Source organism: Pundamilia nyererei, unplaced genomic scaffold (genome assembly GCF_000239375.1).
Source record: "Pundamilia nyererei isolate P.nyererei 1_Seehausen unplaced genomic scaffold, PunNye1.0 scaffold00286, whole genome shotgun sequence".
Taxonomy (NCBI): Eukaryota; Metazoa; Chordata; class Actinopteri; order Cichliformes; family Cichlidae; genus Pundamilia; species Pundamilia nyererei.
Window position 1 is genome coordinate 132,872 of NW_005187687.1, and position 68,403 is coordinate 201,274.

At 40.0% G+C, this 68,403-nt stretch overlaps 6 protein-coding genes across 11 annotated transcripts in view; 1 reads left to right on the top strand and 5 right to left on the bottom strand.

Moving 5' to 3' along the window:
• dclk1a (doublecortin-like kinase 1a) overlaps positions 1–5,653 on the bottom strand; it is a 45,841-nt gene extending 40,188 nt beyond the window's left edge. The window contains exons 1-3 of the mRNA XM_005750745.1: positions 5,363–5,653; positions 4,394–4,789; positions 3,033–3,382 (exon numbers count right to left, since the gene is read on the bottom strand). Of these exons, the coding sequence (XP_005750802.1) occupies positions 3,033–3,382; positions 4,394–4,754 (711 nt within the window). The 5' untranslated portion in view covers positions 4,755–4,789; positions 5,363–5,653. The remainder of the gene's footprint in view (positions 1–3,032; positions 3,383–4,393; positions 4,790–5,362) is intronic.
• A 5,443-nt stretch (positions 5,654–11,096) lies between these two features.
• Positions 11,097–15,270, bottom strand: ccdc169 (coiled-coil domain containing 169). Its single transcript, XM_013915306.1, has 8 exons — positions 15,164–15,270; positions 14,983–15,065; positions 14,598–14,708; positions 14,138–14,178; positions 12,945–13,043; positions 12,469–12,522; positions 11,679–11,755; positions 11,097–11,295 (listed from the first exon to the last, which is right to left on the bottom strand). The coding sequence occupies exons 1-8, from the start codon at positions 15,238–15,240 to the stop codon at positions 11,097–11,099; spliced, it is 741 nt and encodes a 246-aa protein (XP_013770760.1). The 5' UTR covers positions 15,241–15,270.
• Positions 15,271–15,928: 658 nt separating this feature from the next.
• On the bottom strand, positions 15,929–23,030 carry sparta (spartin a). 4 transcript variants are annotated; one of them, XM_005750751.1, is made up of 8 exons: positions 22,909–23,030; positions 21,716–22,547; positions 19,881–20,075; positions 19,026–19,182; positions 18,567–18,761; positions 18,303–18,464; positions 17,457–17,547; positions 15,929–16,444 (listed from the first exon to the last, which is right to left on the bottom strand). In XM_005750751.1, the coding sequence occupies exons 2-8, from the start codon at positions 22,514–22,516 to the stop codon at positions 16,201–16,203; spliced, it is 1,845 nt and encodes a 614-aa protein (XP_005750808.1). In that variant the 5' UTR covers positions 22,517–22,547; positions 22,909–23,030; the 3' UTR covers positions 15,929–16,200. The 4 variants fall into 4 exon arrangements, with proteins under 4 accessions (XP_005750808.1, XP_005750806.1, XP_005750807.1 ...); XM_005750749.1 differs by having other exon boundaries at positions 22,761–23,030; XM_005750750.2 differs by lacking the exon at positions 22,909–23,030 and adding an exon at positions 22,661–22,735.
• Positions 23,031–23,412: 382 nt separating this feature from the next.
• On the bottom strand, positions 23,413–31,816 carry ccna1 (cyclin A1). Its single transcript, XM_005750753.1, has 9 exons — positions 31,560–31,816; positions 27,372–27,518; positions 25,562–25,781; positions 25,379–25,473; positions 25,006–25,232; positions 24,676–24,880; positions 24,449–24,562; positions 24,217–24,350; positions 23,413–24,084 (listed from the first exon to the last, which is right to left on the bottom strand). The coding sequence occupies exons 1-9, from the start codon at positions 31,560–31,562 to the stop codon at positions 24,033–24,035; spliced, it is 1,197 nt and encodes a 398-aa protein (XP_005750810.1). The 5' UTR covers positions 31,563–31,816; the 3' UTR covers positions 23,413–24,032.
• Positions 31,817–40,142: 8,326 nt separating this feature from the next.
• Positions 40,143–49,216, top strand: sertm1 (serine rich and transmembrane domain containing 1). The gene is made up of 2 exons (XM_005750754.1): positions 40,143–40,368; positions 48,317–49,216. The coding sequence occupies exon 2, from the start codon at positions 48,322–48,324 to the stop codon at positions 48,661–48,663; it is 342 nt and encodes a 113-aa protein (XP_005750811.1). The 5' UTR covers positions 40,143–40,368; positions 48,317–48,321; the 3' UTR covers positions 48,664–49,216.
• A 3,993-nt stretch (positions 49,217–53,209) lies between these two features.
• Positions 53,210–68,403, bottom strand: part of nbeaa (neurobeachin a) — a 97,577-nt gene continuing 82,383 nt past the window's right edge. For all 3 annotated transcript variants that reach the window (XM_013915316.1, XM_005750756.2, XM_013915315.1), the window contains 24 exons: positions 68,277–68,338; positions 65,262–65,326; positions 64,690–64,798; positions 62,909–63,075; positions 62,246–62,370; positions 62,014–62,160; positions 61,423–61,559; positions 61,173–61,290; positions 60,890–60,992; positions 60,693–60,808; positions 59,780–59,892; positions 59,382–59,522; positions 59,155–59,274; positions 57,791–57,943; positions 57,492–57,656; positions 57,325–57,414; positions 56,537–56,729; positions 56,024–56,095; positions 55,500–55,655; positions 54,985–55,155; positions 54,692–54,793; positions 54,319–54,515; positions 54,056–54,207; positions 53,210–53,956 (listed from right to left, as the gene is read on the bottom strand). In XM_013915316.1, the coding sequence (XP_013770770.1) occupies positions 53,866–53,956; positions 54,056–54,207; positions 54,319–54,515; positions 54,692–54,793; positions 54,985–55,155; positions 55,500–55,655; positions 56,024–56,095; positions 56,537–56,729; positions 57,325–57,414; positions 57,492–57,656; positions 57,791–57,943; positions 59,155–59,274; positions 59,382–59,522; positions 59,780–59,892; positions 60,693–60,808; positions 60,890–60,992; positions 61,173–61,290; positions 61,423–61,559; positions 62,014–62,160; positions 62,246–62,370; positions 62,909–63,075; positions 64,690–64,798; positions 65,262–65,326; positions 68,277–68,338 (3,065 nt within the window). In that variant the 3' untranslated portion in view covers positions 53,210–53,865. The remainder of the gene's footprint in view (positions 53,957–54,055; positions 54,208–54,318; positions 54,516–54,691; positions 54,794–54,984; positions 55,156–55,499; positions 55,656–56,023; positions 56,096–56,536; positions 56,730–57,324; positions 57,415–57,491; positions 57,657–57,790; positions 57,944–59,154; positions 59,275–59,381; positions 59,523–59,779; positions 59,893–60,692; positions 60,809–60,889; positions 60,993–61,172; positions 61,291–61,422; positions 61,560–62,013; positions 62,161–62,245; positions 62,371–62,908; positions 63,076–64,689; positions 64,799–65,261; positions 65,327–68,276; positions 68,339–68,403) is intronic.

Consider the following 68,403-nt stretch of genomic DNA (forward strand, 5'->3'; position numbering starts at 1 on the left):
ACCAAGCTACACAATCCCACCATGCTATGATATCACATCAGGTTTGCTGGTTCCTAAGCAACTAGATCAAATCTTCATAGAAACTGGCAGGGTTAAGAGTTTGCCGAGAAATAGGAGATTTGTGGTAACCCCAAAGGCGAAAGGATGGAGCTAAAAATAACAGCTATCAGATACTAAGAGACCAGCATGTTAGCATCAATGTAGCAGTATAGTGGGGGTCGGAACTTGATCTAGATTCTTGCATTACAGTCGGAAATATGATATCCAAATGGACACGGTGGAATGAGCTCACGGAGAGAGTTCACAACTTGTCCAATCTCCATCGCATGCATTATTGCATACATGCATTACTGTAGATAAACACGTAGGTATGCAGGATTTAGAACATCCTAATACTTTATTATTACTGACTAAAATGTACTGGCGGCACTAAGCGCAGAAATGTGTTACTTAATACCTGTTCAAACTAAGAATCAGATCTAATTTATATATGTATTATATGTAGTATGTATTTCTTAATCGGGGTATGTTATTATAAGACTGTTTGAGATTACATAACATACTAACATAACAAGCACTGCAGAAATATCCCAGCGTTTCCCAAAGACGATTGCTTTCATTTCAACCAAAAGACCTGAAACACTGCACACAGTCAGGTACAGATTCATACATGCACCTGAACCTGCATATAGAAATGAACAGGTGTAACCAAATGACTGACAGCTAAACACATTCCCTCAGCAGCATCTATATGCATGTTTTTCCTTGAACTGAACTTCTGAAGATCGTTTTTCACGTACACGTAAACCCTTCCGCACTGACTCTGTCCTCATTACAGGGGTTAATGAAGGAAAGAAGCCCAAGCTCTGGTTTTCACAAGCTCTCTCTCTCTCTCTCTCTCTCTCTCTCTCTCTAGGCTCTGCAGCTCTGTTGGGACTCGACGCTACTGCCAGCAAGGCCCAGAAACCTACTTCTGCCGTAGGCTCAATGACTGACGCGGCTCAGCTGACGGCAGCAGGCCACACAGGCAAAACCATGCAAGGACGCGAGCATGCACCTGCGCGCACACTCTACTTAAACCTTAAAGTCCCTTTATCCTTACACACACTCAGGAAATTACCTTTGGCACACTTCTGATATGTCAAAAGGTACATTAGGTAACCCCTGCCATTATTTATCCAAAATGTTACTCCTATGCTTATTCAGACATAATAGTTCATTCATTGGTACTTAAAAAAAACATGCTGAGGTTAAATTTCTTTAATGAGTTCCCCTTTTTGTAGCCACGCAAAAATGTTCTGAACCCTTTTGCTCGCTGCTTATTCACCATTAATTCCCACCTTACAAGTTGAATCCCACATTCTCCCCTTTTTCTCCTCTCTTAATAACATAATCGCAAACTCTCCCACAGGCATTAATCGACACCTACGTACAAAATCAGACATAAAAATGCGAAGGAGCTGGATCTGCACTCAGCCCAGCCCAGCTAATTTGGCAGTGTGCGTGTTACCATGCCTACAGGCCCGATCAATACTTTAACTAAAAATAGCATAGCCGTAATACGCTTACTTCAAATTGCAGAAGGCTGAACGTGGCAGGAGCAGAATTTATTCTGTAATTTCCAACATAAGTGTAACCAGTGGCAGAGGAAGTGGGCACTGGGCAAAAGTGTGAGTTTAATCCCCGACAGGAGGTTTCTTAAGGCGATTCCAGGATGTTATTGGCTGGGCCTGCGTTCAAACAGCAGGTCACTTCCTGCTGGGTTAGCGGTGGATCATTAAATAGACAGTGTGGCTTCAGAAATGGGATCATAAACCAGTGCGAACACATGCAGATCAATGATTAGAGTTGGGATAGATGCTAGCGCAGTGTATCAAAATGCCTATTAAGCATGAAAATACCACAAGGCAAAGAGAATATTTGTTAAGACGAGTCAAACAGCGCCCTATTAGGAGATAGCTGTATGACACCAAGTAGCCAGACACCCTTTACATCCAGTACAATCTGTTTAACTGATGCTCCTGCTGCCAGTGCATTCAATAACTTACGACATGACCTAGAGAGAGGCAGAGAGAGAGACAGGGGGGAGCACGGACAGATGCACAGACAGAAACGATGATGATGATGATGATGTGGGCTGGCGTGAGGGATGGAGTTGGGGACATGAAAGCAAACAGGAAGAGACTGGAGAGTTAAAGCATGTCAGAAGTATAAGCTAAAACCTGACACGCTGGCAGAGACGGCCTCTTTCTCTCTGCACCGTCCTCTTGTTGACACACAGGTGTGAGAAAGAGCACTTGATCTCACACGGCTGCCACGCAGGTCAAGTCCAGTGCTGTTTCCACTCAGACATAAAGAGAGGAATATGTGTGATCCGCGTGTACACACACTACGTCTGCGTACACAACTGGTTTAAACCCTGTTCTTTTTATAGTGTCTGCCTCCCACCCACTGAGAGAGGAAGCGGGTTAGGTGGGTGGACTATCAAGGGGGGGTATGACTCTGATTTCTGGCACACATCGCTGCAGCGTGGGTGAGAACTCAGACTCCATTCATAGATTTCTTTTTTTTTTTACCTTCATTTGACCTCTTTCAGTCTCTGTGCCGCTCTTTCCCTACACAGCTCCGGCTGTGAACGGGGACAAAAATGTTCGTCATTCATAAAAGGCTCAGGATCGTGTTCATTAAATATTTACACCCTTTTTTTGATTCCTTTACCAGACCATAGATCTTCAGTTCCCTTCTCCAATCCACTCTAAAACAGCCATATAATATCTCCCTCTTTTTCTGAGTGTGTCTCTCAGTGGAGACACTCATCATGTGTGACACATCTCCCACTGGCTCCATTGTGAGATTTAGTTCGAATTTAATACAGGCTAACAGCCAATGTCATCCACAATAAAACCAATTCAAAGCCACGTCTAATGTTCTTTGATACCATGCAAACACTAACAGGCTGCTTATCTTCTGCAAGCGCAATTCTATTTACTCCATACAACTACAAATCAGTGAACCGTGTAAGGAATTCTTACCCGTTTGCCATCCACCGTGTAGATCTTCTTCACCACTCCAGAGTCGAGCTTTATGGCGTCTGTGATGTCGGTAAGGACCTGTTCATAGGAATGGGCTGTTTTCTTGTTCAGAAGAATCCTCACTGCTTTCCGGGGCTTCACTCCGCTCCGCACCACCGTCACGAGCTTCGGACGGATGAAGTCCTTGCTTTCGCGACCCTCTGAGGTGGTGGTCTTGGTGCTGCCCAGACACGGAAGCCCGCGGGACGATGCTGCCGCAGCCTTGACGTTCACTGACCAGTTGGGGTTCACGTTCTTTGCGTAATCCAACTTTTTGTAGGCTTCGGTCGAACTGCAAACATAGCTTTCACCTGTTGGGATGGGGGGTTGGAAAAAAGAGAGGGTATCAAAGATGGATTATTTAGAAAACAGCCAAACAAAAGAGATAATCTTTAAGCTTCTTTTGGCAAAAGAAAAAGATTATAAAGAGTAAAAACTATATATTTGGGTGAGAATCTAAAGGTAAACTCTACTGAAGGGGTGAACACCATTCTTTAAAAAAATATACACTCTTATTTGTTCTGCTATATTCAGATCTGTGCATATAAAGGATATGATTAACATTGGTTTCAGATCCCTCAAACCATTCAGTGACCCCTGGTGCCCTTTAAATCCTGGAGGAGGCCACTCCCGTCACAATAGAGATGTTTCATCACTGGACGAATGCGATTACTCAGATCAGCTTTGTATTGATCTGAAGCGACCTTTCCATCTCAGGCGATAATTATGCCAGAGTCAGTGGACCCTATCAATGTTGAGGTCAAAGGGTTTTTTTTTTCTTTACTGTTTGCACATAATCAACAGTCCATATCATCTAAACCTGCTGCCAACAGCTTAGAGCTCTTCCTCTTTCACCCCTCCTGACCTAATGATATTGGCTTGTAACTTTTAGAGAGTAAAACAGACCAAGATAACCTGAGCTGACACACCGGATATCTGGACCGCCATCTGGCCATCAAATGAGTTGCATAATTTTAAAGCAGTCATCTACAGTGTGCTCACTGGGTTAGGCTTTTTTATGTGAAGAAATGCCCCCTAAAAGTATCATGTACATGCTGTTTCATATTATCTATCATTGGGGCTTCTTACTTTACATTTACAGTCTTGTTAGTGACCTTACTCTATGCAGCAGGAGGGGGAGCAAGGGAAGATCACATAACACCTCAGCTCACAGGTCAGGAAGTGTTTACTCTTTTAGAGAGTAGAAGAGAGGCATCCTATTATGTTAGATAACCACAAACATGTTGATAAGGTCATAGATGAGAGGAAGTGTGTCTCAGTGCTTTGAATTGTCGCAGATATACATATGTATTTATACTGACCTTCTACTAGCTGTTCAATATTGGTGATTTTCTTTGACCCATCCAGGGTGTATATGGTCCGGACGCCCTGTGGCAGGTTGACATTGTCGGATAGGGAACGGGTCAGGTCCGCCAGCAGGGCGTCAAAGGTCCGGAACCTGTCAGCAGAAATGGCGTACACAATCCCATTGAAGTACCGGTCTCCATTGCGGTAGAAGCGGACTTTCTTGGCTCTCTTCTCCGCACTCAGTGTCTTCAGGGTCCGGGTCCGGTACAGACTGCAGTGGGCGCTGTGTGTGGGACTCAGCACACCGTTCATCTTCGCACTAGAGCGGCTGTGCCTCTGACCTTTGTCCCGCTCGTCAAAATGCTCCATCTCCATTTCGCTACCGAGGCTCACAAGTACGGCAGTACTGTCTGGGAAACAACAAAGAGGAGGGGAGGGGAGGGAGAAGATAAAGTTTGAACTACCGAATAACAAATGAAAAGGAGGTGCCGAAAATGAATATCCGACCCAGGAGAGGTTCGGAAGGCTGATATAACCGCCAGCCGGTATCCGTCGCTGGCGCACTGTCTCAAAATACCCCACTAATGACAGATTAAGTGCTCTTAAGCCGAGCAGTGGACAGTGCGCTTCTTGACGACCCACGCTGTGTGTGACAGTGCGCCCGAGCTACTGTGACGCGCAGATGGCTGGAGAGCCTCAGTCACGAATCGATAATAACCTATTAATTTGGCCCTATAAATATTCAGAAGAGCCGCAGCTGGACCAACATCCCTCCTGGGCCGGAGTTAAAACACAACATCGCGGTCCCGTTATAGATGCCCATCATTAAAATATGCCAGGTTATATTCTGCAGTCCCAAAAAGACTCGTTAAAAACATATAAAAGTGTGTTTCAAGACTTTGCAGCAAACCACAAATAAAACAGTTAATCACGCTGGTATGAGATGATAATAATAATTTTAAAAAGCAACTGCTCAGGCTTACCTACGCGAGCAATTAACGCTTCTGTGACGGTCACCTCCAGTCTGACTGACGCTTTAATTCCCAGCAGATGTGAGAAAGGAGTTCAGTGCGCTCGTCCCTGACACTGGACGCCGGTGATATGTGATGCTGTCCTGGCTGCAGTGTGTGAGCCCCCCCTGTGCGTCTCTTTGTTGTCCGGTTGATGTGCCCCACCACACCAAACCAGTGAATACGTGCGTGTGTGTGCTTGTGTGCGCGTTGTGAGAAAGCAAGCAGCAGAGGCTGGACTGGAAATGGACTTGGTAGCAGCTGCTTCCCCTCCCATTCTCTTTTCTGGTTTTTTTTTTTTTACACCCACCCTTTCTCTCTCCTCCTCCACGTCACTCTGTCGTGATTTTCATTCGGCGCCCCCACCCCTCATTAGGATGCAACCACACGCTTCCCACCCGTGCTGGGGAGGATGTTGGTCCTGCACCCCCACCCAGCCCCTCAAAAGCACGCGTCAACTGAGGTGGGTGGATGGGGGTGTCAACCCTGCTTTGTGGCATTTTAAATCATCACTGTGGTGCTCAGTAAAGAGAGAAAACAGATATTTTTCTGTGATTATTTTCCAGTTTAATTCCTTCCTCATATTTCACATAAATCATTATTTATAACTTAACTGATGTAAATGCAGCATTGTGTTTAACCCACATTTGCACGTGGGTTGTTATGTAATACTTTAACTCTATACACAAACCCACATGCTGTATTTCTTCTACAATGACTTACTGTTGTTGCTGTATGAAGACTTTTTTTTCTTGGGAATTAAATGTATGGATGAGCTGAAAAGAGCTTCAGTTACACTGAATTCATCAATGCAGAGAACTGAGAGATGTAAATGATGCTTCTGTCTCGTTTCTTCCTACGAGCTTTGAAATTTGAGGTTAAGACAGGAACCAATCTCACAGTGCAGGAAGAGATAAAGACCGCTGACCTACTTCATAGACTCCAGAGACTACAAAAATCCCACTCCACCACTCACTAATGAACCACACACATGCATGTGCGTATTATCTAACATTTATATGTGCCAGTGATGATGATAAAAAAAAGAAGAACAAGAAGGTGCCATCAATTTCTCACATCTTTGCCATTCGTTTATTTTATTTACAGCGTTATGTTTTGATGATGTCACTTTCATCAGTAATAACACAGAGTCTGTGTCTGTGTCTTTGTGTGTGATAATGAAACACCACAGCCTACCATGCTAGCCATGATCATCCCTTTATGATCACAGTGCTCCCATATTCTCATGGCTGCTTCCATCAGAAGATGGGTCCTTCTAGCAGGATAACATACCGTGTCCCAAAGCTCAGATCAACACAAACTGGTGTCTTGAACATGACAATGAGTTCAGTGCACTCAAATGTCCTCCACAGTCACTAGATTTCAGTCCACTAAAGTTCCTTTGGGATGTAGTTTAAGGAGGTTATGATGGATGTGCAACCAATAAATCTGCAGCAACTGTGTGACACTATCCTGTCAATATGGTACAAACTCTCAGAGGAACGTGTCCAGCACCTTGCTGAATTTGCGCCACAACAAAATAAGCATTGCTGAGAGCAATGTGTGTAAATGTGGGTCCAACCCAGTACTTGTACCTGATAAAGTGGCCTGTGAGTGCCCATGAATTCTTTACTGTGTGAGAGTGAATGACAAATAAATACGTTTAAAATAAAATAATTTTAAAAAAACATACCCACAATTTTCTTTCTATTTTGGGGACTTGGTGTGCGTCACAAACAGAGAGGAGATGACACTCTCAGACATAATGTGATTTTCAAAAGAGAGTCAGATATGTCAGATTTATAAATTTCCACATTTTGTTCAAATAACAGATGAGAGCGCAGAGAAATGGATTTTGGTGTTGTGGTAGACTTAAAACAAACATATCTGATGTTAGAACTGACAAAATGTGAGGTACACTGTGAAAGCAGCTCTGTATGTCTTAGGATCATACAGTATCTTGCAGTTAGCAAGCAGCATTTCACAGTAATCAAGCATTTCAAACATATATTGCTTCCATCTACATTTGTGTCACCAGTGCCACTGACTAATTACAGACCGGGTGGAACAAAATCAGAATGAAATAGGCTTGGAAATATTACATCCATACTAATTAGGTAAGTTCTTCATTTCTTCAATTCTTCATAGAGGCCAACTCTTGAAGCGTAGCACAGCATGACTCGTAGCAGATATAAAGAGAAGTGTGTGTGGTTAAGACTTTTAAGCCTCCATGTGGGCATGTATTAATTTCTTTGTATATTATGTATGTAAGTGGACAGTTTTACAATCATAAAAACATATTTTTATGCCAAGCTCCTTTTCTCAGCAATGTGCATAACGGCCACGTTTTCATTCAAATGTTAGAAAAACACAAAAAGGCACGATGTAGAACACTTCTGCAAATACACCTCTGTGAGGTTATGATAAAGAAAGCTGAAGCTCAATTGGATGGATTTATGGACTGATAACTGATATTGAAGTCTCATCTGGAGTAATTAAAACCTGCTTTCAATTTACAACCTGTGATTAATGTATTTTGATGCAATGCTTTCACACTACACAGAAGGGTGTGTGAACACGTGTGCTACCACAAAAGTGTGCGAGCCAAATGAATTAGCATAGTAATGCAGCAGTATTGTGAATCATTGTGTTTTGAGAGTCGCTGTTGTGATTTGTCATTCTCTTTCACCTGTCAGGAGAAGACATTTGGGTAGTTCCTCTGTGGCTGTGTGATTCATCGGCAAGACGCATTGAGTTGTAATAAATAAAAAAAGCTTATACGTGAAATTGAGATGGCAGAAGACTAGAGACTAGTTAGAAGGTGGTACACTCCAAATGTGCTCAGTGTTTCATGAGGCGATGTGAACTGGCTATGTCTAAATGAAGTCATGAATCTAAGATAAACAAGCTGTTGTGGATCACACTTAGAAGCGTACACCAAGTCAGCCATATCAAAAAGTAAATACCAGCTCAATAAACAAATTCCTCCCGTGGAAATTGAAGCATTAGGACTCGAGCTGATCAGGCGATACTTTTCAGAGGATTTACAGGGACAGGACAAAAAAATTAAATTATACAATTTATGCCTATGGCACCATGTTGTCCGCTTTGTGATTTTGTTTTAATTCAGTGTAATTCAGCAAGGCTGAGAAGAACTGAAACCATCCTACACGTTTTGCAAATACAACTGAAGCAGTACTCCTGGTGTTTGTTTGTTTTTTGTTTTTTTTTTCCTATTCACTACTTCATCTCATATCGATAGAGTTTTCTGACACCCACATTTGAAAAGGTGGTCAGTAGGTGGGACATGGGTGACTGTTTGCTCTGTGGAGAAACTACAAACAGCGAGAGCGGTGATGTGGTGCTGCATACGTAATGTGAATCGTAGGAGGTGTTAAAAAAAACTGCAGTGACACAAGAAATGTTCAACTTGGCAGGCTTGTAGCACACTAGACTCAAAGCCTTCAGCTTGTTTCCTGTCCTGAAATAAAGGCCTTAGCCACAAAAGTTTAAAAACCCATATTTGAAACATTTCTCTTTTTAAATAATTCATCTCCTTGTTCAAAGAAACACGTAAGAAAACACTAAGCCCACACTTTGTTGTGAATGTAGCCTTTTATAGCTTGACATCAGGTTAATACTGTGGTTACTTTATCAAATGAAAAAAAAATACAAAAATAAAAACACAATACCAACTGCAGCAAATGGACAGAAAAAACGAAATACATTCACATTCATGTTATTAAGTATGCCAGCTGAACTGCTTGTTAACACAAATATTTAATCAGCCAATCACACGACAGCAATTCAAAGCATTTAGGCATGTGGACATGATCAAATTGATCTGCCAAAGTTCAAATTGAGCATCAGAATGGGGAATAAAGGTGGTTTCAGTGACTTTGAATGTGGCCTGGTTGTTTGTGCCAGAGAGTATTTCAGAAACTGCCGATCTACTGGGATCTTCCCACACAACCATCTTGAGAGTTTACAGAGAATGGTCAGAAAAAGAGAAAATATCCAATGAGTAGCAGTTCTCAGGTTGAAAATGTCTTGTTGATGTCAAAGGTCCGAGGAGAATGGACTTCTTCAAATTGAAGGCAACAGTAACTCAAATAACCAGAAGAGCATCTCTGAACACGCAACACGTTGAACCTTGAAGCAAACGAGCTACTGAAGTAGAATACCGCACCTCAGTATGGTATTACTTGCTATTTTTGGCCAGGATGTGTCCTTCAATACGCATATTAAACAAATATGTAGGACTGCTTCCTTGCATTTGCACAACATCTCTAAAATTAGAAACATCCTGTGTCAGAGTAATGCTGGAAAAACAAATTCTAGGCTGGACTACTGTAATTCATTATTAGCAGGATGTCCTAAAAACTCCCTAAAAAGCCTTTGGCTGATCTAAAATGCTGCATCAAGAGTCCTGACAAGAGAAAGACAGTATTTCTCCCATTTTAGGTCCTCTTAATTGGCTCCATGTTAAATCCCGAATCAAATCTAAAGGTCCATCTCATATCAAAGACCTCATAGTACCATATAGAGCACTCAGACTGCTATCTTACTTGCGGTTCTGATTTTGTTTTGGTGACAGACACCCTCTCTGATTTTAGGATCAGGCCTAAAACTTTTTGAGGTGACCCTGAATCCTCCCACTGCAGCACTGCAATAGGCTTAGGTTGCTGGGGGATTCCCATGATTCACTGAGCAATTCTCATTCATTCACCTGTTCTTGCTCATTATGTGTTTATCCACCACTTTACTTTTAATCATTAGTCATTATTAATCTCTGGCTCTTCTCCACACCGTGTCTTTTGTCCTGTCTCCCTCCCCTCACCCCCAACCAGCTGCTGCAGGTGGTTGCCCCTCCCTCAAAATTGGTTCTGATGGGGGTTCCTTCTGATTGTTTGGGTTTTCTCTGTATTACTGTGGGCTCTCAACCTTACAATATAAAGTGCCTTGTGATGACTGAGCACTATATAAATAAAATTTAACTGAATTGAAAAAGGTCTCACAAAAATTGGACGACAGAAGATAGGAAAAATGTCATCTGGCAAGACGAGTCTTGCCGCTGAAACATTTAGCTGGCAGCGTCAGAATTTGGTATAAACAATTTGAAAGCATGGATCCATCATACTTTTTATCAGCAGTTCAGGCTGCTGGAGGTGGTGTAATGCTGTGAGAGATATTTTCTTGGCACACGTTGGGTCAATTAGTATCAGCGCTGTATTGTTTAAACACCACAGCCTGCCTGAGTGTTGTTGCTAATAATCTGTTTATGACCACTGTGTACCCATCTTCTGATGGCTGCTTGCAGCAGGACACTGCATCATGTCACAAAGCTCAAATCACCTCAAATTTTACTCAAATGTCTTCAACAATCACCAGATCTCAATCCAGTACAGCAACTTTGAGTTGTGGTGAAATGGGATATTTAGATCATGGATGTGCAGCCAACAAATGTACAGCCACTGCATGATGCAAAAAGGACCAAAATCTGTGAGGAATTATTCTAGCAGGTTGTTGAATCAATACCATAAAGAATTGTGGCAGCTGTTAAAGAAAAAGGAGGTCCAGCTGAGTACTGGACAGTACAAAGTGTACCTAATAAAGTGGCTGGTTAGTGTAGAAACTGCAGTATTTCAACATAATCAGTCGCAATGTGAACTAAAGCATAACCAAAAGCAACATGACTAAGTTTGGGTTACGGATCGTGCTTCGGGTTGTGCTTAAGCGTGGGTAACCTGCTTTTCCTTTGTAATTTCTTCTCTCCTTTTCTCTCTGCTATTCTTCCACCATCACCTCCTCCTCTTTCTTTCACAAAGGCCTCGCCACCATCTTCTTCTCCTCCCTCTTTTCCTTTCTTAGAATCAGCCTCTGCCTTCCTGCCAGTCTGCTTCCCTCTAAGCAACAGGAGATGAAAGGGAGAAAAGTACAATTTATATCTACCAAAATTGCTTTGATTAAAACAACAATGTCAGTGGCTTTATATAACAGTCATTATGTCAATAATAGCCTTAGAAAATGTCAGAATCTATTTATTTATTTACAGCATGAATTGTTTGTCAAGCATGAATACACAGTTAAGGAGTCGAGGGAAAACTGATTTCAGTGACAGATGTATTGCTTCCTCCCAAATTAATAAGTGAAATCAGAATTAAGCCAAACACCATAAAAATATAAACCTTTGAGTGAAGCTCATTCTGCATTCATTCTATAAAGCATGTTATTGCGCTGCAGTTTATGTTATTTTGTCCATAATCTGTGGGCCTTGTGCTTCACAGACCTCATTTGTTTGCTCTCTGGTGCCCTCTGTGGCTGTGCAAAGTACTGTCTTCTTTGAGCTTCATGGGTAGATGACAGCTGTAGGAGAAGAGAACCGATTAGTAATGCAAGTCCACTCTAGACCAGGAGTGTCAAACAAAAGGTCCGTGGGCAGGAATTGGCCCAGTAAAGACTCAAATCTGGCTCACTGGAAGGCTTTGAAAAATGTGAAGAAGTGTATAGATTTTGAACTTTTAACTTTATTTTCATCAGTTTTACAGCTGGGCAAGCAATGAGCTACCAGAACCTTTTTCTGTAATTTTACACATTATTATGAAGAAAAACGTAAATGCACCATTAAACTGACATTTTTGTACATTAAAGACATCTCAGTGATTAAATCTTCAGTTAAATGTACTTTTCTGGTCTGGCCCACTTAAGATCAGAGTGTGCTATATGTGGCCCATGATGTAAAATGAGTTTGACATCCCTGCACATGATGTAAAGCTGCAGTAACTGTGACCTATGGTCTCTAAAACACAGTGAACTCAGTTTCACTTCAGCTTGCGCTCTGCAGAAACCTGTTTTGTTGCAACATACAGAGGAAAGTCCTTGACTCCCTTTTTTGCCTGAGCAGACTGACCTGTTATATAACAGGAGAATAAATGAGAGCTGCATGAAAACAGCAGAAACACAGCATGCAGAGTATGTCATTAGAAGTACAACACTTACTGTAACACTTACCAGAGCATGTGTTTAGCAGTCAAGGATTAGTCGTTAACGGGTATTTGCTTAAGATTGTGACTGCTTACCTTAGCAATTTCTGACAGGTATGCCCGCCTCTCATCATTGGTTTTATGAAAAGCCTGAAATTAGGAAAAAACAGCAAGCTATACCGTCACAAATTTGTATTCATGAGCCACGCTTGTTCTATCAGGCAATAATCTATCTGCTCGTGGGTACAATGTGTGTATGTTTGTGTGTGCACTTCTCAAGTCTTCAATGTTAATTAGCAACAGGGATTACTGACTGCACGTGTCGTTTGCTAAACCAGCATTCAGCGAATATCTCTCTCTTTGTTGAGCAGAACAATAAACAAAACGAAATCTTTCTCAATCCACTGCTAATGGTGGCTACTCACAAGTAAACTATTTATTACCTGGAAAAAACTAAAGCTGCTTGTCTAAGAAATAATAAAAAAAAAAAACATAAGTAGAACACCAGACGTTGTGGCCTCAAACAATCCCTCTCACTGTTCTATGTCAAAAGGGACAGCTAGGAGTCACACCTTTCCTTCTTGTTCAACTTGAAGATGACAATCCATTAGCTGACTCTGGAGGTCAGATTTCTCCCCGGTCAGGAGCTTCAGACGTTGTCTCAGTGTTTCCTGTGCCAAAGCGTTCCCGTTAATTAGAAACAAATCACGACAAAGAGGCCACAGAGTACGAGGGTGTCACGCTGCTGAATTACCAATCAATTTGTTCTTGAATTGCACTGTGCTGCCTGACGGGATCAAACAATAGCAGCATCGTTAATGCAGAAAACACGAGTACAAAAATGGACTGAGCTCATACGTATTTTAATAACCATATAAACACATTAGCCCTGTGAAATGGTAAGATTTATAGCCCAGAAAAGACCAGTAAGACCTTTGCAATTTTCTAGGTTTGGAACAGTCTGCTTCTTTTCATTGTGCACCTGAGAGGAGAGTGTTTTAAGGTTGCAATACTTGAAATCTATGAGTACCACTCTCTGAATATCAGTCTGATGTCTTCGGATCAGCCAAGTGTTCTTTTCTACTTGGTTAGATCACATTTTTTTTCTTCCTAATCATTAATTGTGTTAGAGTTGTATGCCACTAAGAGGATGCATTTGAGGCACTGAGATCACTAATCAGAAATATTCTTAGCCTCATTCTTTAGAGCTTTAGACATAGTAGCATGCTCTTGTATTGCTTACTTTACCAGAACACTTTCATTTACCTCCATATTAACAGTATCGTGATAACATTCCTCTCACATGCTCACTCTCTCATACGGTCATGCTCAGTTTGTCTAAAGACTTCCAGTATGCAATATTGTTTCCTTGGTTACACTAATAAGCATCTGTTAGCATTGCTCTAAGAAATACACACATATTTAGACTGTATTGTGCAACCTTTGGTGTGCCTTAAAGTATTGTAATTAGTGTGTATTACTCTCCCATGGTTTGTAATCCTGTGATTACAGCGCTGTGATTAAACTCTGGCTTATTCATCCTGCATCAGCAGGAGAATAGAGAGCAGCTGGCCAAACAGTTCTGCCTGTGCTGTCCACTCTCCTTAACCGATTCTGTATCTCTGGCTCTATCTTGTGGCGCGTGCTTCTGTCTTACACTTGCAGCTCCCTCTCGCTTTGTCAAACTGTCCTTGGAAAAAAAATATCAAATTTAACAAAACTGATAAAGACAAACCCTCAGTGGAAAATGAACATTTGCGCTCACCACTGGCATGTCCTCATACGACCGAATAGAAGCCAGTCGGTCTGCAAAAAAAAGCAAGAGCATTTGAGTATTATGTGTGTATGCATAATACTGAAAAAAGAAACTTCTCGAGATGGGTGGAAGTATTCCATCTTGTCTTATTTATTGCACTAAATGGAAAAAGAGAGTTTATTTGAAAAATCATGCATTTTAATCATTTAAAAGATGCAAAAAAATATTTTCCTCCCAAGTTGCCTATTTTACACGAGCATCATCATCACAAATGCTTCATGTATTGGAAATGTTGAGCTCATATATTTAAAAGAGTTTTTGCAGATGACACTACTCTTGATCTGGAGAAAGATAACCTACCACACTATACACAGAGGTATAGTGTTGTTACTTACAAACACTTGTGAAAAAACTGCAACATAATGAATGTGCTTTCACAGTAACGTTTTTTGAAAGCCTGAGAACTTACCCACAGGGTTTCCTCTTATGTCTTCCAGTCTCTCACGGATGAGTGAGATCTGCCGTTCCAGCTGCCCATTTAGCTCTACCTGTGTCTCATACCTTGTCCTCCACTCATTTCCTGATACATCAGCAGAAACATAGAAAACCATCATAATATAGTCCTTTTGAGGACTGAAGACATTACCGACAACAAAAAGAGAACCATGTCTGACTTTTTTTTTTTCTGGAGGTCCTAATGTAATATCATGTGGTAAACAGTACTCAAGCTAACATACATTTAAACACATACACTCACTCGACAGTTTATTACACCTGTTCAAGCGCTCTTTAGCACGGATATTTAGTCAACCAATTGACCAACCAATTCTACCAGTCACTTTAATTTTGCTTACCTTCCCCATCAACACTGTGCAGTCTTTCTTGGAGTTCACTCATGGTACTCCGCAGATCAGACACTGACTCTTCAAGCATTTCTCTACGACCAAGAACTAAATTATACTATTCTTGCAGTGTGTAAGTTAACATTTATTTAAACAAACAAAAAAGGTCTTTCTGTTGTTATTTCAGACTTACTTCATCCCCCTCTCCTTTTCCAGTTCTACCTGCAGCCGTGCCAACGCGTATTTACAGTCCTCGCTAGCTTTAGCCATGTTTCTGGAAAAAAATCTAAGCTTTGTTTGGGTTTCTACGGAAACCGCCGTTTCCGGTGTTGTGCCAAAAAGTGATCGGGTGCCAGAAAATGATATCCAGTGTTTTTTGTGTTTTTTATGTGGAATATCTTTACGTATCTTGGTAGAGAGACCTCCGTGAACAGGGTTTACAAAGGGGTTATATATCAAATCATAAAATTAGATGTTTCTTTAAGTATCTTTATAACTCCCTCTATTGTACTTACATTATAACCAACCCGGTCCATTTTGTCCACTTAAAGTATGTTTACAGAACTATTGTTATATTTGTTGCAATATCTGCTATCCTCTTGGCCAGATTACTCTTAAAAACACGTTTTTAATATCAACCAGATTTTTATAACTGGAAAAATTAAGGATATATAGAAGTCACTGCCAAAAACTGACGCTTCTACCTTGTTACACGAATGTTGTTTGTGGCTCAAGATGACTTGATATCCTCCACGAGGGATACATGTGACATATGTTTCACATATTATAGACCAACAAGTTATTCATAGTTTAAATACGTGCAGTTTTTGGCAGACGACCTTTTTTTTTTGGCACAGCTTATCAGGAAACGTCGACAAGGGCGCAGGAGTTTTTGGTTTGTTGCTTTTCTGTTTTCCTGACAGACATTTTATAAATTAATCTCTTGCTTAAATGCGCCTAAAAACGTTTAATCACATTAGTAAAAGAATACATACATTCAAGGCTGAAGACTATCTGTACATATAACATGAATATCTTAATATCTGTATATAAATGAAACACAGACTTAAATAACTTAAAATTAGAAGCAAAACTCCATTCAGTGTTAAATTAATTCTAGTATGTTCACATGGACATGACAAAATATAGCAAAGAACTGAAAGGTCTATTTTTCATAAGATCCCTATCAAAGATAAAACATGCAGGAAGGCATTAAGATGCACTGGAAATCTATTTTTTCTTCTCTTCTTCCTTGTTCTTCTGTACATCTTTTGCCTCAGCCTCATCCTCTTGTACTTCCTTCTGCAACTTTTTCTCTTCATTTGATTTTGCGGCCAATTCCTTGGCCGTGCATTTGCCAGCCTTCTTGAAAAAGGCTTTGATGCCTGCATTATCGATGTTGTTTGCAGTCACGCCAATGTTGATCACCGACTGGAGACCAGTGTCTGTGGCTTCGCCTGCATTGTTGCCGTACCTTCACCACAATTAATGTGGTGAGGTTACAGAAATGGTGGTAGAGTTGTATGATGGAAGAAAATTTAATGAGCATGTGAATTGAAATCTGGGGCAAGTTTGTTTACTACAGTCATTCACATAAAAAAGACAAAAGAATTAGGAAAACACAGTCATATCATTATTTATAGCTGTTTATTAACAACAAACTATGGAAAATATCTACAGATAAATAGTATGAAGAGCATAAGCATCACCACCCAGCACAAGCTGACATGTAACAGTAACATGGACAGACCCAGAAAGACACCTGATATTTATATTGTGTCTACACAGAAGCCACAGCTCAAACAGAACATTAGCCCAGTAGCACCAACTCCAGGGATGTATTTGTCTACACAGAAGGTGTTCAGACATATCACTGAGTGTAGGTCACCTATGTTTTCAAAGCCATTACTGTTCTTTGCATAACACACAGAGGGAATTAGACACGAAGCATAAAAGCAGTGTTGCATTTATGGGGCTAGAGCAAAGGAAACACCCAATCTGTTACGTATCCTGTTTAGGCAAGGTTTTAAATTACAAAGAGTCAAAACAGAAACCAAAACACATACTTTCTGTGTCTGACATGTATGACTAAGAAATGCCATTTTGATTAAGTTAGTTCCACGTTATGTTGTTGTATTCAACTTGTTGACAGTTTACTGCTGTGTGCATGAAAGGGTTGAGCAGGTACACGTGTTAGTTTACAAGCCTTTTCCTTTAGTCCGCTGTGCAGTCATATGTTTCTGGACAAGTTTAAAAGATTCTCTAAGCCCCTAAATCTGAAAAGAAATAGGTGTGAAAAGCAGGTCAGAGCACCACCATCCCAAGAAGAAAGAGGCAAAGTAGGTAAGAATCAGACTGGTTTCTGATCCAGCTTGGTACTGATGTTTAAAATGACCAAACAGGTTCAGAAACAAGATGGAAACAAAAGATAACATTAATCCACTCATGATACTAAAGCATGAATTAATTAAAATATATGAACTTACTTGTAAGTGACAGTTGAGACCGTCTCTGCTGCCACACTTTTCCCAACAAGTTTTGCTCCAGTCTCCAGACTGGACCAAATGGTAGCCAAACCTAGTTCAAAATATCACCGATTTTAGAAACCTTATACTTTAGAACTTTAATGTGATAGTTAGTGCTAGTGATGATATGAGAATTGTATCAGTTTATGCACAATTTTTTAACTGATTAACATTTAGTGTCTTGAAAAAACATCTGCCCTCTCCTTGAGTTTTTGCATATTTGTCACACAGGTGTTGTTTCAGATCATCAATCAAATTTTAATATTGGACAAAGATAAGTAAATGCCCTCTAAACCTAATAACTGGTTGTGTTAGCTTTAAGTTCAGACTTTCACTATGGCACTTCAAGACATTTATTTGGGGGGTTTTAATCATTCAGACGTGGACTTGCTGGTGAGTTTCAGGTCACTGTCCTGCTGCATAACTCAAACACAGTTCTGCTTCAGGATGTGAACTGATGGCCTGATATTCTCCTTCAAGATTTTCTAATACAGAGCATAATTGATTTCCATCAAGTTCTCCAGGTCCTGAAGCATCAAACCAGTCTCCAGACCATCACACTACCACCACCATGTTTGACTAATAGTATGATCTTCTTTTTACTAATGCTATGTTAGCTTTATGGCAGACAAGGGGATTCAAACCTTCCAAAAAATTGTCTCATCAATTCACAGAATATTTTTCCAAAAGTCTTGAGAATCATCAGGATGGTTTTTTTTGATAAATGTGAAACAAGTCTACTCATTTCAGTACTTTTTTTTACTGCACTGTAACCTTGTTGTGAACATCCTGAAGTCTTGTACATACCATGCACAGTGCTGACCGCTACAAACTTGGCTCCATCCATTTTGGAAGCTTGGCCGTCTTCTTTCTTCTTCAAAGCTTCTGGAACCAGTTTTGCACCATGTTTCTTCACATGAGGTGCCATCTTTTCTGCCAGTTTTTCTGCCACTGTGCCTACACCATTCACTAAAGATACAGAAAGGTAATCATTATTATTTTGGAAGTAGAGTTCAGAGATTCCATGACTTAAAAACATGATGTCTTGGATTATTTCAAAGTAGTGCTCACCCAAGAACTGGCTGACTCGAACAGCACCCCCAGTGGCCTTTCTGGCCATCTCCAGACGTTTGGTGGTACTGGGGCTGACCTCTGAAGGAGTCTCTTCAGGTGTGAGTTGGTCTCGAATCTTGGCTGCTCCTTTGTGAATGGCCCTACCAGTAGCTTCTGCTCCTTTTATCAGTGAATCACTCAACCGAAGCGCTCCTATGGAGATATATTTGAGATAGTGAATGTACAACAGCAAAGAAACTGTCATTTAATAAATTCCTAATAAAACTATATGAAAGCTATTTCAACAACATTTTCTTTGAAGCACTGAAGGGCATTACAAAGATAAACAACACCCACTAGTGGGCATTTTTTTATACAGAGGGATGTCTAATGTATAAGCATTCAATATAACACTTTGAAGGGATATATACAAGTTATTTTTTTCCCCTTCATTAGGACCCTTGCTTATAAACTCACCTGTCAAGATTCCTTGACCCATCTTCTCACTCCATCCAGGAAGTGGTAGTTTTTCCTGCTCTCCTGCTGATGTAGTCGGTTCTACTTGCTCTTTTGTGGGATTAAGGGGGACTTTCGTACTCAAGTTGACTACCTCTGACTCTGTGCCCTCTGGACCCTGTTAAGTCAAGGGACAAAAACAGTGGGTGGGTTGCTTTAAAAAAAAAAAAAGTACGCCCAAACAGAGTTGGCATGGACTATTTTTTTACCTACAACATGACATAACCACTTCATTCCTCCTGTGTCAAAGAAGTGTCAAAGAAAAATGTGTTTCTAGTATATCTAGTGTAACAACTTAAACCAGCCACAACATGAGTTTTCAGTTTCCACAAAAAGGTTCAATTAATGCTTTTACTAAGACTAAGACACTGAGTTTGTTTTGCATCATTTCCAGGTATTAAATCAGGGCTTGTTTAAATGCATGGACACAATATAACAAACTGCTTTGAATGTAGAGTTTCACAAGGCTTTTAATTCAGTTTGACAGTTTTGGGTAGTTTTACAGCTAACCTTTGTGATAGAGACAATAAGACAGGTAAAAATGGAGAGATAAAATCATTACACCCTCACATACCCAATGATCATTTTTGGGCACAAATAAATAGCAGACCTCAAAAAGCTTCATCTTCCCTGTACTAGTTAGCAAACTGACAGTATATGTATGTATACAATTTCCAAGGCACCATCAGGAGCTACTACCTACAAGGTCTTTCTGTTTCCAAACCAGGAGAAACATCCTATAAAAATTAACACCAAAGCTCCGCTCCAACACATACACACCCTTGCATTTGTTTCCTAAAGGAAGTAAAAGCTGACCTGGATCCTGAATTCAGCAAGCTGTGACAGGAGGTCCTGAAAAGTCTGCAGGTCTTCAGGAGGCAGCTCAGAAGACAACACTATACCCGCATAGCACCCTGGCATTTCTGCCAAGGAGTCAGGGAACATAAAGATCCCGGAGTTAGCCAGCAGCACTGGGGTGTCTTTTGTCAGTGGGTACATCCAATCGCATACCTGGAAAACACAATGACATTAAAATATGTAGGTGATGAATGTTAAGAGTCCTTGAAATTAGATCCACATCTGCTGTTTATAACAGAAACCTGAAATCTTTAATATGACACAGAGAGTGAGAAATGACAACATCTGCTGAGTGTTTGTTTCCATGAGGGGGAATATGTCCCATTTGCAATTTATTTCATCAAATAACTTCACTGGAAGATATTATAAGATTTGGTTTGAAGGGTTTCCCAAGGATTTGTGCTTTCTTTTTCTCTTTTGAGCATAAAACTGTACTCTCATTTCCAAGTATTTACAATTTCCTCTAGTCTGTTTATAGACACGTTGTAGGATTTAAGGATTCAGGATTAATGTCACTTCTCAACTGAGGCAAAATACAGACACTTGCTGCATCGTACCACTGGTATGCCGGCTGATAACATGACCCCTGTGAGGGCACAGGACACTGAACAGCAATACAACAGAAGCGCAGAGTCATCTGTTAATGGGACCATTGTCTTGGCCCAAAACAAAGCAAGGACAGAATACAGGAGCAGCCTACCAGCCTGGTCGGGTGGGAAACAAGAGTCATGGGTTGCAGTGCAGTTTACAGCACAGCATAATACAGGCTTTGTAAAGGTGCCAGAATAGATTGGTATTTTATATAAACTCAATACAAAAGCCATCACACAGAAGGTTGCCAGAAAGCACAAAGTAAAAAGGATATGAATGGATATAAAGTAGATAAAATCACACTGTTGCACAGGAAAGATTAAGCAACGAATATCTGCTCTATAGATGAACAAGCTATAATAAGTCTCAAATGAAACAGTCTAGTTTTCTGTTAAATGAAAACTAGACTGTTATTCATTTAAGAGTCTAATAAATAATAAGCATTTGTACTTCAGCAACCAATTTCATCTGCAACATTGCTGTTTCAGTGTAACAACAATGATGGGATTGCAAGCTGAGGGTGAAGCATTTGGGCAATCTATCAATATACAATTAAAACTTAATATGTAACTATTTTAATATTTTTTTAAAAAAATGTTAAAGGCCTTTTTTCAGAAAAGAAATACATCTAATCCACCATTTGTTGCTAAAAAAAAAAAGGTGTAAGAAATCAGTTAACAACACTGCCTTTTTAGCATTCTGTTCCAATATTTTGTAGACACACATACTTATTGTTGAACTAAACATATCCATAAATTGCAGTCTACAAAAAACTTAAGACTTTATAATACCATAATTTACTAATAAAAGTGGCACCTTTTAATTTTCTCACACTACATTACTATAAAAAGTAAGTATAAATTACGTAAACCTTGCATATAGCATAAATTATAATATGAAACATGAGTCCCACACTGTCTTGTTCGACTTGTACATAAAAAAATACATTTAAAAGGTGTATTTATTATTGTAGGGAACTTCTCTTGTGTTTTAAATGGTTAAGGAATGTGTCAAAAACACGTCATCATTTGTAAGAGGAACATTTCTTTGACTCAGAGTTATGAAAGACTTCTCAAACAGAAGAAACAATTCCCCTGGGGTCACACCTGCTTGCTCTTAAGGACACACACCCAAAATAAAAATGCTTTTCTAAAATACACACTCTCACAGGTTAACATACACTTAACAACAAATATACTTACATGTAAAAACACTGCAGGTTTTTCAGCAGGGGAATCCTGCTGACTGTCCACCACAATGATGCGAAGGTAGCCTGGAGAGGAGAGTGAGCTGACTTGCCCGTTTGGTGCCACAAAAAACAGCTGCACCCCGGAAGGGATGCACAGCAGTTCAGTTCCATTTTCTCCTGCTACTGCTGCAGTCTGTCTTCCTGGACAAAAGCCACCTTCAACAGGAGCATAAGCCAGGATACGGTGCCCATCTGTGGGCTGTGGTGTGTATGCTGGAGGCTGCTCTGCTGGACTGGCCATGGCAATAGTTTTTGAAACCACTGCAGGGAGTGTGTCTGGAGCAGGAGGGGTCGCAGGACTGACAGGGACTGTGTTGGGGGTTGGGACAATGTTGTGGGTGGTAGCAGGTATGGTGGGGTAGAGATGGTGGACAGAGTTTTGGGGAGGCTGGCCGTTAGGTGCCAGGTCTGGATAAAGTTGGGGAACAGAAAGATCCTTCAACAGCTGGTCTCTCTGGTTTGCTGTTATAGTAAGCTGAGATGTTTCCAGGTCAGAAAGGTGGTTCTCAATTGTCTTTAAAGTATCCCTCATCTTCTGTTGAAGCTGCCGGGCTGTGTCCCAGTTCGCTCCCTGCTGCCGCTGCCCTCCAGTGGGAACCTCCAGTCCCTGAGTGAGGTGCAGCCGACCCTTCCTGTAATACTCGAGGGCCTCGGCTCTTTTCTCTGCCTCTTCAGCAGCCAGTCCACGACTCAAAGAATGAAACGCCAGCTCATACTGGTCCCTGATGAGCAGTAATTCAGCAGGTTCACCCATCGCCTACCACTGAGGAAAGGGCGCAAGAAAACTAGAGAGGAGATAATGAAAGCTTGTTAGCTCTCTTCTGTGTGTGTGTATAGTGTATAGTACCTGTTCTAGAAAGAAAATGTAGTCAGTGGCACTAATTCAGAGCTTACGTACTCTGTGACAGCAGCGTTTATGAGTTACGTGAGAAAAATCTCAGCAATGTAACTGTTATTGGCAGCTGTTGCCAGCAGAGAGGTTAAACGGCAGGTTTTACCTGAACAACAAGACCTGCGTGCGAGCTTTCTAAAGCTTTCCCACACATCACTGGGAGACTACTAGGAAACTGAACTTCAACTACTGCCAAAAAAAAAAAGAAAATGCTTCAAAGAGTCGTTATTTGAATCTTCAAGTGTTCTACTGACATTTAGGTTTGAAAATCCCCTCCTCATATCAGTTTTCTCTTAACTCTGCGGCGTCTTCTCGCGCTCCACCAGCCTCGCGCATCAAAGTAACCGGGATAGGCGCGAGAAAAAAAAAAACGCCTTCCGGCCAGTCCTTTCAAAGTAAACTCCAAACCGATTGTCCGTCTTTTAACTGTTGTAGATGCCTTGCCAGTCTAAAATCTACGAAACATATGTCAGTCCCGTCTGAATGATGATGACGATAAAGCCGTTTAGACCCCCAAATCACGGACTTTTATACATCCTTTAATTATACCGTTAAAAATTAAAGATGTCATTTTAAAGATGACAAATTAAAAACGCCGAAAATCCCGGTGTGAAATTTAATTTACAATTTAATGCACAATATTTAAACATTGCAATTTAAATGCATTAAGAATTTCATTCAGAAGAAGAAATAAAACACAGTGACAAAAACTCTTGAGAAACTATGAACTTTTATTGAAAAGTTCATACCATCTAAAAACATTTTTCAATCAGTCATAATACATAATTCTAGTAAACTACCACTAAATACTACCTTCCAAAACTTTTTCCATTGCCACCATGTACATATAAAAAGTGGCTTTTAGTTCACTTTTACATTAACTGCGCAGAATGGTGCCTTAGTTCAGGCTTAAAAGGCGGTTTGTTTTAATGCAAATCATTTTCTGTGTTAACATAAATCTTGCGGTTTGTGTTTGCAAGTATGTATTGCACATGTACAAGTGCTGTAGAAAAAAAAGTTAATAAAAGTTTAAAAAGCACACACTGCAAATATATACAAATGTAAAAAGCAAATATTGTGCATGAAAAGACAATAGTGTGTGATGCAGGAAACCTTCTGAGGTAACCACTTCTACGGCATCTTACCAGAAAACAGACATTTTCATGCAAAACAACTCGAAAAATATCAGACATGGCTTATTATTGCAGATATCTGGATCATCTGGACAGGTTATTTTCATCTGCATAAATTTAAAAAAAAAAAAGTCCAGATCGGCTTATATGAATAGTCTTGGCAGCAAATGCCACTTTGCTTGCTTGTTTTTTTTTTTGTTTGTTTTGTTCTTCATTTCATTGTGTCAGATGGGTGTAGCAGTAAGTCACGGGAAAAACAAAAAAGCAGGGGGAGTGATCCATGAAACGCCACAGTACCTGTAAACGGAGACAGAAAACATCATAAGGCAAGACAGAAAATAAGACATGCAAAACTGCACATGACAGGCTTTCATCTTATAGTTGTTTTTAAAGTGGTTTGAATTTGAAAATACATAAACCATTCCTTACTTTGAATTTTTGTACTTTTCTCTGATGCCCTGTAGTGGGCGACTCTCTGCGCTGGCGTATAGCTTGTACAGGTCAATCAGGCAGGGAGAAATGTCAGCCATCGTGTATCCGCTAAAAGCCACTAAAGAATCGGGCTAAAGCAGAAAAACACAGGTTAAAAGTCACATTTTTTTCCTAATTTCTTAAGAAATTTCAATAAAATTAGATTAACCAAATAAAATATTAAACTTACCCATAAAGACGTATTTATGGTGTAGGAAGCTAGGCAGTAGGCTGCAGCAGCAACCATAGATGGGCTGTACTGTAGAAATGGATCCATTTCCAGCAGGCTTAACTCCGCCACATACTAGAAAGCAGAAATAAATTAAAAAAAAATACAATAAATAAAAATAGAAAATCATATCCATATTCCTTAAAGGCATTTGGCCTGACTATTGTTAAATGATTCAATTTACTCACCAGGGCCAGGTTTTTGGTGTTGGCACAGACAGACTGGATGGCCATGAAAAGGTGAAGGAACGAGTTTATGGTGGGTGCCGCCAAGTTGAAGCCCAGCACACTTAGAAATGCTTGCTCCATCCGAAGCAGCTGTTTCTTAGTGTAGGTGTTGTCTGTGATGGTCACAAATTGGTTGAGTTTAGGAGGTGACTTCTCCTCATATTTTCTAAAAAAAAAAAAGTAGCAGATCAGATGGCATGTTATATGTAAGGTTGACTATTAGCACAGACTATTAGCAAAAAAGAAAAGGGAAAAAAAAGCATTGATCATTAGAAACAAACAGTGACTTACGCAGCAATCACCAAGGCAGCCGTGCCAACCAGCTGCAGCTTGCCTCGTTTCACATTTCCGATGAGGGAGAGAAATCGGTCCAAGTAATTGATAGCAAGATGAAGCGTTTCAGCTTGAAGTTGGAATTCCTGCGCCACCTCAGCCATCCAGTCCACCAGAACGACGCGCATATCATCCGTGATCTCTGGGTGTCTTTCTAAATACTTTGGCCTTGGCCTGAATGCAATCTGCAATCAGAAGCCAAAACATTATATAGTGAACTAAAGAACAACAAGTCACAATTACATTGCAATAAGGTTGAAAGAAATTATGGAGGTCACTGGGCAAATAAATAAATAAAAATAACCAAACATACAAACAAAAAAATTCAAACCTCATTATTCCTCAAGTACTGGTGAATATCTCTGGCATACTCCACACAAAAAACCTCCTCAGATTCAGAAGGCGTAGAAGCATCCTGGCGTGGACCTATAAAAGTAAAAAGTAATGAGCATTAAGGAAAGAGGAAAAACAACAAGTTTTCTTGGTAGATTCTTTTTTAATCTATCATACTCACTTGAACTCAGCTCCAGCATGATTACCATATCTTCATTGTGCAGGGCATTGGTTTCCTCATCTTGGTAATTACGGTGTCCGACAACTTCTTCGCCAGAAGCCGCAAGGACAACTTCGCAAGCCTCTTCCACGTACACATCAAAGCTGGAGCTGGAAGGGCAGCCCAGACAGTTGAGTTGAGAGCTTTCTGAGGTTGAGCTGTGTCTGGAAAACTGGCCACCCTGAAAATGATAATAACCCAACATGATGGCCTTGGTTCCTTAAAAAGAAGAGAGCTGGATTTCTTGCGTGATGTTTCCCTTCTCCTCCACGAGTCTTGTTCAGTTTTGAAATAACAGAGGAGAGAACTTCCAGATATTTAAACCCCCAGTGGGACTTGGTCCTGAGAGTCGCTGACCTACTATTGGGTCGACACATGAGTGAAGGTATGAAAAAGGGGTGTTGATCATTACTGAGAATGGGGACAAAGGGTGAAGCCTCTATCTACCATTGTCCCATTCATCATCGTTTGATTTGTTAAAATTATCTGAGGCAACTTGATTGGCAGCTGAAACTCCTGAGAAAGCTTCCCAAGTCGTCAACCACCACCCGTTTTCAACGATGGTCGTTCACAGTGGACAAAGGCCCCCTTTACACCTTTCTCAAACCGTCTGTTTTCTCAGTCCAGACATTGTGAACATTAGCGAGAGTTTCCTTTCTCCTTTCTCAATCTAGTGGAGTCTTGTGTTGCACTGGCACTGATCAAAGCTTTTATTCATGCAGTGCTTAACAAATTTATCCGACCAACTCCTAGTGTAAGGTTTATTACTCACCCACCCTAAATCAGCAGTATTGATAATAACCAAAAACACTTTTCTAATTCATTTCTAGTCTTAATTTTTATTTTTATTTCATTTTAACCTTTTGCTTCAAGTCAAATGTTTCAGTCTTAGTTTTAGTTGTTAGTTGTTAGTAATTCACTTTATTATGGTGGGCACATACCAGAGACAAGATTTAAGGACATCAGTAAATACATTACAATAACGACCCATTACCTTTTGAAAGCAGTTGACACAGTCATCCACAGTCTCAATAAACACAACTATCAAAGCCTCATGAGGCAATTTCTGATTTAAAAAAAAACACTATTTATTATTATTTATTTTATTTAGTTTTCCAAGTTCACAAAATAATTTAACTTTTTTCCAAAGGTCTGCTTTTTAGTTTTTTGTGTCTAGTTTTAATTTTCAGTTTAGATTTAACAACCTTGGTTTCTGTAATATTAATCTACCAATACGCATAAGCTCTTTAATCAGAATGACAATTTTAAGTGTAAAATATAATTATTACTGTTATTTTGGTGAACAGTTCATTTTCAATTTTACTGTTTTACAAAAAAGCAGGAAAATGATGTGATTACGAAGCTAAACTAAAATTATTTACTTGCATTCCTGAACAGAAAAATCCATTTTAGATGTTAAATCTTATGCTTGATTAATTTCTGGCTTCTCAGACAAGACCAGTATGTTGGTAAATACAGTAATTGCTAGTTTTAAAAAGGTTTTGAGGTATTTCTAAAATATTTAATTTTTCTTGTTTTTATGGTGTAATAAATTTGCTGTACCTGGCTCATGGGACAATAGTAGCTCAGCGACCTTCGGGATGACATCCAATGGCACAATCTCCATTAGAGGTTGAATATCAAATGAAGAAGCCTCTTAAATGAAAGCTGAAACATTTACTTTGTCCTAGATGACTGAGAACCAACATAGACAAGCTAACATGATTGTCACGTCAACAGCGGTGGGGAGTGTTTTTTCTCTGTCACCTACCTGGCTGAGGGATCGACCTCGCAGTTCATTTTCTGACAAGACTCCGAGCACCGTCCGCTGTTTGGACCTCTGCAGTGTATCTACTCTGGCTGAGGGTGCCATATTTTCTTTGCTGGCTCGACTGCGTTGACTTTTGCTAAAGTTCATCTTTAAACAAAGACATTGGAAAAGAACAAGTAAAAAATATGCTTTTTTTATCCAGAAAGATTATAATGATTATCAGGTCTCTGTCACTTTCCTGTATACATTGGCAAACACAGCAAGCAAGTATGAAGACTTTACTTTCAGAGTAAAAATGCTTTAAAGCAGTATAGCAGCCAAACAGGATTGCAAGTGACTGATTTTAAGTTAGGGAAATGTTGGAAAACACATTACAGGTTTCGCAGCGCTAAAGTGGATGAAGTTGCTTGTTTTTTTAATAAAACTATCACATAGAAAATATCATATAAGGGAGATGAACTACAGTTTTAGTCAGAAGTTTATACGCATTCATCATGTGCATCAAAGTCATGGTCACTTTGGGCTTTTAATTATTACTTTCAACTGCTCTTTTAACAGGGTGCAATATTTGTACAGCATCTTTAATAGCTTTCTATAATTCTCACAGGCTCAAAAGTACACACACAGGCTTTAAAATATACATACACACCCCACTAACCTATGGTATAAGTTTCTCTTTGGTTAAATGTCTCTTAGCATGTTGTGGCTCAACCACATGCTTTTGGTAGCCATCAACGAGTTTCTGGCATAATTCTGGGTAGATCTCTTCTTGACAGAATTGCTAGGGTTCATATTTAAACTAGGGTGGACATGTGTCACAGATTATCAGTCGTGTTGAGGTCAGGGCTTTGGGAAGGCCATTCCAGAAGCTTACTTTTAGCCTGCTTTATCCATTACAAAACCAGTTTTGTGTTTGGGATCACAGTTCACACCCGACTGTGTCCAAGCTTCAGCCATCTAACTGTTGTTTTGATGTGAAGTTGATGAATTACATATCATTATTCCTTACTACATTTACTTGTCATTGAGGCCAAATAGCTTAATCTTTGTCTATGATTACGTGGATAAGCTCGAGTCGTTAGCCAACACCCGTTTTGAACGATGGTCGTTCACAGATGGGGGCTTTGGTTTCCTTTACTGCTTTCTCAAACCGTCTGTCTTCTCTGACCCAGAATGTAAACCCTGCCAAGAGTGTCCTTCCCTCTTTGAGTCATGATCAACATAGCAAAGTCTTTTTCTGATGAGATGACGTGCCTCTGGAGTGTAACGATTAAAGCTTTTATTCCTATATTGCTTAACAAATTTATCAGACCCCCCTCCCAATGTAAGGGTTGTTCCTAAACCCCTCTGGCCATAAAACATTTCTCCAACAGGAATTTGGGTCATCCATGTATGCACTTGCAAATTTCAGATGAGCACGAAGGTGAAAGTTTGTGTCTTCTTCCAGACTTCAGGCACATCTGAATAACTTGTACTTATATAGTCTAGTTTGAATTGATGATCTTGGAATCTGCAGGTTTCTAGAAATTGTTTAGCGACGTTCCCAACTTCTGTAACTCTACAATTCTCCTTCTTAAATCTTCACTGAGTTTCTTAGACGTCCCTATTGTTCTGAGCATTGGTCAATCCAATGAGTGCTGTCAAACAAATCTTTTTTGTCCTGGCAAATGAAAATAACAGTTGTAGTCGACCATAATCACTAATAATGAGTTAACACTCCTTGGCCTTTTCAAGACTTTCTACAACTTTTTGACCACTTATAAAAAGATTTAAGTGAATGCATGTATTTGAGCCCGTATGTATAATTGTGACCCTGTGTGGATTAGAGAAAAGTCAATTCAAACTTCTGACCACAGCTGAATGTCCTTTTAGTTTCTCCAATGTAGAATATAGTTACTGCTTGGGTCCCTGCTGGCATCATGGGTGGAATTTCTATATAAAATTTGTACTGTTCCCTTTTTAAAGCTTCTGATTCTAGTTTGTCACAGATTTTCAGCTCATTTTGACTCCAATCACTCTCCACCTCCTGTTTTTCTAAAAACTGGAGATGGAGGATGTATGGCAGGGATGATGCTCAGTGTTGTGCTGCGTATACTAGAATTAAAACTGCTTTTACTGAAACTGTTTGGTTGAAGATGGCAAAACCCAAAATTAGCAGGGCATTCATGTCATTGATAAGTAAATGTAAACTTCTAACCACAACTGTAGCTATCAAATACAAGAGGCAGGGACCGGTGAAGCTACGTGAAAAAAAAATGCATGGATTGATCAGTTTACTATTACTAAAAACTGCTGGTATTAAATGAGTTAAACAACTAAAAGTTGAAAAGTGAATCTTTCAGCTCTGCAAGTAAAAATACACAAAAAAAAATGGTAAAAGAGAGAAAAGTCATAGGTCATCTTAAATCTACACCAACTGAGGTCATAGCAACAAAAAAACTGTTTGCAAAAGTGTTACACAGTGTATTCCTGAGCACGTCCTTTTTCAATACTACGGTGAGAGAGAATGGGTTTGTAACTCTTACAAATGACATCTTGATGTCATTTTTACTCACTTTGGCAAGGACTGCCTAAAGCTAGTGCGTGAGTAAGATGGCGGATTACAGGAACCGAGATTCAGTCGCAGATTGCAGAAAAATTACGAGTCTAAATCTATAAATGAAATCCTCTGTTAAGGGTCTCCAAGCTTCAAAAATCATAGAGTCACCTGCTAAACAAACAGGTGAGACAGTTTTGTTTTGTTTTTACCATTAATGTACTAAAAATCAGAGGAAAAGCAGATCCAATAAAGACTTTGAGATAAGTAAACTCTTCAAAATGTATCCGAATTTAAAGTATGAGATCAGGCAGTAAAGGAAGTTTGATCTACTTTTGATCTAATAATCAGAAGTTGTGTGTCACAAACATCAACACACTATGTAGACAAATATGGCATAAACATGGGCGTGCCATAAGTTCCCCAGTTTCACCCAGAATGTCTACTTTGCATATGGAGGAAGTGAAAGAAGGGGTCTATTATCCTGTTCTGAAATACCACTGAGCCATATAAATATATCAGGACACAGTTCGCTAATTACATTAACTCATGGTCATTGATTAGTGGTCATGACAACTGTATACAGTCATAAAACTGAACTCACAGCCCATTGTTAGTCAGTGCATGCGCTGTTTGGAAGGGTGGGAAAACCTGGAGTCAGCTAAGACTGAAGAAGTCATTGGGATGAGTGGTGAAAAGTTTCTCCCACTGAAAATGCGACGTCCAGATGAACAGAATCAACTTTCTGCGACTTCAGAAGCATAATCCACTATTAGGATGTTAAAAAGTATAAAAGTTCCCATTCACTAAGCGTGTGAACACAGTGTCTTTTCAGTAATTCTATTTTTTAAAAAGGCATGTTTTTAATCTTTCAGTAAGGAAAGATTAGTATGCATTGTTTTCATATTTTCTAAAAATGAAATAAAGAATCATTTACAGTGGTGTGAAAAGTCTTGAGCCACCCTTCCTTTCTTTATATTTTAGAAAAATTTAAAAAAAAGAAGGTTTTTTGGAGGACAGATTTATTGAAATGTGCAAACATACATGAAAATGCAGGATACATTTCAAAATTTTCGACTGAAAATTCTTCGCCAAAAAAGCAGTTAGAATAAATTATGATGTTTTTGTGTCGGCCTTTTTAAGTATGATATTAAAAATTGTTTATTTGCTAAGTTGTTGTAGATGCAACATTGATATATTATTTTTAAGCTTTAATCATTCGTGTCAGTGTTAAGTGCCTTATCAAACAAACAAATAAATAAAAGAAACCCGAAGAAAACAAAAATATTACTCGGACCGGACAGAAAATGGGTGAAAAAAAAAACACCGTGAAAGCTCTTTAGAAAGCCTGGAGAGCTACTGCTCAAGACCACTTAAAAAATACAAGAAAGTCTGGATCATTGGAGGAAAAATATCCAGGAATCAGGGGTGACTCAGGACCTGCACGGCACTATTAATATTCCCCGTGCAATTATGGTCTCACATTGCCATGGTTACTAAAAATTTGCAGAAGGAATCAGTCAGAAAAAAATCAAGGAAAACAGGATGTTGCACTGTGAAAACACAGTGCATCACCCCGATGTATCACAGACCACTGCCCGCTCATGGTTACATGTACTTTTTAGTGTATTTGTTCCTAACTGTAAACTCACCATGATCAGGATCAGTGCAGTTAGCAGTTTAGCGTTTCAGCGTCACCACCACCGACCAAGTCGGACAATCGACAGCTGCCCCTGACTTGGTTGTTAATAATCTGTACCAACAGCGCCCTCTGGATCTCTTCGCGTGACTTGAAGCAGGTTTCTGGGTGTAGCAGGGTTTTTTTTTTAACTTTCTTTCGGCGATGTTTGCCTCGAAAATCAGCTATTTCCTCCTGAGTCTCTGTCCAATCACGTGGCAGAACGCAACCGCCGACGGTCAACGTCACATGGGTTACTGGATTTATCCGCTCAATATTTTCCCGTGATTGATTAGTTTTATTTGAACTCTTCACAACTTCGACTCCACATATTATAGATCAATCTTAGCTGATGCCCTGAGGCGAGAAAAATGAGTTGTGTTCGGTCAGTGTGTTTTATTAAATCTACAGGTGCTGCAGGGGCTGTAGGAGAATTATTGAACAGGAAGGCTGCCTGCATGTATAAGTTATTAATACTCTTCGCCATACTCCACATATAAATAGTCTTTGCCAAAAAAGGGAAAAGAAGAAAAAGAAAAGATTATTTCTGTGAATCGTAGAGGACTTTATCATTTTATAACATGCTGAAAAAACTGCTTGACAGAGAATCTCACTTGGCCTTTTTCCCTCTTCTGCTTTATGAATAATGTTAAATAGTATTTTTAAACTCACTTTCTTACCATATTCGTCATCTATAAAGTTGTGGGCGTTACAAAAATATACACACTGATTAACCCTAACCTTTGTAAAGTTTTGAGTACAAAATCTATTTACCTACTTTTATTTTCACAACTATAAATATAAATATTATATTATATTATAAATAATATTAACGTTGTGTCTTCTCTCACTCACGTGCTAAAACATGGGAAACCTGGCAATGGATGGAGGAACAATGTGACAGCAGAAAGTAAAGATGACATTTATCTGGGTCACTGTTTAAATCTGCTGACTCCATCAAGCAGCATTTGGTGAAACACCTGAAGCTGTACAGGCCTGATCACACAACCATGTGTCGTCAGAAGTTTACTTTCAGTCATCATGGACATGGATGTCATAGCAATTTGTGGGATTTTGATGATTTCTTTCAATTTCTCAATCAGATGCTTTTAGAAGCCATCAAAAAGCCTCTGAGTGTATTTGACCATCCCCCCCCCAACAATGGACTACTCACTGTTGAGGTCTGGGAAGCGTTTCCACTCCCTTAAGGCCAAAACAGAGAGAACGAGGCAGAGCTTCTTCCCTCAGGCTATTCGGTCTCTAAACCAGGTGTAGGACTGTAGGACTGGACTCTCTCATACATCACATCAATGCACATGCACTCTAATAATAATAACATGATGTACCTCATTACTATACCTCAGTAACCTGTTTACTCCACTGTAAACTGTTACTTTGCACACTGTTTATTTGCACACTTTTTTTTTTATAATTTCTTCAATTTGTTTATTGCACATTTTATTTTAAAATGTAACTTTCATTCTTAATTCAAACTTTACTTCTTAGCTAAAATTCTTAATTTATTCTTTACATATTATTCTTTACAAGCTTACTTCAATGTTTTGTTTTGTTTTTTTTTATCTATTATGCAACTCTTATATCCGTTTTCCTGTAAATGTTTCCTGTAGTTTTATGGTCGGGCATTGCAGAGCAACAAGCATTTCACTGCATGTGTATGACTGTGAACGTGACAAATAAAATTTGAAATGTGAAATTTGAACTTTCATGGCAGAATTGACTGAATTCATTTAAATGGGTTGATTTTAAGCTGTAGTCAATAAAGATCCATAAGTAGAAGACAAGTTATCATGTTAAAAGACTTTTTGTAGAACCTTCAGCACCACGTCTTGATGCAGGCTCAATCATGCAGGTAAGGAAGTCACAGAAAGTTGATTTTGTTCATCTTGACGTAGCGTTTTCAGTGGGAGAAATGTTTCCTTACTCAGGTTTCCTGAAGGCTTCCCCAAACCTATAAACAGTACCTCTGCACAATGACTGAAACTAGCACCTCTGGTGAACAATGGGCTGTGAGGTCAGTTCTTTGATCATTAATATGCAAATTGTCATGACCATTGATCAACAGCCACTGATCAAAAACAAGCAGCAATGCAAATAATATCTTTTACATTTTTAAGATGACACATTGTCGGAGTCACAACTGATCCATTATTAGATAACTACACCAAAAAAACAAAAACAAACAAGCAGAAAACAAAGCGGAAACATTCATATCCAAACATTAAAATGTATTCCAAGAAGCTATAAATTGCTAGAAGCTAAAAAATACCTTTATGTAATGTGCCCCTGAACAGGGAGTTTCCATGTACATAAGTATAAACACAAAAATGTGTAGTCAGTGGATTCACAGAGAATGAATGATCTTTATTGAAGCCTGTGTGTGTTTTGCCTGAGAAAAATGAGTGCACATTTTGTGTAGTCCATCAGGTGGCAGGCTTTCTCTTCAGTCATGGTGCAAGGAAATAATAATAATAAGATTTGAATAAAATTCTAAGCATATGACACTGTGACCCTGTTAAATTTAATTTAGCAAAAAAGCCCTGAACTTTTGCCCACTCGGGAAAGGAGGTGATGCAAATCGAGGAAATGTTCAGCTAATTAAAATTCCAAAGTGTCTCAAAGTCTATGTCTTTCTTTGGCAACAGACCTTGTGGAATAATCTTGAGTTGTTGTTTTTATTAGTGTTATTTAGTCACAGCAGGAACTACAGGTATAGAGGTATTTAGGAAGCAGTCATGCTGCTGCTAAGTTTAGAAATTCCCACTTTTAGCCTTTCGGTCACAAGGATGCTTCTTTAGCCTCGAGTCAATCATTGCTCTTAATATGTTCTGACACTAGTATTTGATGTAAGGCTCCTTCGCTTGTAGCCGACTGTGCCTTTTTACGGGCACATTACCAAACCTTCCACCTTTAAACAGAGTCCACAGTGTCTCAAAACGACCCTTTTTAGACATGTTTTCCTCACACATATAACAATATATTCATGTGTTTAAAATTCATGTTTGATGATTTGGATTTAAACAGTGTTTTCATGCCACAGCAGAGGAAGGAGCATCTTTCTTCCACTGTTATATGTCATTTTTAAACTCAGCTGTGTATTCTTTTCCTCCAAAGGAATGTAATGTAAATTGATACGTTAAAATTTGAATCATCCGTCATCTGTTGAATCAGTGTGTGGGAGAAACAAACACAAACAGGAGGATGTTACGTCGAGGGAGAGCAGTAATTTTCTTTCTAACAGGAAAAATGCTTTTGGAACTTTGTTCTACCAAAGACCTGATAATATATCCTCGCCTATTTTATACAGTAGGCATGGGGGATAAGGTTTCCTGATGTGGTTATTTTCTTCTGTTAAAATAAAATCAATATCTGCACAGGCACCAGCTCATGGGACACAAAGTCTGTCCGTCTTCCTCTGTTTTCTTAATCTCTCATTCTCATTTCCGTTCATTCCCTAAGCAGATGCAGATTGCCCGTGACAGATAGCATAGGGCTGGTACCATTTCATTAGTGGGATGCATTGCCAGTGAAAGGCTTGGATGCATCAGATGTGCTGGGGGTTTGAGCAGGACAGTCCAGGAGACACCAAGCTGAGGACGAGTTTCATATCTCTAGGAGGCCTTTGGTCCAGAGGTGTTACAGTGCTGAGAGGGACCAGAGCTGAGACTGTCTCCCATCCTGAGCACAGAAAAGTTCAAAAATAGAAGCAAGGATGATGAAAGTTGCCACTAACTTGAAGGATAAGGAGATGAAAAGGCATCCCCAATCTGCTGAGGATTATTCTTGCTGGACAGATATTTTCCAATTCACTGGTTTTTGCAAGAAGAAAAAAGATTTAATTGGTCATGAATGTATCATCAGAGTCCAGTGAATCATCCCAGTGATGGCACATTTAGAGGATGGCAAACTGGAATGTAGTCAGATATATCTTCTTACAGTTGCCTTTTACCTTTTGCCATTTTCATGCTACAGCTGCTCAAAGAAGAGGAAATATTATGTAGCTAACCTACACTGGCAGCTCAGCCTGATTAAGCTTATCCCAATCCCTATTCCCACAAGCCCATTGTATGGCGTTGTCTCTGCAGCCTATCTGCACACGCAAACACCACACAGAAGAGGTCTTTAACTCTAGCATTGCTTTGTTAGTTGCTGCCAACACAGGCCTCGTGTGGGGTTGAAAACTGATCAGCAGCAGTGACTGGCTCTTAAAGAAGGCAATCAGTGCTTTAATAAGCACATTTTCAAATCAGAGAACTCCAAAGAGGACAAATCATCTGTGCCAAACTGAAGAAAACTGCAGGACGGAGTCTAAGTGCTCGCAGGAGATGCCAACAACCTACATTAAATATGATGACTACAATCTTCCTCCCTTGTCTCTTAACTAAAGGTCATATTGTTTCCCACCGTCCACCCACTCTATTTATTGTTTACTTATAAGCTGTCATGTAGATTTAAGGACTTTTTAATCAGGGATATGATGCGGAAGCTTGGTGCCAGTCTGATTCATTAAGAGGTCCATCACTGCAGTAAACCAGAGGCATGAAAGGAAAATTAGCACAGAGAGCAGGGGTGTGCTATTGTCTGTTTCTTATAATGGCAGGATAATTATGTTGCTTAAATCAGGATGCCCTATAACACACACACACACACACAGGCTGTTCAGTTTATAACCCCAGGGCTACACTTTATATCACGGCGTGCCACAATAACAAACCTTTGACAAAAACTTTGTTTACTGCATTTTTCTTCTTTTTTTTTCCCTTTTCATTAATTAAAAAAATGAGAGGAAAACATAAAGGAGGAGAGAGCAGAACAGAAAACAAAGTCAACCACTTGATATTCACAGCAAAGACAAAACGATTCAGTAATCACGCTGAAAGACAAAGTGCCGCGTTTTGTCCTTGTATCCCCAGTACCTTCTGCGGACTGCTCGTACATCAAATATCTCCCAGTCAGAGCTGTGGGACATATGAATTATGAATGTCTGAGTAAGAGACTAAGGGCTTCTATTTTTTTTTTTTTTTTGCAATTTAAGGGCCTCAAATCTTTTGGTGCAGTAAATTATTCATATATTCAAATGAATCTGACTTTGAGGATGTTTTTCTTTCTTCTCCTCTTTCATGAATTTAGAGTGTACCCTGCAGAAGGAGAGCGCCAAAAAATTGCAAAGTGCTATTAATGGTGAAGTTTGGAGTAGGATGGTGCCTCGGTCGGCTGTCGGACTTTTGAGCTTACGCTTGTGCTCTTGTGGTCGAGCTGCCCGCACTGCTAGGGGGTGGTTTGAGACAGCCCCAGTATCACATTGCTATCTCTCATTGTTATTCTGGACAAGTGCTCGCCTATCAGGCTTCTGTCCTCTGTGTGTGTGTGCGTGGACATGTGGGTGTGTCACTGATACGCCTCAGTATGTTCGTTCTGCTCCACGCTCTCAGATCTCTGAAGATCACTCTGATTGGCACGCCACCGCCATGAGACAAAAAGCGGCAGTGTGCTGCATATTTATTGGTTTCAGAATCTTTCAAATGTCACTAATAATTTCGTACATCTTGGAGACAAAGGCACGCTGCCTCCCCGTGATTAAAGACGCAGCAATACTTTCTCCTGCAGTCAGGAGAGAATATGAAGCAGTTTTCCTGTGCTCATCACAGAGGGAAATTTTGTTTTTTATGAGCCTCCCTCTCAGCGGGATGCTCGGCAAATTGGTTCAAATTACCAGAGGGATGTAAATCATATCTTGCGGCACATCTAAAATGTACGCATCTTGGAACATAATCCGTAACTAATATTGTGACACTTTCCTGCCGTTTATCTCAGAGTTCATAGTTGTGTTCACACGGGTTTTAGCAAACAGAGATTTCCTTTGCAGCTGTACCCTGACTGCTGCATGTTTCTTCTCATTAACATGCAGTGCAGAGACTGGTGTCCTTACAAGGGCAGCTCTAGGATGGCATGGACTGAGAACAGGCTGGGAAATCAGGGAATGACATGGAATCGGCAGCTACTTCTTCGCCTTCTGGGATTAGTGACAAAAGCCAGCTGAGGCCGAAGCGCTTATCTCTATCCTTCAGTCCTCTTTCTTGCTCTTACACACACACACACATGAAACAAAAACGCACACAAGAACATTTGAGTTTGCACAGAGTGAGGGTGCATGTACTCCCATTGCCTTAATTAGCTTTGCCTAGCATATTCCCTATTTAGAAAAAAAGTTCTGTGTCTGCAGTGATTCCCTTTGATAGGTTTAGAAATAGTCTTCTATGGTGTGAGATCAGGCCAAATAATTATTAGAGTAGTTAAATGAAACGCAAAACCAGCTTCTTATTGGGTTGCCAATCAAAATATAGTCATATATATATTTGTGCAGATCCAATAAATCAAAGCCCTTTTTCTAGCATAGCTGTCAGAGTACGTACACCTGAATACCAGCGGTGATGTTTGCCGATGCTGGATGTGGATGTTAAATAAAGTCATCTCATCTCTGCCCTGCGTTCTTCTTTGCTGCTATTCCTCTCTGGTGCGCATGTCAGCGGGCAGATGGCAGGAGATAGAGGCATCTGTGGAGGAGGAGGTGCCTTTTTCCCTTCACAGAGCAGAGACAGGTGACATCTGCCACACAATTAACACCTCATGAATACCATTAAGGTGCTAACAAGCATAATTTATGCTAAGTCAGATGAGACTGGATTTTATTTGGAGTGCTTTACACCAAAAGAAGACATATCTAGTGCCAAACAAAGCAATTTAAACGTCAGTTCATCCAGATAAAATAAATCATTTTTGAAAAGTCAGGTAAAGTAGGGGGCGGGGCATTTCAAAGTGTGGTAAGAATTTTAAATAATTATAAACACATTAAATAATTATAATTAATGGGTTGAAATCTTTGATAGAGACATGTAAAGAATGAATTCAGTAGCTTTTCCTCTAGAGGCTTTTAGCCTGTCCCTTTTTAGTGAAATATTTCAGTTCCAGCAGCACCTGAGGTTACTGGACCCTTCATTTAATGACATGATCAAGCTCAATTTTAATGAAGTAAATGATCAATAGCATGCTAACATGCTAAACAGGCATAGTGCACACAATAAGAATTTTATCTAGTTAAAATTAACACACTGGCATCATTTTCTTAAAAGGTTTTAGCATGCTGAAATTAGCATATCAATCTAGTCAAATCACAGCTGTGCCTTAGTCTCAAAAACCATGTGCAGCACAGGTTGGAGGCCACAGATGGAGAGCAGGCGATGAAAAACGGCTGAGGCTTCCGGGCAAGCAGATAGGCAGAGGCTACTGTGAGGAACAAGCAGGTTTAAAAAATGACAGGCAGCCAGGAGTAAAAGAAGCTGGTCTGTTGTTAGTAGCAGACAGAAAGATAGTTGGGATGTTGGTAGGTGTGCAGTCGTGTGATCGTGGCTGGCAGGGCAAATCTACAAAGTTCTAAAGGAATGCAGGGACCTATTAAGAGAGCGAGAGTGGCCTAGAGCAGGGACAGAGACGGAAATTGTAACAGCCACCAGTCTGCTTTAAATCTCTGCTGTCAAGCTGCAGACACATATTTCAAAGCCTGTCCCAATAAATCCAGAGTGGTTGACACCACTGGCAGAGTGTTTCTCCTGCTTATAAATCGACATAGTTTGTCGAGAATACGATCCTCTCTGTTTCATCACTCGATGAAATACAGCAAGTGATAAGTTATGGGAAGCCTTTTTTAAAAAGGCGCCTCGTTTCATGTGTAATTTGCGGCATGTGTCCATACTCGGTTCACATAAAAAGACTTTTCAACAGAACAGATGCGCTTAGCCGCTGCTAACTGCTTTGAGGAGGTGAAGGAGAAAAAAGAGAGAAGAGAGACGGGAGTGAAAACACGAGATAAGAGCTTTAAGATGAAGAGAGGTGAGAAAGAGATGTTGAATGCTACGACTTTCCACTTGGGCGCCCCCCCACTTTTTTTTGTTGTTGTTGTTCATTCATCCGCAGGTCTGGGGTCTCATTTAAACAGCTCGGTCTGCCTCTCCACAACAGCAGCCGGTTATTACTCACCACTGGATGCTGTCTACTGACACAGTTTAGCTGAGAGCACAGAGCTGGGCCGTGTGTCCCTCACACAAACAGAAGAGCCAAAGCAAAGGCGGCTCAATTGTGTGTTTGAGCACACAATGACAGAAATGTATTAAAATGTAAAATGTAAAATGTAAAACTGTCATTTCATTTACCTGCGTGTCTGTCTGACAACTTGTGGTGTGGCGTTAACAGGCTTCGCGAGCAGCTTATTAACTGTCAGGCGGCTCTGCTCTGTGAATGTGTCTGACCGTTGGTGTGATCGTTATTGAAGCTGATGAGCAAGCAAAGAGAAAAGTGGGAGGGTGGAGACGGAGAAGTGGAAAGGGGAGAGAGGTGAGGATGGAATTAAAATTTCCTCTCTTCTGCCCATCTTTGCCACTTCTCAAGGAAAGGCAGTGTCAGTACATTTAAGCAGCCACAGTTTTTGTTGTAGGCCTTTTATATGTGTTACTCCATTTCTAGAAGGGACCCATATGTGATTGCTTCGTCTCTGGCTGACGAGCCTGTGCGGCCGTGTTTCACACTGAATGACAGAGAGAGAGAGAGAGAGAGAGAGAGAGAGAGAGCAAGAGAGAGAGAGGGAGAGGGGAGGCTCACAGGGAAGCTCTGAGGGGCAACAGATCTGGTTTGCTCGGCTGAAAGACCAAACAAGAGATGGATTTTTGCACAACGTGAGAGAGGAGCAGCTGCTTCACATAAGAAAAATAAAGGTCTGTATCTATTCCTCTTTCTTTTCTCAGCAACTGCATGCATGCTGCTGATGCTTCAGGCTACTTTGTTTTATTTTACAACATTTTTCCAAATTATTATAATGAACCAGACAGAGCAGGGAATCTGTTGATGAGATCTATAAGGAAGGATCCTGCTAAACACAGAGAGATTATTCAGCTTGAACTCATCTCTTCATTCACAGACAACTTTATTTATGGTTTATCAACACCCGCAGAGCTGCGGTGAAGCTGCTGTCACCGGCAGCCTTTCTGTCAAAGTCAGAGAGATTTAAAAGGAAAAGTGTGCGAGATGTACGCATGCATGGCGGGAAGAATTCATTTTAGTCACCAACTTGGAAGGTGAGCGGGATTCCGGTGTGACAGTTGGGAAAAGGAGGAAAAGCGTGACAAGCGATGAGTGGGGCAATTGTTCCCCCCAAGAGGGTGAGGAAAGCGTCCTTTCAGAGCAATCCTGACAAGAGCGGGGTTTGTTTGCATTTGAACTGATGTATGACTCACTCAGCTCATCATAATAATCAGAGAGTAAATGAGCTGCACAGGCAGTAACTCAGCATCGGGTTTTATGCCACGGCGCTCAGAAATATCAGGAGTAATTAACAGATATGAGAATGAGGTGTAAAAATACACTTTACCACAGGGATGAACTAACAGACACACACACATACACACAGTGAAACATCAAAGCAAGGAGCTCATTATCCACACTGGCCACTGACCAAAAAAATCGTCCAGTGCTTCCTATTCATGATGATCACTGTTCCTGTCTGCTCGTGGGTTAACTCATGCTACCTTATTGTCAGTTAGATTAAACCCTTCGCAGCACCTTTGAGATCTCACTCCAATTTGGCCTTTTGAAAGCAGCACTTTCATGCCCTGAATATCTGAGAGAATCAGATAGCAGCTTGAACACCGGGGCACGACCCCCGATAAAGCTTTGAGTGCAGTCAGGTGCGCTTTGAGATTTTGCTATTGAAATGTAAAAAGCGCAGAATAGAAACTGCAATTTGCTCTTTAGTAGTTTTGCAGTCAGTTCAACGCCTCCTTTTTCTAAATCTGGAGCCTCTTCAGTTATGTTTATATTTGTGCACATTTTTTTAATGCTTTGCTTAAGTGCACAAAAAACTAGAGATGATGTTTGTTGTCATGCTAAACAAGAAGAGCGGAGAAACTGTTTACAGCTTCTGGTGAATATTGTAACATCTCTTTCTTCATACTTTCATCATTCCTGCATATCTCTGACCCTTTGTGCGTTATCTGTGGTATTTGCAACTGCAGAAGCAAATTGGAATTCATGTGGTGAGGCTTAGGTCTGCTTTCAGCTGATCTGGCTTTGAATGTAAGATACGTAGCATGGCTGAAATCCAGGTTACTTTTATCTCCTGGTAATCTGCTATTTGGACTATAGAAGTATACATACGCATGTGCAAGTGTTGCATGCATCCAATACAATGTATATCCCCAGGATTTCTGGGGGTTTTTTGGCTCCTCTTGTGTGCTTTTTCGTGCATGAAAAAGTATGTGCGCATCGACACACATGCACACACTTCCACAAAAAAATATGGTCCAAATGCCATGACATTTTGAAACACATGGATGTTGTCCATTATTCATGAAGTGAAGGGCTAGTACCAGAACTAAACAAACAAGAGAATCCATCTCAGTGGGAACTTTCAGTTTTAGTAAATATTTGCATAAGCCGCATGCATGGATTGTTAAAATTCCAGCAATGGCCGGGCCTATTTTCTTTCTCGGACACCACAAGGTTTAATAAAAAGTTGCAGAGAGGCTCCAAGGCTGTCTCTGTTTGGCCCTGAATGAGCATGAATGGTGCTGAATGTGAAAAAAAAAAAAGACTTGCGTAAAGACTGAACATTTATTAATCAAGTAATTAATATTAGACTCATACAAGGCTTACAAGAAAGCACAGTAAGATTTGCTTTGTTCTATGATTTTATCGACACATCGGGTATAAAACTGCAAAGACGTGCACTGTCCAGCAATATCGACAAGCATAGAAGAAGAAAAAAGACGATACGCACTAAGAAATGAAAACATGCAAAATAGGACAAGAGGGCTGATGGGGACGAATGGGCAGAGGCATAAGCTGAATGGTGACCGTGAAGAAGATTACACAGAGATGATGAGAAAATTAGGAGGGTGTTGGGTGAAGAACAGATTGAGAAAGTGGAGCACGGGAAGCTACGCGGCACCGTGTCTCAGAAGGAGTTTGGCTGAACATACTCCAGTAGCAGAGGATGAGGTTGTTTGAGGAGAGACCTCGAGAAATTGTGCAGATCAAAGAGAAGGAGTTTGATCAGGAAAAAGAGAGAGCCTTGGGAATCGAGGCTCACTGTCTATAGAGATAGACCAGTGGCAAAAATATAAAGTCTAAGAAAGCAACAGTGAAGATACGCAGAGAAATTTGCTGAAGTGTGCAGCAGACAGCCGTGTCTATACAGAACATATTTCAAGTTCATGACAAAGCCCAGAAACCAATGCTGCTATAGGAATAAAAAGCTGAAATACTTAATCAGACACAAGTCATATCAGAGAGCAAAAAAAAGAGAGCACTTCAGCAAGAACCCACTGATGAGCTCCAGGCTGCTAGACTCAAGAGGAAACATGAGAATAAGAGGACTAAAAGGCAGAACAGTCTCACAGTGCTGAACTCTGTGCAACCCTGACTGGGAGTAAAACTGGGAGAAAAGTATTAAAGGACAGAGATGTAAGTCATGTCAAGTAAAGTTTGCTGATGTCCAGCCTCAAGGTACGGCCCTCACTCATCCTATTTCCTCTCAGAGGAGCAGCTACCAGCAGTGGTGTTCATTCTCTGTTGGAGAGGCTGTCCAACAGAGGGGCCATGCTGGCTTTAAAAAAGCAGCTTCTGCTCAGAGGGAGGTGTGAGAGCAGTCCAGATCACACTTCAGTGAATCTGAGATGTGGCAAGAATAGGAAGACATTGACAGCATGGATAGAAAAAAATGTTATATTGTGTCTATTAAAAAAAGTGTCTCTCTGAGCAACAATTTAAGATCACAAAGCTTTTAATTATGTTGCCGACCTTACACCTAGAAAATAAATCCTGTTTATTTGTAATGATGTAAGGATTTTCATGAGGTATTAAGCATGCCTCTTGCCCCCAAAATGGGCTTGAATATCTGATATCCATGTTTATGAGCAATCTTAATAAAAATCATGAATTACTGAGCAGATACATCATTTTTTGAGATGACATCTCTGTGGGAGACACATAAAAAGATGGGAATAAAGCGCACACATTAAAACAGGCAAAAGAAATTAAGTCCATCTTCAGCAGCCAGCGTTTTATCCTCTCTGTCAGAGAAAGGAGGTGTTGGGAGGCTCAAGGGCAAATAACCAACGATCTGTCCAAAGTCAGCAGAATGAATAGTGAGCAAGGCCTGATTGCAGCAAAACATTATACATTATACAAAACCCAGATCCAGCACAACCAGAGAAAAACAAGAGATAAGACGAAGGCCACTTAAAATTTTAACTTAACACAATGTAAATATTTTTGCTGACAGCCTTCTGGGATCTCGTACACTTGTGCACTACATCACTGCCGGATGCAGTTAAGGATCAACAAAGAAAACTTTTGCAACAGACTTGATACATAAAGTCAAAGACTTGGGTTTCTACCTGACACTAAAATGTGAATTTAGTGTAACCTTCAGAAGGAAGAAAAACCATAAATTTGTTAACAGAAGCATGTGATGTGAGATTGCTGACTCACTGGAGGCAGGAATAAACAACTCATGTTCCAATACGTGAAAGCCAAGCCACTTTTAAAATTCATATAATTTTCCTGTATAAAGATAGCTCATTTTCCCAATTAGTCAACTGTGTTCTCTGTACTACATTTGCAGCAATTCCTAAGGAAAATAGCTACTGGTATTTATTATATGTAGGCGGGTGTGTGCATGTGTGTGTGTGTGCATGTGTATGGCTCACCTCTCCAGAGTCAGAAGGACTGCATGGCCTGCCCTCTTAAAGTAGATTAGCTTGAAAAAAAGAACTGAGCGTGCATCGTTGCCTGGATACAAAAAGCATCATTAAGCACAATTATCAGCCACTTCAGCTCACAATGAACAAGCTTCAGTGCAAATTTCAAAACAACGTATCATTAAAATCAACAACCTATACAGAGGAGGAAAGAGTGGTATGGAAAGACGAGGCCAACAGATAAGATGAGGAAATGTGGCTGAGAAGAAGGAGAAGAAGAGAGATTTGAAGATAGATAAGTAGGCAGGAGTTCACTGGCAAGTTTTTGGGGATGTTTCAGATGTGTACATGACTAATTACTGACATTTTTTTAACCTCAATATATTGGAAATCTAATGTGACCAAAACATTTTATGCACTAAATGAAAGATGTCAGGTTGGGAGAGAAAACAGTACAGAGAACGATGCATTGCAAAAAGACAGCAGAAGCAATGAAAGGCAATGTGAGCAGCGTGTGCAGGGAATATCAATACAAGTTTCCAAAAGAGTCTGGGGGAAAAAGAGAGGCACTATAAGCTAACAAAAGCGGCAAGACAGTTTTTCACTGGGCCAGGACAACCATTGGGAGCGTTTGATAAAGAATACAGAGTTAGGGCAAGAGAGCACGCAATCACAGAAAGGCTGCAGCCCAACTCATTCCTCCTCATTATGCTGTGCATCTCCCTGAAGGTAGTTTGGGCTTTAAATTAAAGAGAGCTAGAGTTATTGCCAAATGTACCATCCAGAGAGGGACAGTAAGAGAATAAAATGGAGTGAATACGTAGGGAAGAAAAGATTCTGGGAATGGAGTGCCAAATTGCCAAACTTCATAAGCAAAAATCATCACAGAAAGTTTTGTACCAAATGAAATTATCTGAAACTTTGTGCAACAAAACAGACTGTATATAAAAGATGGATATAGCCACTGTTTGTCACCCACTGGTTTGCACATTCAGTTCAGTTTTGTTTATACAGAGCAATCTCAGATTAACAACTGCCTGAAAGCGCTTTACATTGTAAGGTACATAACTCAGATATTAGACAGAAAACCCAAACAATCCGATGATCCCATATTAATAAGCACTTGGTGACAGTGGGGAGGAAGAACTCCTTTTTAACAAAAAGAAACCTCTAGTAGAACCAGCCTCAAGGCCACGACAGGAGAGCATAGCGGAGGACAAGGACAAAACATAAACTATTCAGCAATATGTAGAATATAGTCAAGTAAAGAAGAAAGTAGAAAAGTGAGTTTCCAGAAGTGAAAATCCCCCTCATTTTCCCCACTGGGATTTTGATTTGGAGTCGCTATATTGTAACCATTCAGCTATCCACTGTTACTAAGTGCAACATTGTGGCATGATGCTATGTGTTGCTGTGGAAACCTATCAACTTTGTGTTATTAATAAAAAAAAGTGTTTAATTTGTAGTTCTGTGGAAAAGAACTCTACCCACAATCCTCAGCTGAAACAGAGATCTCTTTGATTGGTGGAGGTTACTGTTATCATGGAAATGTTTAAACTTCAGAGAGCGCAAAATCTTAGAAAGTGAGAGCGGTGGATGCAGTTAGGAGCACCATATCAGTAACTAGGGTACTAAATATTTTACTACACACACAATATATATATATATATATGTACACACAAAACTATTATTATTATTAGACGTAGTAGTAGTATACAATATTTTAGATGAAAACAACTCCATTCGTGAAGGCTTGAAGTTAGTCCCTTTGGAAGCTGGTATTTGGTGTGCATTTTGGCATGATTAGTTCATTCACTGCCAAATGTATTTAAGTTGCACAGTCTTTTCACTTTCTTTTATTTATTTATTTATTTATTTATTTATTTATTTATTATCCAAATCAAATCTTTTAATGGTCATATTCACTTAGTAGCTTATTGGCTTGGTTCAAGTCTTATAACTCTTTGAGTAATGATTTTCCAAAGCGTCAGTGGATAAAATGAAGCTCTTAAAAAAGTGGGCAGGCAGCCTTAACTGTAAACTTTATCAAAAAGGAGCCTAATCTTTTACACCTCCCACCATTTATTACCTTATCTGAAAGAAAGCATGGAGTGCTAAGCTAATAAGCATCAGTTGTTAGCTAATGTTTTAGCAAACTTCATTTGCTATGACTATCCACAAATGGCTAACTAGATGTAAGCAACTTGCTAATAAAATTTGAACTTTCGGTTTACTGTGTGCTACTTAATCAACTGCATGACAGGAAATTATTTGTTAGATAACAAACAGGATCGAACAGAAGTAGAAATTTCTCAATATTTCAAGTTTTCACTGAGTAGCTTGCAGTTTCTAGTCACTTCTGGGTAAATCCAAATTTAGAGATGACTTATTTAAAATTTAGTGTGAATGTCTTGAGATACTAACCAAAACTTTTGGCCTACTGATGAAAAATGCAATCAATCAATCAAAATAGTGTCAAAAAGAAGCTTCCATAAGGTTAGCATGGACTTCAGTTGCTCAAATGTCCATTTGAAGAATTTCAGTTTTGTACTTCTGTATTATCATTTTTCAGACCCAGAGGTTTGCTGCTTGGGATTCATCAGTGTATAATAATATATAAAAATACTAATGACTGTAACAATGTAGCATTATGAGCGTTTAATAGATTGAAAATGCTTATAACTTGCATTCACCAGCTATTCAACTTGCATCATTTAATCTCTGCCAATTCAGAATAACAAGCAGCTAGTTCAAGCTTAGTTAACTAATTAGCTTATGAAGGTTAAATCTACTAGCTAACTGTCCCTTTGTAGTATTATTAAATTTAAAACACAGTGTTCATTGGTCAGGTTAAATAAATGATTATTAGTCCACATCCACTGATTTGGTGTCTGAGCTGCAAACTAAAAAACACTTTGTGACACTGAGACAAGTTTATAATGTTTTTATTAATATTGTCAGAGCAACATTCCCAATTTCCGGAATGAAACATCATAATGAAATGAAATGGCAAAGCATTTAAAGTGAAACCTTCCAGTTTCTAACATGTTTTTACATTCGAGCTACTTTCGCAGTTTTCAGCAGCACTGATCTGATTAATAGAGGTGATTACTGCAGATCAAAAGGCAGGAGTATAATTTTCTCCAGCCTTAATATCGCACGAGTGGCCGGGCTCACATATGGGGCATGCTGAAATGTAGGCTATAAAAAATGGGGAGAAAAGGAGGCCAGGAACAGAAGATAAGAAAGAAGTTGAGCTCATACCACTGGGAGATGAAAAGTGTGCTGCTGACCTCTAGCTTTCATACCGGTCATGGTCATTTATTCCTCGCTTTGAAGTGTCTTTCCTCTGCTGTCATAGATCAAGTCAAGACACAAGGCTGGTCTAACCCAAATTCAGCACAGCCCCCTTCCCCTCTGTGTCTCACCAGCACAAAGACTCTGACTGCTCCTCCAGCGGTCGCTCGCATTTCCTCGCCAGTTTCGTGCCATGCAGTAATTTGTGATGGAATATTATTAACAATATTAATATACAGTGGAGGAGGATTGGTTTTCATCTGTCTTTGTGAAAGCTGATTATAAGGGGTTTAATTTCATCAGATAAGGATGGCTTCATTTATGAGCACGCACAGCTTTGGGCACCGAGCCTGACAGGCATTCAATAAGACAAGCACTCCCCCTGCTGTTCATGGCAGTGTCATCGGCATAAATAAAGTAAAACAAAAAGCTTCCTGACTTTTAATCTGAACAAAAATCCTTTTTTCATTTCCAACCAAGGCTGTTTGCGATTATGTGAGGGTGTGGGCATCAGGAAGCATCTCCCATTCTTCAGCAGACAAAGAGAAATCACTTTTTAAAGGCTTTTTGTAAATACTGGATTTTTAAACTAAACATGTTTTTGCTCCTCAATAAATTTCCCTCCTCTTCCTTTTGTCTCTCTTGTTATTCCATGACGAAACAACAGTCAGGATGTCTGGGATTGACGTTCCGTTGATGGACCAAAATGAGACCGGAATCTCGTCAGTAGACAATGGGACTTTCCTCCGTTTCTCCCCGACCTCTGCCTCCACATCTGCGGCCGCCTCATCTCCAGGGCGTCCAGGGAATGTTTATGTTTATGTATGGCTCTTTCTCGGCCTGCTGGTGTTCCTTCTGACGCTGCTCGTCATTTCCCTACACAGGCTCAAGAACATCATCTCCTCTTCTTCCTCTGTCCCCGACTGCAGCAGCGAGGGAGGAAGCTCCTTCACCAACATGGAGATATGTAGCATCTCATCTCAGAGGTCCACCATCTCTGCACTCTCCACCTGAGGGATGTGGCAGGGAGCACATACAGTACAGACATATGCACATGTGCTCTCATTCGTGCATGCCCATGCAAACAAAGGCAAGCATGCGCACACATATAAAGCACACAGAGGTCCAGCACCTCCTCACTGTGACATACAAACACAAAAACCTTTTGTCAGCCCCAAAGAAGCTGACATAATGGCATTACAGTCCGTGCATGCATATTCTAATTCTGGCGGGGCCATGCAATCTGCATAGGCACAGGGGAAATATCGCTCATAATGTGATGAAGAGGTCTTGAAGGGTGAGTGTGAATGCACCCTTCTGAGTCTTACTTTCACAATTAAGACAAATGAATCTGAGATTCTGCTTTCCCTTTGCAGGGAACAGCATAATGAGGGACTCATTATCTTTTCTCCTCTTTTTTCTTTTTGTCATTTCTCGTATTGCACTCGTGTTCAACTTAGAAGAAATACTATTGTTTGAAGTGAAGCTTTGTACAGCATGCTTCATAATGTCTGTAGACTACATTGCAAACTCGGTATAAAAATCCTATTAAAGCTCTTTAACTTTGTACATGAAGTACATAGATGTGTCTCAGCTGTTCAGTAAGGTTTTGGAAATGAAAAGGCAAGATACATCCAAACTGTGATCACGTCAGGCTTGTAATCATTTAAAGTATGAAGAAAGGAGGTTGCACAAGAAGAGGACCGATAACGGTGATGTGGATGTGAAGGTAAGAAAGAAATGACGCTTGGAGACTTGACAGACAGGCACCCACGGACTCCAGCTCCAGACAGGCCAGGTCAAAAGTGCCATCAACTACAAGAGGAAATTCAGAGCCTGAAAGACAGGTCTACCAGCGCGACAGATTACCACTCTTGCCTGTCAATTTATAAGGCGTCCGATCCCGGTCTCCATAGAGACTACAGCAGCTCTGTGCTGCCATCAGCTTTTATTCCAGGCTTCGGTTAGAGAAATGGTTGTTTACTCTGAAAATACATCATTTACTTGTTTGTTATTTTTTTAATATTGGGAGTTGAAGTCTTTTTGACACTGTGACAAAAATGTATGGCACGTACAGAGAGAATTATTTGAAAACGGTTCATTCATCTTTGCCACACTTTGTCAGAAAAGTCAATAAACTGTAAAGACCACAAAGGCTCACAGATGACAGCCGCAAGCAATAAAAACAGCCAGAGCTGTCAGACTCCTTGACAAATCCTCACTGTTCTCCAATTAATCTGTGTATTTCAGGTGGTACGGTCTGACAGACTCAGCACTCCCCCATGTATAAACTTTAATCACAAAATCCCTTTAACTTCTATACATGCTGAAACATCACACTAATTAAAAAAGAGATTAGTGGCAATGCTTTCGTTTATCATTCCAGTTATAATTGAGGTGTTAATGGATTTGTTTGTCTTGCAAAATTAGGAAAATGGCTGTAGTACTAAGCATAAGATAAAGCATCAAATATACTGTAAACAAATTGGATGTAATTATTAGCTTTGCTGTAGTTTCACTTCAGCTCATTCTTCCCAATCCACGAATCCCTGGATTTTAATTTATTTTTTTAAATGATTGAAAAAATGCCACATACAACCCAAAAATATATACAAAAATATGTATCCATTCATCTTTTATTATTAATATTTGGCCAATTCTGGTAATATCTTTATAAAAACTGCGCTAGACACATCAATAAGATGCCATAATTAGGTATACAAGACCTTAATAATTGAATTTTCGGTGGCTATACAGCTCAGTGGAAACAAAAGTGGGTACACAATATAGTAATAAAGCAATAATAACCATAAATAGAGTGCGGTATTGAACGTAGTTTTTAGGTGAGCAATGGTAGATGTAGTATAGTATAAAGTATAAATAAAGAGATTAATAACTAGGGCTGATAATGTGCAAATAAAAGTAAGTGCAGTTTGTAATTGTACAGTTAATGTTTTACAATATGATAATATGTAAACATATTGGCCTGATTTAAGGTTATTACAAAGTAATAACTACCGCAAATATTTCCAGGTAACATTGATAGCATTAAATAGCACATTCAAATACAGATTCTTTTAAAACATGAGGTGGTATTCATTTTAATATTAAAATAGTGACCATAGCCTTGTTATTTTACTATATTTCTTATTGTAATCGGATTAATAAACACCCAGGTCAGTCAGTCAATCAGATTGTAAAGTTCTGGTCATTTTAAAGTAATTAGTTTTAAATCTAATTTAAAAAAAATAGAAATCAAAATGTTTCAGTATAAAATTAAGTCATATCATTTTAATATTTCATTTATAAGTTTAGACTATAAAATTCACTTTTAGTGGCATAAATTGATACTTAAACTAGTGTTATTTTCTACTGCCTGGTCATTTTAACTGTTTGACATGTAAATTTTATCAAAACCAATGTTTCTCTTATTTAGAAGCACTTAAAACATAAAGAGATATATATTCTATATATTTATGAACAAAGAGCTGAGGCATGTTTAAAATCTGCAGACCTATCACAGAGTAAGTGGCTTATGTAAGTAAGTAAGTGGCTTACTGAAGTGTCCATGGTCAAGACATTGAACCCCCAAGTTACTCCCAATGGCCGGTCAGTGACTTACATTTGATGCACTGGGTGAATATGAAAGGCGCGTTTTAGAAACTTTATTAGAAAACAAACATTTTCTTTCTTCCTGTTAAAAGGGCGTTTTTCCTTCCCACTGCTGCCACGTGCTTGCTCCCAGGGGTCATCTGATTGTTGGGGTTTTCTCTTTATTATTGTAGTCTTTACATTATAAAGCGCTTTGAGGCAAGTTGTGTTTTGGCACTATGTAAATAAAATGGAATTTAATTGAAACTGAAGCTACAGTTGGTAAGGGCTCACAACAGAAGATTGGAAAAACGATGCATGGATCCATCCTGCCTTGTATTAACAGTTCAGGCTGCTTAATGAATAAATAAAACTGAATTGAATCAAATTATTAAATGATGTTTGATGAGAGCAATGTGTGGCCATTTTTCATAAGCAGCCAAGCAAGCAAGATTGCGGCAACTAAGAAAAAAAACAAAGCAGTAAAATAATAATCTGTTTATAGTTTCACAGCGAAAGTTCACAAATTCAACAACTAGTGTATAATTTTAGCTTTTAGTTTAATTTTGCACAAAAAGATGTTCAGCTACGGGAACAAATGACTATTTTAAACTGGTGAAATAAAAGAAAATAGATAAAACTGAACCTCTAATGTCATCTGTGAAATTTCAGGTTGTATAATCACTGTGACAACTTTCAGTGAGGACGGCTGTTCTGTTCCTGTGTTATTTGAAGAAGCTCCACAGGAGTAGGTTTAAATTGGTTCTTTAGAAAAGAACAATGCAGGAAATGCTGAAAACTGAAAGTGGTAATTTTGTACTACTAACAGGGTATTGATGTCTGTGATGCAGGATGTTGCTATTTTCACAAACAGGAAAGAAAAAAAAACAGCAGGTAGTTCAACAAATGACAAGTGTGTGCAAAATGCAGCGTTTTAACTAGAAATCGCATTTATGGAAGTAAGATTTCACTCAAAATGGCGATAAATGTACGCGTGATACACGGTTGTGATCAATGAAAAGCCAAGTCATCAAATTCTTTGCATATTTTATTTTCTTATCATGATTTTTTTTCCAACTCACACGTCATATTTTACATCTTTGCAATAAAACATGAATACAATAGTTTTTTTTAGGGTTTCATAGATCCAAAAATATTTAACCTTTTTTTGGATACGTAAGTTGAACCTGTCGATAGAGTATGTGCATGTGCGCATTTGATCAAGATGGCTTCACACATACGGTACATCTCACATTTCATCCTCTCTCTCCGCCCTCCGCCCCGCCTCTATCAGCTACAGAATCATGATATTGCTTACAACTGTGAGGTTGTAAAACTTATAATCACACATGAGCTCAACGTTTTAAATACAAACATCAATGCACAAATTATCCCGTAGGAAAATGGACCTAAACGAAATGGCAGCCGACCAGAAAGAACCAAGCTAATAAATAATGATATGTGATTGGTGCAAAGTGCAAATACAAAACAAAACTTTTACATTGATTTGATTCTCTCTCTTTTTTTTATTTTTTAAATAATCAACAAATGTGGGTAAGTGAAAGTTTGCGCTTCCAGTCTTATTCAGCTGATCAAGTCTCCCGCCAAGCCTGAACCGAGACTATATGTACATATTTGACAGAACGATCACCAAATATACAAAGGAAATCATGTCAGTCTTGTGTTCGTCATCCTTGGTGGCACTGGTAAGACCTCTTTATCATTACCTTCCCTGGCAAAACATTTACCACCGTCATTACCATCAGCCTTGTCAACATTATAATAATTATTACACAGTATTTTACATACAGCAAGTCATTAATAAATTAAAGGTGATAAGCGCAGTTCGTGTAGTGAAAGTAGAAGTGTAGACTCTGAAGGAAGCAGAGCCTTATTTACATAAAAATCTGATTTAAGCCTGCTGAGGGTAAAGAACAAAAAAAACCTAAATGAATATTCAAAAAAAGAAAAGAATAAAACAGGTGAAATTAAACAAGATTCAACAATTTTAAAAAATTAGACCTTCCAGCGAATTTTCAAGGGTGAATTTAAGATCAAGCCAATAGCACCTGTTTTTGAACAATGGGTAGAGCTGGTTCATTTCTGACCATTTATTAACACTTTAGATACATATTTCATTAATTATCCACCCAATAAGCGATGTGCTGGCATCTCCTCAAATGAAAAGTAAAAAACAAAATGTTAAACATAGCCAAAAGAAAAGAAAAGAAAACCTAGGATTTCTTTGAGGAACAGCAAATGTACCAGTCCTGTGAGTGGTACAGGTATGAAAGACCTCTACAATATCTGCTCACCTTGCCTCCCCCTCCCCACTCTGCAGTCTTCTTATTCTATTAGCAGGTTTTGGTGTGTATCTTCTGGGTATTAAGTGTCTGTGGTTACACACGTGTGTGTGCGCGTACATACACGTATGCACAGAGGAAGCAGTTTCCACCAGCGCCGTCGCATCCTAAAATCAAGTGAACTTCACAAGGGAATACAGCCTAAGGTCCGGTACTTGTTTTTCCATCGTCTCTGAACCTGTAGTTTCCCCTGTGCTGCAGATACACAGCAGAATGCATCACCTCCTCGCCTCCCTTCATCGTCCTCTTCCTCGCACTGTCCTCAGTACCTGTTCTGGTGTTCGTAGTGCCAGCGGTTGAAGTCTATGTTGAATGCCACAATGCTGCCAGACGCCATGCCAGTGATCAAAGTCCTGAGGGCAGAGAACACAGTAAATCACATCTGCGAACCATCGAAACTTTTGCAATCACATCACAAAGGTGACGCAGTCTTTGTCCTCTTCCTGTTTTACCTCTGGTCGTGTGATAGGTCCATGGCACGGATTCCGGCATCACAGCCCGGATAGATGTAAAGCTGTTTGAAGTCACACGCCTGCCACACCTCAACAACTCCATTATCGCCTCCTGTCACCAAATTCTGCCCGTCACTACTTAGCAGGATTGCCTGGAAAAGAAAAAAAGAGTCCAAGTTAAAAGAAGCTCTTGGTTTATGGCTGAATAATGCGAACACCAGTGTATGAAAATGTTTGCATTCGAGTAACCCTGACAGCTTTACCCGCGTCGAATCGTTGACCTCCATTTGTGCCAGCAGTTTTCCATTTATGCTGAAGTTGCAGAAGCGGCCTCTCTCATAGTAGATGATGCAGTGTCCCTCGCTAGACACCGAGATGAGGCGTGGCTGCTGGCACAGCTCTGGACCCTCCAGGGCTCTGAGCAGGTCCCCTGTGATAGTGTGGACGAGGCACGGGCCCTCTGAGGGAAAAGATCAAAGCAAGATAGTGTAAAGCTTTGGCAAAAGCAACATTCACTGTGATTAACGTTCACTGCGTCCACGCCACTGTTCTCTGATGTGCATCTTTTATAATTAAATTAAATATTTATTTGCAAATAAACCTCTTCTGGGCAAAGACATATAAAGATGTACAAACCTTTGGCTCCACTAATAACCAATCCCAGCTCCGCGCAGACGGACACACACACCACCTCGTGGTCATGTCCTGTCAGTACTGCTCTGGGAGCAGGATAGTCACCTGAGGAAAACACAGTTAAGAGTCAAACCACTACATTTGCAGTAAAAATGTTTCCATTGCTGTAAATATACAATAAACATGCTCTAATTATTCAACTTTATGTTTGACCTTGAAGCGCATTCATGCACTCATGTCCCAAACAACGACTAGTTAACTTGCACACATTCTGTATCCACCATTTCACCACTCACTGTTGTTAGGGTTGTCCCCTATAATATGGTGCCGCCCACTCCAGTACCACAGAAGAAGAGTGGCATCTCTGGATCCTGACACGATGTAGCAGTCTCCTCCAATGTAAGACTCTGACCTAGCCAGACACGTCACCACATCCCAGTGGCCAAAAACTATCTGGGTCAGCTTTCCTGTGGAGAGCAGGGAGGTAGACAAGTTTGCCAACGTGTGTGTGCCTCTCCTTATCAAACTCCTGGAAGGCGACGGTGGGATAAAAATGCTTCGTGATGATAACTTAATCAAGCCGTGTCTCCTTTTAAACCCGAGGATCAGTAAAAACAGCATCTACCTCCATGTGCCTGCATGTATTTCCAAAAAAGCCTGCATCTCTTCTATGTAATAAATTAATAAACATGCAAAGCAAAGACTCTGACAGAATCATAAATTTAAGCTTCAAAAAGGAAGCCGACAGCCTCGAGGAAATGCTTGCTGTACTTAGTGCTTGACATGACTTATAAATAATACAAAAACCAACCAGTTTCTGTGGAGTAAACGCGGAAGCTCTTGTCCCAGAAGCCGCAGACAAGGATGTAACGGTTATCAGCAGTAACCACAAAACAGTGTGTGTTAATTTGGATGCTCTGGTCCACCAGGTCAGTGATCTGACGCTTGTTCACGCCTGAGTTGTTTGCTACATGGGAAGAAAAAGATGTAATCAGGCTAATGAGGGCAGAAAAATGGAAAATGGTTAACAGTATATCTAAATCCCCAATGCATCACGTGATGCTTTTGGCCACAGCTCCCCCAGTGATCTGGAAATTCCCTTTATCTACTTACAGAACATGTGTATCAAAACTATGGTCTGCAACTGCTTATATAAAAACAAGAGCTGCATATAAGCATCTGTGATAAATTCTGCAATAACCTATAATATTAAAAACTCCTTGATTCAGATCTGCATCTGGGCCACATCCCACCTCTGGTCAATAAAATACGACATAAATTGCATCTATAACTTTTTGAATGGATAAAATGCTGTGAATATGTGTGAGCACTGACCAATGAGAGGGTCCATCTCAATGGGCAGATGATGAGCTTGTTCTAGGGAGTATCCTGGAGCTCCACGGAGGCCTGAAGGGTTTGAGGCACAAATATTACACAGTCATACATACGCACATCTTCAAGTGGTGAAGAAGGCCTGATCCAGTGCTCTCTGATGGGAGCTCTGATGCAAACGTACATTAAAAATTAAGTGCCTCGTGTGGCAGTCGGTACTAAAAGCCACTTAAGCTGCCCGTGATCCTGTATAATCACATTACCATGATTAATTACACGTAGTCTGTTGCGCTAATGAGGTCATTAATAAGGTTAATTGAAGCTTTAATTAACAAATATTTCTATGTCAACATCGAGGGCGTGAACAAAACAGGACTAAAGGGCAGTATGAAACAACAAGAGCAAATGCTTCAGGCTCAGCTGTAAGTATACAAGCATTACAGGCTTTGGGAAATCAGTCGCAAAAATTCTTTAATAATTTAAATTTTACACGGACTTCCATCAACGTACACTCACCGACAGTGTTGTGCCAGCGGTTTACGGCGAACAGCCGGCTACATGTGACCGTCACGGCTGCTGGTATGCTGAGGTGGGGGAGCGTGTTGGCCGCGACGTGTGTCACGGGAGAGTTGGAGGGAAACTTGAGCACCATGATGACATCCTGCTGCATCTGATCCTTAAACATCAGAGGGCTCTGGGGAAGGAAACACTGGTGAGACAGACAGAGAAAGAGAAAGGGAGAGAGAGAAAGGGCAAGAGGGTAGGTTGGAGGAAGGGGGATGGAGACGAAGGGAGAGGGACAGACAGAACAGATGGGACAGAGGGACGGCAGGGGAAACGGTATATTAGTGGGAGCACAGGGTCAGAGCAGGTACACACACTGAGGGCGGCTCTAGGTCTAGGAAAGGAGGCGGATGCACCGGTTGCTGAGGGCTCGGGGTCTGACGGGTTTGGGTTGACATTGATGGCTCTGATGTAGAGAAGCAGAGGCCTCATGCTGCTGAGGGTAGCAGGGACTACAGAGAGGCTACAAACACCATTACATACTACTGTATGTAATAAAACTTCAAATAGCTTACATCTTGCTAATGGAAGCTATTCCTCTCGGAGAATGCGGACTAAAAATAATTGATGCACTGGGTAGAAATGTTTTAAAAATATGATAAATAAATGAAAACAATGAAGATTCAAAGCACTGCTAGCTCAGTAGCTCTGCAGCGCTCCTACAGTTGACTTGGTGTTTTCATCAGGTGTTTGTCTGTAAGTGCGTGCCAAGATGTGCTAAGGCTGTTGAGGTATCTCACCAGGTGCATGGCGGAGGACCGAGGTGGGTGTGGCTCGATCAGCAGCTGGGAGGGCACCTGACCACTAAGCTGAATCTGGGCCTCAATCAGCTGGAATCAGAGAGGAAGAGATGGGCTTACCACGCACAAGTTCGATTTCTGCACTTTAATGATAATCGTCAACAAACCTCACGCTGTACAGCATCTAGATTGTCTAGGTTGACTGCTCCCTCGTAGGATAAGAAGTTGAACACATTGAGAGCTCGCACCGCTTCTGGCCCTCGCTGCTTGTAGCCAAATATTAGATCAATCCACTGGTGAAGCTGGCACGACACGAACTCGCTCTCCAATGCCTGGAGAGAGGGAAAGAATCAGAGAGAGAGAATATTCGCAGTTTATCTCCAGATTTGAAGGTGAGGCAACGAAAAAAAAGAATCAAAACTTCCAGGTTTAGTATTTAAAATAAACAAGTCTCTGTTTTTCTCACCATGCGGTTAATGCGAACAAAATCCTCGGGTTTCTTGGCCCAGACGGGAAGCTCCACATCACTTACAGGAACTGCATCTTCGCGCATCCCGAGCTCATATTCATTACTGTTGACGAACATCTCGGGCAAGTAGTAGAACTCTGGGATCAGCTCCTTATGGACACGAGCAAAAACACATTGTTCAGTCACTGCCTCTTTTTGAGGAGCATGCTGTGCCATGTGGTGGCTTAACCTTGCTTAATGTCTGCATATCTTACTGGAAAGGAGACACAAATGATATTGTAACTGATTTTGAGTACATCATAAACAAAAAAAGCACAATTAAATAATAGAAAAAATAAAGACCTGAAGAGTACAGCCTACTTACGATGGGGAAATATTGTTCTTCTGCAAAATTACCAGGTAATTAAACAATACCGAAAATTACTTAAGCAGTACTTAAAATTACTTACAGTATAATTTGTATCTCCTTTCCAATAAAACAGAAACAATTTCGGTTAAGTCGCTCTATAATACAGCCCACACACAGGTACAGCCTACTTGCTCTGTAAGATGGCAAAATATTATTTTGTTTTCTGCCAAATTACCAGAAAATTATGCAGTACTTGAAAATAATAATGCAGCACTTAAAATTAATTACAGTATAATTATTTCTTTGTTACATGTAAAAAACCAACTCGTTATTTGTTGTTTTAGTGGAAGCTAAATTTAATTTCAATGCATTTTCATATAAAAAAAAAACATTGAAATTGTTATATTATAAAACGAACACCCCAAGATCAGAAACAAACAGCCAACAAACCAAAAATCACACAAAATACCTAGCCTGGTGAACATCTAACAATCCACCCGCTGCACTCTCAGTATAATAACAGGCTATGCTGCTGCTTTAGTTAACTGGATCTAAGAAAAATCCACATCAATTATTGACGCTCCTTTAGCAAATTATTATCAAATATTTCACATATGGTACTTTCAGCTGCTCCCTTATTTCCCAAGGGGTCACCACAGCAAATGGCTCCACATGTCTGATCTGGCACAGATTTGTCACCAGATGCCTTTTCCTTCCCTGCAAAACTCCCATTTATCCTGGAGTGCGACCACCGCTGGCTTGCAAACCCTCAAAACTGGGGTTGTGCCTCCTCCTGGAATTAAGCTGAGGACCTTTCCTCATATGCAAAACAAATATGTTAACCACTTGAGGCCATAAGGCCACTTCTAAATACTTTCAAATTGGAAATGAAAGAAATGAAATCATAATTTCACGGTCCTGGTGTTAGGTCTCAGTGCGGATGGATTTTATGCTGAATACATCTAGTCCAACAACCTCAAACCAGTCACTTCAGTAGGTTGTTCCACGTTACCTTCACATCAGCCGTGTCCCTCTGGCAGTTCCTCCACGAGCGACCGATGCCAGAAAAGGCTCTCTCTGGATGGTCGAACTTACCATCATTAGCGCTGAGGAAAAATGTGGTAAAGGGCTCCTACAGGAACAGAAAACAGACACGTTCATGTGAAAAGCAGCCCTGAGTGTCTGGCGTGTGTTTAGTTAGCTGTTTCCAGTTTATAAGTGTGTTAAGTAGGCACTCACTATTCTGAGCATCCACATCAGTGTTGAATGAGCTGTGGAGTATAAGGTTGTGTAGTGGTGAGGAGGTGCGCTGTCGTCATCCCATGTCTCGTAGCGCTCAGCATAAAATGCTGCTCGTTTGGGATTCAGGGCACCGATTGGCTAGAAGAAATCAGAGAGAAATAACTGGATGAATACTTTGAAGAGAAACCACACATTAGCGTTCTTCTGCATAGCGGGGTGTATACGCTCTTGGTGGGGATGTGATAAGGAGAGATTTGTGCTATTCCTTGGTACATTATGTACCGTGAATGCTATTTTGTGACTTTGATTCATTTGAGTTGATAGCATCTCCAAGTAGCACACACGCAGGAAATTGGAAAAGGTGCATAAAGAGTTTTATGGGTGGGAGCTCTAACCTTGGAAAGGTCTCTGAAGTTGCCCGGTAGTGTGAGATCGAGCTCCTCTGAATCATAGTTGGTCAAGACCCAAGGGAAGACAGGGTACTGGTTCAAATCATTATAGGTCCTCCCTGCAAAAGACACAACAGCGATCAGCGACAACAATGTGGCGTTAGTCTTGTTATAAACTGCAAGGACACACACACACACACACACACACACACACACACACACACACAACTCTTAGATTATAACAAACTATAAAATGTCTGTGTAAATGTTACTCTGGGAAAAGAAACGTTGCTATAAATATTTTAAAATCTTACACATCCATTATGCCGGACTCGTGCTGAAATATTAACGAACCGCTGAGCCCAGATGAAATGTTATACACACATTAACTAAAGACGCATGTTTTTAGTTAAAAAAAAAGAAAGTCAAGCAGAGAGATAAAAGTACAAACTGTTGATAAATGATGTCAGGAGTTAAACAAATATTCACTCAGTTTCTTTGTGTGCTTCTGATACTTACTCAGTATCTCGACATGTATTAAAACAAGCGGTTTTATTCATTTTTCTAAATCTGTTTTCTAGTATATAAAGAACAATTTGGCAAACTGCAGACAAAGCATTCATCTTATTACAAATCTGTCACCTTCTTTGTCTGCCCTCTTCATTAAAGTGTTTATAGAATCACCAATGAAGGAAATACACAATGGAAGTGTGCGTTTTCTATCCTTGGCAATCGAAGCAACCAAATAAGTTTAAACTGCTAAAAAACTTCACAGTGAATAAGAAACGTCCGTATGACTCAGCAGAAATGTTTGGACATATCAGCCAGATTTGTGTGCTTGACCGATCTTCTGTTCACACGTATATCATTGACAGGTCCAGAGGTAGAAGAGTCAGCGCTCATTTAAAGTGGACTTCACCTGCAATAGTGTTGAGGAACATGAGGTACTCAAAGTTAGAGATCTCTCTCCGCTGCCAGCGCTGCGTCATGTTGGATGACTTGAACAGCTGGCGAGGAGTAGCCAAGGAAATCCGCCTGAAATGTACACACACACGAAATGTAATTCTCCATTTATCAAATCTTGGCATTGCCCTTCGAAAACAGAGCTGTGCATACCTGGCCTGTGGCAGACCGTAACTCGTTCCTACACCGACCCGCGGGAGACTGTAGACAACCCGTTTAACGGTGGCCTGGTCGGGGAAGTTAAACATCACAGATGCTAGAGGGAGAACAAGATACAGTTAATGCTGATTTAAAATGAACCACTCACTTAACACTGAGCTAATATCCAAGAGTACATTTAAACAGATCAGGTAGTGTAGTCATTCTATACTAAAGCGGGTTAATTGCAGTGTCACCTGTGAGTATGATCGTTTCAGTAAGAACTCTGGAGACTTACTTCTGTTGGCCATGAAGACTTCTAGTCCAGTGTTCTGTAGCAGGTATCGTCTGGAGAACACAGCTCGGATCTCACTGAACATCCATTTGCCATGCAAACCCTCAGAGTAGGCAAGCACCTAATGAAAATGCACATTATTGGGAAAAAAAGCACAAAGAAAGACTTATAAGTTAACCCTGTCATTTACCGGTTTTCCTCCTCTCTCTTTCTGTGCACTGATCACTTATAAAGAAAAATGATTTGTTCTTACTTTAGGGTCCATCTTCTTAAACGCAGTATCTTCTTCATCCACCTCAAAGTAGATCTCAGTAGTAGTGATGGACAGAGTGCCTCGAGCCACCACCACTGGTGCTACCAACTGAGCTGGAGTACTCAGAACCACCGGACCTGTGGGGACAAATTCAAGGGTCAGGCATTACTATAGGTAGTTATACAAGTATCCGGGTCACGCCAATAAGCATGATCACAGGAGAATATAAAACAGCACATTAGGGTCATTTCATGTTAGTTAAGATTGACCAATCATTGGCTTCTTTCCCCTCTGTTGGAAACAACCGATCGGATATGAAAGCCAGGGAGGAATCACTGGATTAAACAAGGTGTTTGATCTGATTTGCATCAGTTTTTAGTGAATTGTGATTTAATCTTCTGTGAGATAAATTAGCCAGACGGTTAGATTAGCTGCAAAGCTTTCAAATGTCAAACTTGCCTTTGGAGATAAAAAGTCTCGGACGAAAACATACTAAAAACAAGAGTCAGAGAGTTTATTGTTCAGCTGGACTGTAACAAAGTCTGTGTGTGTGTGTCTGTCTGTGTGTGTGCGTGTTTGTTTGTTTCTTACCAGCGAGGTTATCGATCTCTTTTTCCTGCAGCAGACTAACAGCGTCATCGTCTCCCTCCAGCATGAGCTCTGCCTCCGGGTTTTGGGTGACCACCGACTGACTCCGGAAATTCTTTTTTTTGAGTCCCTTCTCCTCGTCTTCTGTACCTGTTTATGTTTAAGTGAGCATGTTAGAATATGCAGGAAAAAAACAAAACAAAGCAATATTTGTATGTTAGTAAACATTACTGACTGTACTCATCGAGAGCTTTGAGCGGCATGTCGGCGTGAGTAGATCCAAAGGCATTTCGCACGAATCTCCGTCTCCTCCTGAGGTCGTCCTCCCAGTAGTCTAGACGCCAGAAGTCGTGTAATTGGCTGAAAGTCGGGAGGAAAAAAGATGAGCAATTTCAGTTGAGGCACTTGTCTAAAGACAGAGATGACGTTATATGTGACATTTATGCTAAAAACCACCCAAACTAATTTCCTACAGTCTAAAAGGTTCCTCGTTATTAGGATAAAGGGCATCATTTGACCATGAGGGCTTTTCCAACTCTACAAACACCAATAACGGGCTTTTAGATAAAGAGGAAGAACAAATATTGATGAGTTATGAACTGTAAACAACCAACAGTTACTTCAATAGTGGCATAACGGATGAAGGATGGATAAGGTTAGATGTTACATGTTACATCACATGTGGCCGCCAGCTTGTAGGAAGGTCTGGATGAGCAAATGCTGAAGTGTATTAAAACAAAATAAGGACATCAGTCTCTTGATGCTTCCAGGCAGTAAATATATTAGGAGTCAGATACTGCACATTTTTATTACCCATTTCATTAATTTATATCAAAATCTGACTCCTTACTCATACTCCTGCAGGGATCGCTCGTGAGATTACACAGTGATGGTCTACCTCTGTGACATGGTTCCCCATGCTCCGTGCTTATTGGTCAGGATGTTGAGGATCTTCTGTTTCAGCTGGTTAGCAGTCACATGATCTCTGTGCTTAGCGGCGCTGATGAGGTGATCACACATTTTCTCCTCCTCCCTTCGGTCTGCAGCGTACTGCGCACAGTTAGACTGAAGGAGAAGGGGACGTGGAAAGTTAAACAAGGACCAGAAACAGTAAGACCGTGGACCATTACTGTGACGAGGACATGGTGCTAACAAGGAGTCAGTAGGTGATCAGATGAGGATCCTTAATATTTACACATCAGGCAGATACACGCGTGGATAACTGCTTATCTTATATTGCACATATGCTAACAAGATTTATCTGAAGTTATTCCGAAACTCTCAATTGCAATCTAATGTAAAAAAAACTGTAAAAAATGTTTATATAAAAAAATATACTGATAGTCCATTTACTCTTAAATATCAACAATTAGTTGATTATCATTTTCTTGGAGGATCAAGGCTGTTTGTCAACCCTGAGATGAGAAAAAACGGAGTTTTCTGTTCCAAAAAGAGTTGAATAAAACTTTGAGGCATTTATTGCGGTAACAGACTCTGTGAACCTGTCTGCTGTCTGGTTTTAGTTCCTCATTTGTAAGGCTGATAGAAAAATGAATAGCAGAGTGAATTCATCGCAAAATTTTACGTCTTTGCAGACATGAAATCCCAATTATATATTAGCTTCATGTTATATTTCACACAAGTGCTTTTATGATCAATCAGTCAATGATGTCAGCGCATAGACAGCAATCAGTGGACATCATGGATTTATGAACAGTTTAAAATAACAGGCTACATCTTTCTAACTCAGTGATTCTTTGAACAATAATGCAGCTGTTTTTTCTAAAAAAAAAAAAAGGTGTTTTTTCAAGTCACTTCACTTCAGTGACAGAAATATTTGCAAATGTTTTAAAACTAAAGTTTAAATATTAAATTTAAACACAATAATTTGTGATGCTGTAATCGCTCACAGTGACAGAAAAAGTGGGAGCATGACAATAAAACAGAACGAAACTTTGTAAAGTTAAACAGGCTGCAAATATATGCCTCGATATGCATCGATTATACATTGATATGCAGTTACTAGATGCATAATTTGTAAAGGTTTCAGTGTCTGAAAATTCACAGTTTGAAAACTTTGGGGCCATTTCCACTAAAAATCATCTAAATCGGTGATACTGGGTGTAAAAATTTGATTTAGAAATCAGTGTACGGTCCGACACTCAGCTGCGATCAGGAGCTGTGGGTAGTGGCTTATCCACAGAGACTGCTGACCCAAACCCAGACGATGGTTGAATTGACTCTTTTCTCATAAGATAAAAGTCATGGCCCACACCGACTCACACTCATATTCCAATGGATAAAAATAAGCTCTGCTTATTATTTACTTGTTGCCATGGTGACTCTTGGTATCAGAGCTCCATTAATGAGGGCTTTTTGCTCCATTACTTATGCATGCTCTTAACGCAGAGTTTACTGACCTTATTTCTGGAGCTGAAAACTTAAATTTGTCCAACCCAGAGTTCAAAGTTAGTTTGTTGAACCTGCTTTCTGGAAAATGGACCAGATAAACCTGAACAATATATACCTGAAGCCCTCACAAAACAAAAGGACTTCACTTATCTGCACTGCTGATTTTTAAAAAAATGTTGAAAACAATACATATCGTCCAGTTTCTGTGGCTTCTTGCTCGCATACATACAGCAAGTGACAAACAGAAGTTGTATTTTGTGCTTATACCTCAAATTCAGCATGTTTGTGTACATCCTCAGCCCTCTGTCTGTTCAGGATGAACTCTGCTTCATTCGCAACGCGCACAATATGATCCTTCATGGCATGGCACAGGAGTCTGGCAGTGGAAGTAAGTGGAAAAAGAGCAAAAGAATAAAATAAAATGGAAGGAACCATCTCTATTTAGAGAAAACATAAATTCTCAACAAGATGGGAAGTGCAGCAATAAGAATGGCTAATGATTTCAGCTAACATCTGCTTCGTTTTCAATGCAATGCTGTCGTTTTCCACTTTGTGCTTTCTTTGTTGGGTTTGCAGTGATACTCGGGTAGTTTGGAGTAAAAAGGAAAAGCAAAACTGCAAGCACTGAAATTAGACCGGCTCAAATCAGCTGTAAATGTAATTGCACAATAATGATTCGACTTCCTGCTGGTCACACATGGCACTGTGCACTTATCCTGGCAAGGTTCTCATTAGGGCTCTATCCCACCCATTAGTTGTTAAGCACTGATACAGAATTAGTGTTAATGTGTGAATTACAGAGTGATCTACTGCGAGAATCATTAAGTGTGATGAATTACCTTCCCTCATTGATAAGCTCAATGAAAGCGAGTCCAGCATTCTTCTGAATGGAGTTCTGCCACTCCTAAGTGTAGAAGAGACACCAAAAAGAGTACGATGAACCACAGCTGGGAGTAAAAAAGGGTAAATGATGAACAGGTCATGCCACGCACACACCTCTACGGGTCATTTTATACTGGTTTTATTCATGTTCTAAACATGTAGTCAGTTTATTTTGGAGACTAAAGAATGTTAATTCATTTACTGTTGGTTTTACAATGGCTCATGAAAGTGGATCAGAGCATCAGAATGACTAGTGGCGCAATATACAATTACCCAAATACTTCAATAAAATATGAAATAAAACATATGATTTACAAGTACTTTACTTGAGTGTTTCTGTGCTGTGCTGCCTTCTACTTCTGCTCTCCATTTCTTTGTTTTAAAGAATTAAATTGTAATCCTTAAACACTCACAGGTAATCTTACTACGATACACAAAATCTATGTTTGGGTGTCTGTTTGTTTGCAAACTCCTCTTAGCTCATCAGGAGTTGAGCAGCCAAACTTGGCATGCAGATACATCTTGGTGCCCTGATGGTTCTTATCCATATCAGACACTATGGCGTCATCATGTTGCCTAGCAACAAGCTAAAATAATCCATTTATGCACCTGTGAAATCTTATAAAATGTATCATATAATTTTGTCACAAACACATTTTCTTTATATTGCCAGAATCTAAATTAGCGTACTCCCTTCTGAGTCACCTGTCCTAGATCAGAAAGGATGCTATATTATGATGCTGTTATATTGCCTAGCAACCACATCTACCACCCCATTTTTAAACATTTCTCAAGTTTATCAAGTAAATCAGTTTGGAACCAGCACCGACAGGCCAAACAATATTATAGCACGGGCATGCAAATGGAATGCAATGCAAAGTATATACACATGTAGTATCTACTACAGCTTACACCACATATCAGTATATACAGGATTAACAATTTATAATATATTTGTACCATATTCAGAGTTACATCTGAATATCTTTGTATTTGATGAAAAACAAAGAAAACACATGACGGTTCAGTTCCCATAAACATGTTTTAATGGAGTGTTGAATTTAATTTTTCTTTTAGCCTGCAGTAGGTTGAAGTTCCTGCCTGGGAAACCTGCTGAAAGCACCTCAGAAACGCAGTGACAGCAGATGCCAGAGCAGCTTCACTGATCCGATATTGATCGCGTGGAACTCTACAGGAGGGATGATTATTCCAAACGATATTCCCTCATTTGGTGTCTTGATAGTGAAAGTGGAGAAAACTGGTCTCCCAGAATTCATCTGCTATAGGCGTTCAATATCGTTGTGATCTAGTGACCTTCATACTCAAACTTTCACTGAGCTCTCGTGACATGCAATGGGGGCACTGTCATATACTGGAAAGGATCTCTCTCATCAGGATAGAGAAGTTTCAATACAGGACAAAACTGATCTGCAGCCAGCATTTCCTCAAACCATGAAAACACAAGTGTCCTGCTTTCTTGGCCTTCTTGTTTTCATTAAACATCAACCTAATGACCAGCATCACAGTGATAAAATATGTGTTGGTAATTGATATTTTCAACCAATAATACTGAAGTATTTTTTCCACTAATCTAAGATCATCCAGGCCATCCTTTTAAACTATGATTCCTCCTTCAAAGCCACTTATCTTCAATGATGCTAATTAAAACAACAACAACTATGCCTTCTTGGCTTTTTAGTACATGCCAGAAACCCTTGATTATTAATACACAGTACTGCAGTGAACCTGTGTGAAGGCATCTGCATTTGTTATATCGGGGATTTCCTTTAATTGGTCAAACATTTGTTCATTCTTTCACAGTAAATGCTGTTACATCATCAGACCCTGACTGGACGAGCTGATCAACACGTAAAAGGCTTAAAAAAGAAATTTAAAAAAAGCTTTATTTCAGAGGACATAAACGGTTTCATCATTTACCATTGACTGTGTGAAAAGTGCACAGTAGTGCAACACTGATCAAAGGAAAGATGAAAGAAACAAGTAAAAATGCTCCTGTCTGTGAGAGAATGGAGAGTGGAGAAGGGTAAGAGTGCTGCTGAAAGCCTCAAACTATCAGACCTCCATTAGCTCCACTGGCTCTTAAGGCTGTGAAGGACACGTGGGACTATCTCCTGTTACATCCCCCCATCCGGAGGATCGATTTCTGGGCTAGGGTTTGCTCTCCCGGGTCTCTAATGGCAGACAAGGCCGGAGCCAATGGTAATACTATACATGCTGACGAGCAGCCACCCAGAAGTGGAACAGAGAGGAAAAGAAAAGGGAGTGGTAAAGAGAAGGGCATTGTGGAGAGCAGTACGAGATGAAAGCAGTTGCTCCTGAAACACCGATTTAAAAATGACCACGGCTGAAGATGTAAGAGGACAAAAGGCGAGAGAGAAGATGACATAGAGGTAAAGATGAAGAAAATGGAGAGCGAGAGGATGGAAATGAACGCCTAAAAGAACAAGAGCGCTTTGAGAAACTTTACAACTTAAAAGAAAAGAAAAGCTGGTGACAGGTTCCACTTGTGAAAGGCTCGGCGAAGGTAAGTGTCACTCTCGCTTTGAGTTTTATGGAGTTTTATTGAAGTAAACTGAGCTTACTGGCTTACTGTGATAGCAGACGGATAAATGAGCCAGACAAAACGAATTAAGATGCAACGTCTGTGACATAATGTGTTTTTATGTAAAACTTAAACCTTGCATATGTCACAATTCTAGCCCTGATTTTATTATTATTGAGGGAAAACTATGCTGTGATATTAGATTACATCTGCAATGCGCTTATTACACAGTCGTCCCTGCCTCACAGGGCAGATCAATAACTCTGAAGCTTCCGGTGTGCTCTAACCCCCCCACCCGAAAAAAAAAGCCTTTCAAAAACACTTAGGCACGTCAGGTTTTGACAAAACTGATTGAAAGCGTGAGGACATTTCATCAAGACACAGAGAGGAGAGGTGAGAAGTTACCAACCTGAGAACAGAGCAGCATTACGAGCTCCACCACAGACGTGCTAGACTTCATACAGACCAGACCTGTGGCACAGACACATACAACACAGTCAGGAGCCTCTCTTTTATTCTCTGTGACACACACACAC

Bases quoted from the DNA above. Each gene is read 5' to 3' on its own strand.
- ccdc169 (XM_013915306.1), bottom strand. From the start codon at position 15,240: ATGGCTAAAGCTAGCGAGGACTGTAAATACGCGTTGGCACGGCTGCAG. The intron at 15,066-15,163 runs GTAAGTCTGAAA...TCTTGGTCGTAG, and splicing joins GAAAAGGAGAGGGGGATGAA to AGAAATGCTTGAAGAGTCAG. The intron at 13,044-14,137 runs GTGAGCGCAAAT...GCTTTGGCACAG, and splicing joins CGTATGAGGACATGCCAGTG to GAAACACTGAGACAACGTCT.
- sparta (XM_005750751.1), bottom strand. From the start codon at position 22,516: ATGGGTGAACCTGCTGAATTACTGCTCATCAGGGACCAGTATGAGCTG. The intron at 18,465-18,566 runs GTGAGCACTACT...CTGTATCTTTAG, and splicing joins TCGAGTCAGCCAGTTCTTGG to TGAATGGTGTAGGCACAGTG. The intron at 17,548-18,302 runs GTATGTACAAGA...ATTTTGAACTAG, and splicing joins AGCGGTCAGCACTGTGCATG to GTTTGGCTACCATTTGGTCC.
- ccna1 (XM_005750753.1), bottom strand. The intron at 25,233-25,378 runs GTTTGAATTTTT...TTCTGATTGCAG, and splicing joins AGTACTTGAGGAATAATGAG to ATTGCATTCAGGCCAAGGCC. The intron at 24,351-24,448 runs GTAAGTTTAATA...TTTCTGCTTTAG, and splicing joins CCATAAATACGTCTTTATGG to CCCGATTCTTTAGTGGCTTT.
- sertm1 (XM_005750754.1), top strand. From the start codon at position 48,322: ATGTCTGGGATTGACGTTCCGTTGATGGACCAAAATGAGACCGGAATC.